General features: G+C 45.4%; 4 protein-coding genes across 4 annotated transcripts; 2 read left to right on the forward strand and 2 right to left on the reverse strand.

Annotated features, from left to right (window-relative positions):
• The first annotated feature begins 9,277 nt into the window (after nucleotides 1-9,277).
• LOC140668903 (uncharacterized) lies at nucleotides 9,278-9,628 on the forward strand. Its single transcript, XM_072898225.1, has one exon. It carries the CDS (start codon nucleotides 9,278-9,280, stop codon nucleotides 9,626-9,628), a length of 351 nt encoding a protein of 116 aa, XP_072754326.1.
• A 9,212-nt stretch (nucleotides 9,629-18,840) lies between these two features.
• LOC140669123 (uncharacterized) lies at nucleotides 18,841-19,263 on the reverse strand. Its single transcript, XM_072898671.1, has one exon. It carries the CDS (start codon nucleotides 19,261-19,263, stop codon nucleotides 18,841-18,843), a length of 423 nt encoding a protein of 140 aa, XP_072754772.1.
• Nucleotides 19,264-51,015: 31,752 nt separating this feature from the next.
• Nucleotides 51,016-51,366, forward strand: LOC140669124 (uncharacterized). The gene has a single exon (XM_072898672.1). The coding sequence runs from the start codon at nucleotides 51,016-51,018 to the stop codon at nucleotides 51,364-51,366; it is 351 nt and encodes a 116-aa protein (XP_072754773.1).
• An 8,857-nt stretch (nucleotides 51,367-60,223) lies between these two features.
• LOC140669126 (uncharacterized) lies at nucleotides 60,224-61,018 on the reverse strand. Its single transcript, XM_072898673.1, has 2 exons — nucleotides 60,708-61,018; nucleotides 60,224-60,554 (listed from the first exon to the last, which is right to left on the reverse strand). The coding sequence occupies exons 1-2, from the start codon at nucleotides 61,016-61,018 to the stop codon at nucleotides 60,224-60,226; spliced, it is 642 nt and encodes a 213-aa protein (XP_072754774.1).
• Between the last annotated feature and the right edge of the window lie 11,071 nt (nucleotides 61,019-72,089).

Raw genomic sequence — 72,089 nt, forward strand, 5'->3', positions numbered from 1 at the left:
TATAGTTACAAATCTCATTAAAGGAGTCAAATAAAATAATCGATAATTAGATTTATAAACATAAAATAATTCTTTATTTAATAATTTAATAGCATCGCTGAAAGGTTGCAAAATACCAACTAACCCGACCTTATTAGGACCTTTACGTATTTGTACATATCCTAAAAATTTCCGCTCTAATAAAGTTAAAAAAGCAATCCCTAACAATAAAATTAATAATAAAATTAATAAATTTAATAAATTTAAAACTAAATAATAATAAATATTTTTAATTATTACTTATATAAATTATTTTTATATATTTATAAATTCTAAATTTATTACACTATTCTGCCAAAGTAATCTACAATTTTTATAAAATTAATATTATTCTTTAATTTAAAAAAAATTTCAAATAAAAAGTCCTTTCGTACAAATTTATTTACACTTTAATTATAGATAAAATCCGATCTGGCTTACGCCGATCTAAACTTAAATCATGTAAAATTTTAATAGTCGAACAGACTAAATAATTAAATTTTTCCATCTAATTTTTATTTTAATTCAACATCGAGGTCGCAATCATTTTTTATAATATGATCTTAAAAAAAATATTACGCTGTTATCCCTAAGGTAATTAATTTTTCAATAATTTTTTGTAAAACTTATTCATATTTTCATAAATATATGATTATCTATTAAATAAAATTAAAAAAGTTTATAAAATTTTTTAATCCTCCCAACTAAATATAATTTTATACTAAATTTAAAAACTAATGTATTTTAATAAAAATTATATTAAATTCTATAGGGTCTTATCGTCCCATAATATTATTTGAACATTTTTATTCAAAATTTAAATTTTTATTATTTAATTTAAAAAGCTTAAATCTCATCCATTCCTTCATTCCAGCCTCCAATTAAAAGACAAATGATTATGCTACGTTAGCACAGTCAAATTACTGCGGCTATTTAATACACATCATTAAGCAGAACAAATCTTTAATTATTTTCTAAAAACCATGTTTTTATTAAACAGGCGTCAGTCATGATGCCCCGGAGTCGTTCCATCTCCAACTGGAGGTCCGACCCCTCGGCCGGTCTCTCGAGCTAAGTAGCCGAGAGAAATATGGCCATCAGGAGGTCCTCGTCCACAAGATTGTGGACGGACCACAGCGGAGAGAGTATCCATGCCGCCTGGCGGTGGCGAGTGAACACCTGTGGAGGGACTACCCCCGAGCGGAACTCTACGTGTCTGTCATCGGACAACGATTCCCGCTCGAGGATGACCCTCTATTTGCTTGCATTTCGCAGGGCGGAGGGAATGGCCTACGTTAGGTTGTGACCAAACCGTTCAAATTTATTGGTCCCCTATAGGGCCTATTAAGACGCTCTACCCGAGCACACCCCGAAGACCTACACTACACCTCTCTCATCTGAATTGCAGGCCACGGTCGTCATCCACTTTAACCGCCAAGTGGAAAGGTAAGTATTTTCCGGGTCAATACTCGACCCGAGCTTCTTCGAATGAACTGATTCTGACCGGATTTTTCCGAAATATCCAGGTTTTCTGCAGCTCCACAGCTTCACGATCCTCTAGCTTCAGCCTTCGCGTCTACGGCACCGCTATTCGATCCACGGTCCGCTCAATGTCGGATCAAGAAAGGCAATTGACGAAGTAAGTATTCAACAAGGTAAGTATTGAATTGAATTTAAATATTTTACTTCTTCTTCTTTTCCTTTCTTTATCGTGCAACAATTCTACAAAAAGTCTTTCCGTGTTACGCGTATTTCAATTTACAAAATTAACCGCTTTGTACGGAGACAGGATCGGGTTACAATTTACGAACCGACCAGCTTCTATTAAGAACGACTGATTCTAACGACCGACTGACCTCGAGGTCAGTCCGCTCTCGCCTTTTATAGGAGTGATTTCCCCTTTTTCGACTTCCGCGTGCGCGCCATCTAATGTTTTTGCGTAGGTCGACTTTAGCCAGGTCGAGTTTGACCAATTTAAGTCTGCTCAGGTTGATCAAAGTAGCGCTGGTCCTCGCTTGTCCAAACGTCCAACGATCGCATGCCGACTCCAGGCACCTTGTGCCAGAAAACAGCACCGCTCGCGCACAATACCCCGACGTCCACCCGGATCATTCGCACCATCAGCGCGATGCCAAACGTTGTTCTGCTGCCACTGCTTTATCCAATCGCAGCCGTACCGCATATTCTATGTTAACCCGATCAAACTTACAAATCCCATTGCTTGGTTTATCGTCTCGTTAACACATGGATATATGTACCATCCTCATTTAATTTAATATTAAGAATAAACACAAAAAAAAGAACCGGTACTGATAACTAAAATAACCCTTTTGATAATGTTTTAACGCACCTACAATTTACTTAATTAATAAACTCAAAATAGTGTCTTGTCAAAATCAGATATAAATGTATGAGTAACCAAACGCAACTTATTTTAGTAACGCAAAACAGAATTCAGCATAAGGCCATGTCCAGAGTACAAAAGAAAATAACTTTAACATATATGCGTCTTAGTTTCTAAACGCATCGCAGATAACAAAACTTGATACCAGATCGGGTCGAAATCCAACAGCAGCACAACAATAGTAAACAAAAACTAAAAATCGAACTCGGTCTTTCACACTTACAATTTTAGTTAAATAGTTAAGTCGGCTTAATGCCCTGTTATAACCACGTATAACAACGTTAATCATCAAACGCAAATTGTCTTTATTAAAAAAATAAAAAACAAAGTTTGGCATAGGGCCATGTCAAAAAAGAACAAAATATAGATATCATCGATGCCTTCATAAACCAGAAAATAAAATTTATTTGAACAAAATCAAATCGCACGTCGCCAACCAGCACTCGCCTCTCACTCCGTGGTTCGCGCGCCCACTACTCCACTCGTTGCAATACCAACTTGCGGTCGTCGGTCCAGGTCGACGTCCCCCGCTAGCTCTCGGTCAGGGTCAGCCAGGTCCACTATGGATTCTCCGCCCCGCGGAAAAAGGTGCTCATGCCACCGGTATTTAGCAACCGGAGGTCGTTGCTAAATACCGGTTTGCTGCCGCCCACTCTTCTACCAAATGCCCGCAGAGATTTGTGCTGGCGGACCCCCATGCTAAAGACCATGCGTTGAAGTTCCCAGCTTGAGGGTCGGCCAGGAGCGGCTGTACCGGACCAACCAGTCCGTTAATGTGTCCAGCCGCTCCCTGAATTCCCCCAGAGGGAGAGGCAAGTACACCCCCATCCCCTCCCTTGACCGCCACCTTGTCGTGGTGGGAGGGCTCACCCGAAGACATTTTGGGTGCCCAGAGCGGTCAGTACGAAGTCCTCGGACTTTGTACAATTGCTCCCCAAGTTCTGGGAAGTGCTCCCCAGTCTCGGGGGGGCTCCTCCTGGGGTGGAAGAGTTCTTTGCATCCTGGGGGGACGGGGCCCACTTCCCCGCAGGGGCAACCCTCTTCCGAGGGGACCCGTATGTGGTAAGGGACGGCAACCCGAAATTTAAACGCCCGGTGGCACGGCACCGTTAGGGAAAGACATTGCACGGGGCTGCTGCTCCAGTCTTTCCCGCCGAGCATGGGGTTCAGCCCTTTTCAGAGCTCCCTTTTCGGGGCCACGGGGGGGATGTGGGTGCCGTTCCTTTTTGTGCCTGGGGCCGGGACGGCAGCGCGGGATCTTCTGCGTCGTTCGCGGTCTGGCATGGGGGAAGACAGCGTCCCACAGTAGGGTGAGAGACCCTTTGTTTCTGTGCAAACGGCGGAAGGACGTGGCCCTCTCTGTACGCGCACAGAGGCGGGGTGACTGTTGCCGGGCCACTCAGACGTATTCTGAGCTCAGGCCGGTAACAGTGCCTCAGGGTGCTAGTGGAGAGCCTTGGCTCTCTCGTCTCAGCGTCCCTGAGGAGGGCCGCCTCCCGGGCCACTCGAACGTATTCTGAGCTCGGGCCGGGGAGCGGCGGGTGGGCCGTGTGCGCGCCGAGGGCTTACTCCGGAGGTGCAGCATCGGCCTGCCGCCGGGGCCGCTCGGACATATTCCGAGGCAGGGCCCGGCGGCGCGATGGGTGCCACCGGCGGTGCATCGCGACCGTTCCCCTTTCCGAAGCGGTGCACCGCCGGTGCCCTCCTCGAGGATTGTCGAGGAGAGGGTGTTAACACGGTATGCTGGTCGCCACGGCGGGTAAGGCGGGGTAGGGGAGCAGCTGCTCCGTCCCAACCGTCCGTGGGGCCCTCCGGGTGGCGCCGCCCCTTGCAGTGTCCGAGGTCAGACACAGAACCCCTGAAAGCCCATGAGGACGTCAAAACCCCATGGGTCAGTAAGGGGCTGAGATCCAGTGCCGGTGCTGTCTTTGGCCGCCGGCCCGTGGTGTATCTCGACCCCCCGGGGAAACTTGGGGCCCCTCGTCGGGAGCGTTACGAGTCATGTTTCGGGGCGCTTTCGACGGCGGTGAAGATATACCCTGGTCGAGGGAGCTGCAAGGGGAAAGTGGGATTATTTTCAAATGGACCCATCAATAAATAATATTATAAATAAAAAAAATAATAACAACGAGGAGGGAAAAAACGCTGGGGAAAGAATCTGGTCGCGGTCCACCTGTCCGTTGCGTTCGGGCGATATATCCGAAGATTCCTCTTCGGTTAGGATGACGCTTAGGCGTCCACGTCAGGTTCCCTACAGGAGCAGTGCGAGGTTAGCCTCTGCAACAAACAGAGAACACGTGGTTAGGATGGAGAAGTTGCGCATCACTAGGATTGAAGATGTTAACTTCCAACTCCCCCTCACCCGTCGGAAGGAAACCGAAGGGACGATGGAGAACCCACTTCCAAGCACGAGTGGGATGAGGCATGACCCCCCTCCATCCCCGTTGATGAGTGCGAAGGACAACGAGGTCAGGCCAGCTGCGGAAGATTTTTCTGCACGTGTGTTGGGATACAACCATTCCTGGCTCAAGAAGGAGAGGACTTCCGCTCATGATGAGAATATGGAGGCAGACTCCATAGATGGCGAGGAGATCCGCGATAAGATCGCAGAGGAGAATGACAATATTTCTGTCACCAGTTCGGTGGCAGAAAATATAGTCAAGGAGCAAAAGGAGAAACGGGGCAAAGGCCATCAACCGGTCATCGGCAAACATGTCGGAAGGCGCCAAAAAAAGAAGGAAGCTCAAAGACGCAGAAAAGAAGAGAAGAGAGATAGAAGGGCGGCAGAGTCGCTGCTTCCGGATCCTTCTAAATCAGCGAGGTGGAACGTCTCCTCAACGATGAAAAGGAGATGGAAGAGTTGCTCTTGCTGGAATCCACCGAGGTAATTGCGGCGCAACTCATGGAGCATTCCACCATCCTATATAAGGTGGCGGACTGCTCCAACGGAATGAAAGGGTCTCTGGTCAGGAAGGTCAAAGACACTGTAGTCCTGCTGAGAGCAGCTACAACAGTTATGGCCAGACAAATCAGGGAGGGAGAGAACCCTGAGCTTAAAGAATTCCGTAAGGAACTGACAAAGCTCCGGGAGGAAAATGCGGAGTTGAAAAGGGAGGTGCGAACTAGAAAGCTCCTCTTCCTCCCCTTGTATTTTTACCCGCCCCATACTCTTCCTCATCTAGGGACATTACCCAAGAACACAAGAAGGAAGAGGCTGGTGGTGAGGTCGGATGAGGAGGATTATCGGAATCCCACCTCTCCTTGTTTAGCGGGAGGGACTGCCCCCTCTCCCCTTCCTATACAGGGGGAAAAGGATATAAGGGAGGATATGAAGATGGACACAGCAGTCCCCCCGGCAAGGACAGGTCCCGTAAGACAGGCGGGATCGACGATCAAAGGGGTACCGCGGCCATCGAAGGCCTTCCCTCCGAATCTGCCCGAGGAGCTGAGGGCAAAATATAATGAGCTGATGGACCAAAAGGATGCAGTTCTAGCACTCCTGGATCCCATCGCGAAGCAGATGGAGACGCTAAGGCTCTCTGGAGCGGTGGTTGCTCCAAAAAAGCTTGTTCCGGCTCCGCTTCCTGTCCCGTCTACCGCTGGAGAGGAGGCTAAGGCCTCTAATCCCCGGGGAAGACAAGAGCAGAATCACGTGGGACCCGCTCCCACGGCCCCTGACGCAAAAACGGAGGGACCGCGAGAGGGTGGAAAGAGGAGGAGGAAAGGGGAAAAGGCCCGCGGAGGGCAAGATCCACTGAAAGCGGGACCCCAGCCGCCTCCCAAAAAAAAAGGAAAAGCTGCCTTCTCCAAACCCAAAAGGGGCCGACAAGGTCTGCCCTGTCGAAGGGCAGACACAAGCCCTCAAGGGTAAGGCGAAACCCACCGAAAAGACAACACTTTCGCCTCCCCCGCTCACAGGGAAAAAAAAGACATGGTCGGAGGTGGTAGAGCGTAAAGCTCGCAAAAAAACCACCAAAAAAGGTGACAATCGGGCTCCGGCAACCACGAATGTTAAGGCGAAGGCAAAGGAGCCAGGCAATAAACCACAGGGCCCTCAACCTAAGCCTGCGATGTCCAATCCTCCCTCCCAACCAAAAAAGAGGGGAGGGAAAAATGGACGTAGGAGAGTCCCCCGTACAACTGCGATGGTGCTTACATGCCCATCCGGCCAATACAAGGAGAATCTGAGACTGGCGATGGACAGTATAGATCTCGCCAGTCTCGAAATTAATGGCCTGAAGGCCAGAAAGGCAGTTACCGGTGTCCAACTATTTGAGGTTGGGGGTCCGGACAACAAAAAAAAGGCGGATGCGTTGGCGAGCCGAATGCGAGAGGTCCTCGCGGATAAAGAGGGGGTGATAAGAGGGGGAACCCCTCGAGCAGAGGGTACCAAGGAAAGGCTCTAAAAAAAAGCCCGAGGATACCCCTCTGCCGAAAGATGATGGGGAGGGTACGCAGATAGAGGCAAAGCCGGAGGAGCTTGATCACCCAAAATAAATGGCGGTCAGGTTCCTCCAAGCTAACCTAAACCACGCCAGTCAGGCACAGAATTTCTTTTCTCAGAGCCTGGCTGAGCGTGGCATCGGGCTGGCCATTGTTGCTGAGCCCTATAAGATCTCAGCAAAGCTTACGTGGCTGGGGAATGCAAGAAGCACGGCGGCAATCGAGGTCGGTGCTGCAACAAATAACACCCCCCCTCTCAAATGTATTGGAAAGGGGAACGGATATGTTGCAGCAAAGTGGGGGTCCACAACAATAATTAGTTGCTATGTCCCCCCTAGTTGAAGTCCTGCCCAGTTTGACTCACTCCTTGAACAGGTGGGGGATGTTGTCAGAAACATACTCCCTGCCGATCCACTCATAATAGCTGGAGACTTTAACGTCAAGTCTCCGGCACTGGGTGAGTCGAGGCAGGACACCAGGGGAACTACCCTGGTGAGGTGGGTGAATTCGCTCGGCCTTCACGTTATTAACGAAGGCCGAGTGAGCACATGTGTCCGGCCCCAAGAGGAGTCGATCGTGGATATAACGATCGGCTCCAAGGGGGCCAAGAGGATGGTGCGAGGATGGCGCGTGGTGGGTGACTCGAGAGGGGAAACCTTTTCGGACCACCAATACATTGAATTTGTCCTGGACGCCGTGCATTACTGGGTACATCACCCACCTCGAGGCGGGGACACAGGTAGGTGGACCCTCACAAAGCTGGACCCCAAGAAACTAGAAGAGGCCTTAATGACCATTTTGTGGGGTATCCCGGAGGGAGAGGAAAGGCGGGACATTAACCTGGATGTGGAATGGTTGCGGGGCGTTATGCGCGAAGTCTGCGACGCAGCCATGCCACGCGCCAGGGTCCTCCGCCCACGTCACGCCGTCTATTGGTGGACGGAGGAAATAGCGCAATTAAGGCGCTCCTCTGTCCAGGCGCGACGCACCCTCTTTCGTATTCCCAGAAGAAGAAACCCGGAGATCCGAGAGGAGGCCTTGGCTGCCTATAGGGCCGCAAGATGCGCCCTTAGCGCCACTATCAGGAAGTCCAGGGCCAGTTGTTGGGATGAGCTACTGTCATCCCTCAACACGGACCCATGGGAGCGTCCATACAGAATAGTTCTGAATAAGTATAGGAACTGGACACGCCCCCCGTCACGGAATCCCTGGATACTCCCGTCCTCAGGAATGTTGTGGACACCCTCTTCCCGCTAGTGGTTTAGGAGTCCACACTCAACTGGGGTCCCGGCCTGGGGGGACCTTATGAACTAGAGGAGGACGAGGAGATATCCAGCAACGAACTTCAGCGCGCCGTCAAAAGAATAGGATCAAGAAAAGCTCCTGGCCCTGACGGCGTGCTTGGAAAGATATGGGTCTGGGCACTGGACTTTCTGGGAGAACGTCTGAGGTACATATTTAATAAATGCCTCAGACATGGCGCTTTCCCCCAGCAATGGAAGCAGGCTAAATTGGTCCTGCTCCCCAAGGAAGGCAAGGAAGAAGGAACCCCGTCGGCATATAGACCAATATGCCTGCTGGACGAGGTCAGCAAGATCTTTGAGAGGATCATTGCAAAACGACTTGTTCGACATATATCCCGAGAGGGTGGTCTCCACGAGGAGCAATATGGCTTCCGCGAGGGACGTTCGACTGTGGATGCGATTAGTCGTGTTACGTCCCTCACGGAGGAAGCCGTGGAAGGGGGCGGGGTGGCACTTGCGGTATTACTAGATATCGCAAACGCCTTCAACACCCTGCCCTGGGATAGAGTAATGGATGCCTTGTTGCAATACAGGGTCCCTCCCTACCTTGTGGAGATCATCAATAGACAATATTTCCGGGATAGGAGCCTGGAGTTCGTCACACAAGACGGACTCCAATGCCGACGGGAAATTCGATGCGGGGTTCCGCAGGGGTCAGTCTTAGGACCCCTACTGTGGAATCTCACATACAACCGAGTCCTTTGCCTTCCTCTCCCTCGTGGCTGCCACGCCATCTGCTATGCAGACGACACATTAGTGGTGGCCGCGGGGAGCAGCTGGGGGATACAGCAGCCAAGGCCGAGACAGCGGTGGCAGTTGTGGTACAAAGCATCACTGGTATGGGTCTTAGAGTGGCGGCTCAAAAAACCGAGGCTCTTTACTTTCACAGTAAATCCTCTGGGAAACCGCCAAGGACTCATATCCGGGTGGGAGATACTTCTATCTCGGTGGGGAACCGGCTTAAATATCTCGGTCTCCTACTGGACGGCGAGTGGAAGTTTGGACACCACTTCAATGTCCTTGCCCCAAGGTGAAGCGCTTCTCCACGGCGTTGGGTAGGCTCCTGCCAAACCTTGGGGGACCGGATGGTTGAGTCCGCCGTATATACATGGGCACCGTAAATGCGGTGGCCCTGTATGAATGCCCAATATGGGCGACGGATCTCGTGGCCATGCGTTATGCAAAGGACAAGTTCCGACGCATACAGCGCAGCATGGCCGTGAGGGTGATAAGGGCCTACCGCACGGTGTCCCATGCGGCGGCCACGGTCCTGGCGGGTTCGCCCCCCTTGGAGTTCCTGACCGCAATGTACGCGGAGCGGTATAATTGGGAAAGGGGGCTCAGGAGGGGTCATGGCCCTCTACCAGCCAGGGTCAAGAAGACCATCCGGATCCACGCCCAGCGGTCTATGGTGGAGAGATGGAGTGCCCACCTATCTGACCCGAAGACTGCGGGTTAAAGAACCCGCGTTGAGGCCGTCCGGCCCTGTCTACAAGAATGGTTAGACAGGGCCCGAGGTGAGGTATCCTTTAGGATGACACAGGTGCTCACCGGGCATGGGTGCTTTGGTGAGTACCTGTATCGAATCGGCAAGGAAGGTACCACGGCCTGCCACCATTGTAAGGAGGTGAGAGACACGGCGCGGCACACGCTGGAGAAGTGTCCGGCGTGGGACACGCTGCGCCGTGATCTCTGTTCAGTGATTGGCAACGACCTCTCGTTGCCAACCATGGTTACAAAGATGTTGGGTGATGAGAGATCCTGGAAGGCGATTGCCTTCTTCTGCGAACAAGTTATGACGCAGAAGGAGGCGGCCGAGCGCATACGCCGACAAGAAGAGGCGGCGGCAGAAGCGGCGATTGCGGCCGCTGCAGCGGCTGTTGTAGATGACAGCAGCGAGGAGGAACAGGAGAAGGAGAGTGACTCCGATGGGAGCTTGGGTCCCTCCTTGCATCGGCTACCCCCACTGACAATGAAGCTAAGGCCTTGACGAGCAATTGAGGGGGGACAATCCAGTCGCCCTCTCCTCAAAGGAGAAGATGACATTAGAGGGGGGCATGGTTGGGGATTGGATGTCTCCACCAAGTGCTCCCCTCCCCCTTATTAGCCCCCCTAGTAACAAACAGGATGGCGAGGAGGTAATAAGATCCCTCCTCATGGTCGCTAAACGCGAATGAGAGAATTAAAAAAGAGAGGGGCCAATAGGCCCCTCTATAAAAACCACACCTCAACGAAAGGTGGCTGGAATGATGTTCCCCCAACCAGAGACGAACGTCTGCTTTAGAGACGGTTGCGTCTCTCCCTCGGGACCTGGGTAGTGCAGGCGGGGGCCTGCATTGCCCTGTGTCGGGTCCCAGAGGAAGGTGAACGGGCGGCGTGGCCCCACTCGTTCACAAAAATAGAAGAAATCAGGTAGGACATCAACAGTCCTATCTGGGAAGGAGACTCAGCGAAAGTCAAATGTCGCCGAGTCTTAAGCGCGAAGGGGACCCACAGTCAGGGATACCGAAGTAATGTAACTGCGAGTCCCGGGTCCCTGCCTGCCCCTCCATCGCGCGGAAGGCCACCGCAGGAGTTTTAGTTGGTAGTCCGGTGGTCCAATATGATCAGGACCACCGGGAGTCCAACATAACCACCATCCCTCTCCCGAGGGTGGTGGTATGCATCAAGCATTTCTCCTGCGTCAAAAAAAAAAGGTACACCCCATCACCACGGTGGTCCCCCACTGGACGGCCACCAAATCGTCTTCTTTCTCTAACATGGAGGCCAGAGCGGAATTCGCCGCCCTCGGTCTCCATGTTATGGACACGGAGCCCCGATCGTCCCGCACCCAAATCGGCCACCCCCAGGCCATAACCCTCTGCTGCGAGGCTGTGGACAAAAACGTCCTGCGCCTTGCGGCAGTGGTTCAGTTTGGCCTGAAAGATTTTAGCCTTCATTTTGGTTATTAAAGGCGATCAGGTCCTTCAAGGAATCTTCTGTCCCCACCTGGAGATTCCCCCAACCCTCCCCATCTAGGGGATAATCGGTAAGTAGACAATAGGTGGGGGTGGGTGAGGGCGACGTGGTTGCCGCTTCTGTTACAGATTCCAGGGTTGGAAGGTGGAGGGGGACAGAGGGGAGAAGAAGTGTTTTTCCTTTTCCTCCTTCCTCCCGTGGGCCCTCTACTACCTTAACCTTCACAGGTGGGGATTGGGCCTCTTAAGCGTTTCCCTGTGTCAAGGATACGGGGTCCTCCCTCGCATACCTTTTTCTTTTTTCCTTCCCAGTTCTGGCATCGACGTCCGTAACTTCCTCTCTATACTTGGGTAGCACAGCTACCTCAGGGGTTGCGGGGTAAGGATGGGCGGACGCCGATCCAAACGGGATATTCTCTTTCTTTTTGGGGGAGAGGGGGACGGCAGGGGGTTTGGTCCTCACGGCCCCTCCCCCTTCCTTTGCCGGTTTTTTCGGCTAAGGTTTTGTTACGGGGCAGACTTGCCGTCCAATCAAATGGTTGGACGGCCGCCCGCGCCCTGCACAAGTCAAACAGCTCGGGGTCTTGGCCGGACAGTCCTTGGGTGTGTGAAGTTAGCATCTCAAATGTTAGAATCTCAAAAATAAACTTTATATTTACTTGCATCCAGCATAGTTCTACAGTTCCTGATAAGTTTTAACAAAAGTTCCGTCCAATTAATTATTAAAATCGAATTTTTAAAAATGAGATGCTAACTTCCGACAACACTTTACAGCATCTCACCATATTTCGAATACCTGATTACGGGGAAGTAAGAATAAAAAGAGTTCTATCGCCTAAACACGTCCTGTCAATAGTTCTGACGATTAAACAATTATTTTACCCAAAAAATTCATATTTTCGAACATAAATGTGAGATGCCGGTCGATTTTCGACAGTTCTGTTTATTTTAAGACAGTTCTAGTATAGTTTTGGTCATGTACATTAATTTCATAAAGAGTTCTCATGTTAAAAACAATTAAAAATATTTTTAAACAATTATTTTTCCAAAAATCGCGTATTTTTTAATATAAAGCTGAGATGCTGGTCGATTTTCGACAGTTCTGTTTATTTTAAAACAGTCTAGTATAGTTCTGGTCATGTACATTAATTTCATAAAGAGTTCTGATGATAAAAATAATTAAACAAATTTTTAAACAATTGTTTTGCCCTAAAATCGGGTATTTTCTTATAAAGCTGAGATGCTGGTCATTTCTTGACACATATGTATATATATATATATATAATTACATTTATAATTAATTAAATATTATATACTTCCATTATTAAAAAAATGTGTTAATAAAATAATCTTTTATATAATTCACTAATAATACCATTACTGTTGCTATTAAGTAGTATAGTAATAATTAAGTCAATAATTATTTTTTATTTTTATATTATATATGTGTATATATACATACATACATACATATATTATACATACAAGGTTTCCCGAAATGACTGGTAAATATTTTAATGGCAGGTTCTTAAAACATTTTATATATATATATATATATATATAATATATATACAATATATATATAATTATATAAAATTATATATACTGTTACGTCCGTGTCAGCTATATAAGAAAATTGATATATCGATCGGTCAAAAGTTTGAAAGAAAAAGGAGCGTCGCAAGAAGACGAGTCTGCTTTCGGACGTAACATATATATATATATATATATATATGTGTTACGTCCTGTCGGCTCCACATTTTTCCTCCCACGAAATGAACAATAATCGTCCGATCGGTCACAAAAAACGGATCGCGCAATAGAAAAGAACCGTTATTATCAAATAACGTTTAGACCTACTAAAAACGATATCTAAACAAATACCGGAAGGGATCAATAACGAAATCCTCTAAACAACGAAACAGGCAAACACAGCTGCATAATCTTAAGAAAGAAACAAATAATGCCGCTACGCACTGTCGGCTCCACGTTTTTCCTCCCACGAAAATGAAGCAATAATCGCCCGACTAATCATAAAAAGGATCGCGCGACGAAAAATATTTTAAAATATTGAAAACGATGTTAAAAGAAACGACCGGAAAGGGTCGATAGTGAGATCCTCTAAATGAATAAATCGACAAACACAGCTGCATAATCTTAAGAAAGAAACAAATAACGCCGCTACGCACTGTCGGCTCCACGTCTTTACCTCCTATAAAGATAAAGCAATAATTGCCCGACCAGTCATAAGAGGGCCGCGGAACGAAAAAAATGTTTTAAACATTGAAATCGATGTTCAAAGAAATGACCGAAAAGGATCGATAGAGAGATCCCCTAAATAAATAAATGGAAAGAAACAGCTGGATAATCCCAGGAGATAACCAAATGAAGAATCTTCAAATTTTCTAAGAGGCCGTACAGAGCCCACCAATCAGCAACAATCAAAAATAAGGAGGAGAAGAATCTCACCGAACGAAAGCTTTTTACACGTCAAAATCTCAAAAATACTCCCGCCCAAATTGTTAACACGCCCTCAAGATTTAATATAAAAAGGGGAGACTTGCGCATTACGAAGACCAAAAAATTTAAAATCAGTCGACAGTACAGCATCAGATTCATTCGGCACAGATTTTTCGGTCGTTCGCTGATTCAAGCAATTCGTTTTACACTGCGGGAGTCCCGATTACATCTTAAAATCTATTAGAGTCAGTGCTTAACAAAGACCACCCGCCAAGTAAGACCACAACTGGAGCCACAACTACACCAGCAGCTAAAAAAAACGCAACAAATCTGCCTAAATAGTAAGTTTAATTTCCTTCTCTTTTGTTTTGTTTTTTTTTTCTCATCGTCTCTTTTCTCCTTTATTCAACCCTGTTCTTTTACTAAGTATGCCTAAAATCGCACCGACCCGCCGATTCTCGCGAGCCAACCGAGACCATAGATCGGACGACACGACCGTGTGCGAAATCGCGCCGTAACACATATTACATTTTCGTAAATCTTTATTATTATTTTTTTTCCTCTTATTATAAACCATTGTAACAAATATCAACCAGAATAAAATCTTTAGAATCGCACTCTTTCCTCCTCTTTTCTGGTTGATGACCTCCGTACTTATGTAACACCCGCGATCCACACACACACACACACACACACGCACACACTCATACAAATAATTTTAAAGCCGATATTAATAAGATCATATGTAAAATGGTAAGAATTAATTGAATAAATATTAATCTAAAAATTAAAATGATCGGTAAACTTATTTAACTCTCTCACTCCCTCCACGCAAAAGATCATATAAGGTCCCGTCCCGCGTAAAAGAGATTCAATTCTCTTACGAAAAAGGGACCACCGAGAGAACGTTCGCATAACAGAGTAATAACGACACCCGTCGTTTACTTGTTTGCTAACCTGCAGCTCGCTCGACCGAGTCACTCGTCGATAAGACTTTTGACATCGGAACAGTTCTTGTTACGCCCTTTCTCTGACTCATCCTCTCTACGGGCCTGGACGTAACATATATATATTTATATTTTATATATAATTATACATAAAAATATATATATGTATTTATGAAAATAAATAAAAAAAAAAGAAAATAAATAGAGTTTTTAATTTACTTTAAATTAATATTTAATATTAATATATGTATAATTTAATCATTAATATTTAAAAAAATTTTATGAAGATATCTAAATTTTTGTAATATTACGCAGCATAACGTTATCTTCCGTAAATTAGTTACATTTTTATATAAGTATTGTAAATTTACAGTTTGCTCGTTAGTTCATTTGTGACAAACCATGAATTCGATCAGATATTGATATTGTGTTATAAACCCGGTAAAAAATTTTTATATATAATCAGACAAAAATAGTCGTATCTAATTATACAAATTTATACGAAAATATACGAAATTTGTCCATTTTATATATAATTATTAATAATTATACATAAAATGTTGCAGGCATTGTGTATAAGTATGTATAAGCTTACATATACATAATTCTAATTGTAGCTATCAATCCATTTATATATAAATATACGTAACGTTTTATACGGTGTCATCTATAATAAGGACTCCTCCGGAAGGGAGGACGCTCTTCAGGCGGGCGCGCTAAGGCCCACGCGTAGTGTCTTCGTTACTCCTCAACCCCCGCCCAGCCACGCTCCGGCTTAAGGGCTTTCGCCCCCGGCGTACTATGTGGCGCTCACCATCATTTCCGCCGCGACCGTCGCGTCTGTAGCAGGAACCGATTCGTACGCGTCCGACACCCAGGTATGCATGCCGGTGCTATGCATCCTGCCCGAGCCGGGGTCCAAGAGGAAATCCGGCTAAAGATGCGCTCTTAACTATCCCTCCACTCCGGTTTCCCGGGGCTTCGGGACAGAGCCTCCCCACCACGTCAAGGTGGCGCATCATCGGGGAAGAATCTAACCTTTTTTTTTTTTTTTTTTTTTTTTTTTTTTTTGTTACGAGGGGGAAATGCCTTTACGCATCCCCGGCCTGGTATTGGTTGGCCGGGGTATGTGGGACTCGCCGGCGCTATAGAGGAAGCACCGGAATGCCCACTAAAACCCCCCCGGGTATCCTTCCCAGACGGTTTATGCAGAAAGGAGGGCCTCGCCATCGGCACTATCCCTCCTCCTGCCCGTCTCGTACACACACACGCTTGGACCTGGGTCCAACGAGCACTCGCAGGAGCGTCCCTTCCCTATTACGACCCCGGGATACCAGCCGGGGTCTTCTCCTTCCCAGATTGCAGTAGACGGAGGTGGAATGTCCGTTTCCTACCCACCTCCGGCTCTGCGTCTCTCCCACACCAGAGACGTAATGGGGGGGGGGATAATCGTGTCTCCCCCTTCATCGTCATCTTCGTCCTACTTCCTTGTCCACCCCACTGCCTGCCCCGGCCCCCTGGTCCGACCGCCCACTTACTAGTGGTGGTTGGCTTTCAAGGGTGGGGGTCTGATGTTGGGGGTTCTCGCCCAAATTCCCGGGAGAGGGGGAGGGGTCTCACCTTCTCTCCCCCCGCGTCTCTCTCGTCCTTCTCTCTCTCTTTCTCGCTCCGCCTCCTCTTTTGTGCTGATGACTACTCCACAGAAGGAGGCCACCGCTTTCCATTTGTCCTCCCCTTCTGCCATAGCCTTCACTATGCCTCTCCCACGGCCGTGGACAATTCCGCCCGGCTTTCCACCCACGCAGGGCACATCTCCAGGGTGTGCTGCGCCGAGTCCAGGGGATCAGTGCAGTGGTGGCACTTGCCCGTAGTCTCCTTCCCAATACGGTCCAGATATTCGCCGAAGCAGCCGTGCCCCGTAAACATTTGGGTCATACGGAAGGTCATTCCCCCCTTCCTTTTTTCCACCCAGGCCTCTAAGTGAGGCCCTATGGCCTCAGCCACCCTACGCCCCGCAGCTCTGCCAGACGGAGAGAGCAGCTGCTGCTTCCACCGTTCCAGCATCTTCCTATGGTGCTGCCGCCTCACCGCAATCCTCGCCCGGGGGACGATGTTCCGCCCCGCCTCCCGGAGCCCTCGCATGCGTCGGTACACATCGGTGTACATTTTCGCGAGGAGATCCACGGGAGGAATCCCCGCCAAAGCAGTCGCCGCTTCGAACGACACTGTACGGTAGGCACGTACCACCCGTAATGCCATTTTCCTTTGGACCCCGTGCAAAATGCCCAAGGTCCTCCGGTTGCCGCTGATATCTTTGGCCCATACGGGTGCCCCGTACAGCATCATGGCGTGAACCGTCCATCCATACAGCCGCCTGACTCGACCGTCAGGGCCTCCCAGGTTCGGGAGTAGACGGCCCAGCGCGGCAGCTGCTTTCTCCAGGCGGGGAACTAACTGGGCAAAGTGCGCGGCGAAGCGCCACCCACCGTCCAGCAGTAACCCCAGATATTTAGAGGTATTTTCCACCTTCGTCTCCACCCCCTCTACCATGACCCAAAGGCTCGGCGGCACACCTCTAGCACCTGGCCGGAAAATGATTGCCTCCGTCTTCTGGGGCGCCACCCTCAGGCCCAACTCCCTGATAGCCCGCGTAATACACGCCGTCGCTACCGTGGCCAGGGCCGAGGCTTCCCTTCCGTTTTCCCCCTCGGCTAACACGATCGTATCGTCCGCGTAGCAGACGACCGTGCAGCCGGGGCGGATGGCCGTTCTTACCACCCCGTCGAAGGCCAGGTTCCACAGGAGTGGCCCGAGGACCGACCCCTGTGGGACTCCACATCCCACTCGTCTCGTAACCTCTACCGCGTCCCTGTTGGTGTAATGCAGGGAGCGGTCGCTGAGGTACGATTGGATGATCCGGCGGAGGTATCCCGGCACGCCGAAGCGGGCCATGGCTCTTTGGATACATCTCCAGGGCAGGGTGTTAAAGGCGTTCGAGATGTCAAGAGACACGCCGATCGCCACCCTGCCCTCCCGCACCGCGGCCTCCGCAAAGGCGCGCACCCTCAGTACTGCGTCCACGGTTGATCTTCCACCGCGGAAGCCGTACTGCCGGTCATCCAAGTTCGGCCCGATGCTTTCCAGGTGCTCGACGAGGCGATTGGCGACTATCCTCTCCAGGATTTTGCCAGCCTCGTCGAGCAAACATATGGGCCTGAATGACAAGGGGGTCTCCATATCCTTGCCTTTCTTGTGCAAGAGGACCAAATTGGCCCTCTTCCACCTCTCGGGGAAGACTCCCAGTCTGAGGCACTTCGTGTATAGGTGTGCAAGATGCCCACCCATCACCTCAAAGGCTCCAGCCCATGCCTTCCTAGGGAGTCCATCGGGTCCGGGGGCCTTGGTGCCGCGGAGTCTCCGCCTGCAACTCTCCATTTCTTCCCCCGAGACCGCCAGTCCTCTGACCATTCGGGTCCTCCCCTCGCAAAGATGGGGAAGGGGGTATCCTCCTCCTCAGACTGAGGAAAGAGCCCTCCGACCACCCGGTCCAGGGCTTCCGGGGAAAGGGTCTCCGTAGCCGGTGGCCCTCTATTGCGAAGCTTCCCGAGCACCATTTGGTATGGCCGTCCCCAAGGGTTCTCTTCCAAGTGCGAGAGGAGCTCGTCCCACGCCCTAGCTTTCGCTTTTTTTATTTCCAGGCGTAGGGCGTCCCTGGCCACTCTGTACGCCTGGTAGAGGCCTCTAACTTCCTCTACCGGCCTATCCTTCTTCTTGGCCCGGGCGTATTTCCTCCTTTGATGGACCGATGACCGCCGCAATTCCGCGATCTCCCCGGTCCACCAGTACGCCGCTCTACGGCCTTGCGGACCAGCCTTGATCCGGGGCATTGACGCGTCACATGCATCAGACATGGCGCCCCGGATCCACTCGACTTCCTACTCTATGTCCCTATCGGCCTCTCCCGATTCTCCTCTCCCCAGCCACGTGGCCGAAAGGATCGAGGCCATAAAGGCGTTCTCGTTCATTTTCTTTGTGCTCCAGCGCCTAGGAGAGGTCGTCTCTCTCAGCCGTCGACGCTGGAGCACCTGCTCGGGTGTGACCACGAGGCCGTAGACTATGTACCTATGATCTGACAAGGTCTCGACCTCCGTGGCCACCTTCCACCCTAGCACCTTGTTGAGGGTCGCTGGGGAGGCCCAGATAAGGTCCACCACCGACTCTCCCCTTTCCCGTACGCAGGTGCTTATCCCTCCCTCGTTCAGCAGCCTTAAATCCAGTGTCGCGGCCCACTCTTCGACCGCGACACCTCAGCGGTCCGTCCTCGGGGAACCCCACGTCATCGATTTTGCGTTAAAGTCCCCAGAGACTACCACCCGCCCCACTCCAATCCCGCTGATGATAGCGGAAAGGGAGTCCAACCTCTCAGCAAATCCTGAGAGGTCCAGACTAGGCGGCAGATAGACCCCGATGACCAAAACGGGTCCCCACCTGACCGCCACCCACCCTTTGCCCTTGCCCACCAATGTGGCGGAAAGTGAGGCGCGAGCATCCGCCCTCCATGTAAGGGCTACGGAGCCCAACTCGTCCCCCACCCACGAAGGGTGCTCGGGGATCTGGTACGGCTCCGCAGCAATGCCCAAACCACAACCACGCTCCGCCAGAGTGTGCACAAACAAGTCTTGCGCCTGACGGGCGTGGTTGAGATTTGCCTGCAGGACCCGAGCCACCATTTATTTATTATTTAAATTTTGATTCGGGCCTGCCTCCGATCCCTTTAAAGAAGAGGGGCTTTCGGGACCCCTTTCCCATCCTGTACCCTCTCCTTCAGGGGGGTAATCTGGGGTGAGGAGATTTGTATCCTCGTCCTCCTCTGTGTTTCCCTTCTTCACCTCGGTCTCGCCCACCATCCCAGCTGTCGCTGTTCCGGCGGGTACTCCTTCCAGAGTATTCTCCCCTTCTATGATGGTGGGGACATCCTCCGTTTCCTCATTTCTCTCCATTTTTTCTCTCCCCTCCTTCAGCTGCTTGTTGGGGGGTGAGGAGCAGGAATTGTTGAGGTCTTTAGCTTTTTTCTCCACTTCCCCCTCTCTCTTTTTCTTCGGTTGCGACCTAGGTGTTGACGCGCCGCGGGGTGTGGGAGTTCCCCCATCCATTGCCCTCTTCGCCGCGTCGGGTCCTTTTTCCTTTGTAGAGGATCCTTTTCCCCCTATAGAGGAGGGTTTCCGGCCAGTGCTCTCCCCTACAGGCCTGCGTGTTTCCCCACTAAAGGCCCCGGTAGTTCGCCCAGTCATTCGACCACCCTGCGCAATGGGGCAAGCCGCACTCCCCGCCCTATGTTTTGCCGGCTTCCCTTTATCCGCGCATATGGGACATCTGGGCGCCGCTCTACAGTCCGCCGCTCGGTGTCCCTCCTCCCCGCACTGGAAGCAATCGAATCTTCGTTCCACGGTTGCCGTGCATTTCGACTGTACGTGTCCCCTACCCAGGCATTTAAAGCACTGGAGGGGCCTCTCCTCCAGCAATTCAACCCTGGCGTGGGCCCACCCAACCCTTATTCTGCCGGCTTTCGCCACCAGATTGGCGGCAGCTGCAGGGCATTTGGCCCACGCCGAGCCCATCCCGTTGGGGGCTCTTCGTATCGTCCCCACTTTGATGTCCCCGTGGGCACATCCACCGACTTCCGCGATTGCGTCCCTTACCTCCGAGGCCTGGACTGCATCGTCCAGGTCCCGAAACAGAAGCTCCGCAGTCTTGGTAGGGAGGGATACCCTAACTCCCTCCGCCCCCTTCAACGTCTTCCTAAGTTTGGAGGCAAAAGCCATAGCCTTTTGGCTGGCTCCCTCACCTCCCACTTCATATATAATCGCCCCTGTCAGGGCCCTCCTGTTCCTGAGCTCCGTGATGTTGAGCTCAGTCAGGTCGATCTGTCCTTTCGCACGGCGGACCATTTCGCTGTATTGCCCCTCCGGGCATGTAAGGACAACCGCCGCGGTGCGGGGGACCCTTATCGGCCTGGAGGCACCAGCTCTCTTCTTCTTCTGAACCCCATCAGGGGGTCCAGGTGGTGGTGGTCTCTTCTCCTTTCCCTTTACCTTGGTTGTCGGGGGTGCTGGTGATGCGGTCTCCTTCCCGCTCCTTAGCTTCCCTTTCTTTTCCAGTGCCGCCGCATATGTGAGCCGCTCCTTGTCGGCTGCCCGCGACGGTCCTGGGACTGGTCCTCCTCCGCCTTTAATTATGGCGGCTTTAGTTCCCGCTCCTCTTTCTTTTTGCCCTCTGAAAGGGCCCTGATCTTCTCCCACAAAGGTCGATCCCAAGGCGAGGTTTTCGGCGTACCTAACCTCTACCATCAGGTCTCCCTCCTTGAGATACTTCCGCCCTTTGATAACTTTAAGGGCCTCGGACACGACCTCCTCCACATTCCATCCCACCTCGGGGTTGGCCCTAATTCTTATCTCCTTCTCCTCCATGAGCGAGAGGGAGATTGGCGGTTTTTTACCTCGGGGTTGCGGTACCTCCAATTTCCTCGCCGCCCCCTTTTTCCTGTTCTTCCTTTGGTTTTTCCCTTCCCTTATGTCAGGTCCCACCTCCCCTTTTGTATTTGGGAACTTTCCTCCTTTGTATGATCCCGCGGGGGATGTGTTTGTCCCCATGGATTTGGGAGCCACCGAATCGGTTTCTGGGGCCCCTTTCTCCAGGAGCGGTTCGGTCTCCATCTCTTCGCTGGAGCCTTCTTCCGCGTAATTAACTACTCCCATACCCTCTCTGCTTCTCGTACGAGGGGCAGGGGTAGGGGTACCTGGAGCCACCTCCAGGGGAGGTTCTTTCCTCCTGATGGGCGTACCTTCTTCTACTCTTTTCCTTAGGAGTGCATTCTCCTCTTTAAGCGCGGTTTCTCTCCGCGTCAGCTCCTCCATCTGGCGCTGAAGGGAACCGCTCGTTCCCTTCAGTTCTTCGACGTCCCTTCTCAGCTTTGTGTTTTCCTCAATGAGGGCCTCAAACTAAGCCTTGGTCTCCTCCAATTGCCTCCTTACTTCGTCAGAGGACATGCTTCCCCTACTGGCTAGGGTAACTGCCCCGGCAGAAGTCACTAGCACGGCTTCCTTAAGAAGCCTGACGAAATCTCCTTTGAGGTTTTTGGAGACCTTCGCTACCTTCTCCACAGCCTGTGTTGCAGTGAGTATTTCTGCGCAGACATCAGCTGCCGGAGAATTTTTAAGTTCCTCCTCGATCTCCTTTTGAGATTTCAGTTTTCCCCAGGTTTTGTTTCTTTTCCCTGGCAGAGCAGACCTGTCATAGACCCATTGGAATAGAGCCAGTTTTTCCTGAGCTTGTTTGATCCGGTCCATAGTCTTCTTGACCTCGTACTCGCCCGTAGTTATCGGGCGACCTTGTTTCCTCTTTTTAAAGAGGAAGGACCCGGTATCACTCTGTGAGTTTGTTGAGCCGGCCGATCCCGAACCGTCAATGTCGGAATCATCCTCCACCTCGATAACCTCACCAGTTCCTTCTTACTTGCTCTCCTTTTTGAGCGGTCTCGCCCTCATCTTTTTCAAGACTGGGTCTAAGTTCGCTTTTTCCAAATCAGTCAGCGATCTAGTTTCCCTGACCACAGGGACACCAACGGCCGCCCCGACCGAGGCTCTCCTTCCTCTTCCTCCCGTGAGACTCGTAGTGTCTCTCGTTACGCCCACCTCCGTATTTGTTTTTATTGGCGCCATTTCTTGTTAGTTCCCGCTCCCCGCTGCGGCTCCGTCACCCAGGGTATACTTTCACCTGCCGCAGAGTATCCCGAAACGTGACCGGCAACACTCCACGACAGGGCCTCAAGTTCCCCCGGGGGGGTGACATACGACACGGGCCGGGGGATATACATCCCCGGCACTGGTCCCTGGCCCCTTACTCACCCATGGAGGTTTTGACGCCTCCATGGGCTTTCGGGGGTTCCCGGCCTCCGACCTCCGGGATACCGCAGCGGGTGGTGCCACCCGGGGGGCCCCATGGACGGTTGGGACTGGGTCGCCGCTCCCCGGCTCAGTCTTACCCGCCATGGCGATCAGCTTGCACGCGCCCTTGACGAAAGTTACCTCCCATCAGAGGGCCCCGACGGTGCACCGCTTCGGAAGGGAAACGGTCGCGATGCACCGTCGGGCTCCGTCCCGCCGTCGAACCCTGCCTCGGAATACGTCCGAGCGGCTCCGACGGCTGGGCCGACCCGGCGCCGTTGGGCTATGCCCGTGCGGTCCGCGCCGGCCCTCCTCCGCCTCCCCGACCCCGTCCTCGGAAAACGTCCGAGCGGCTCGGAAGAGGCCCGGCCCGATGGGTCCGGGAGTTCCGGAGATCCATTGGCCCGTCCGCTCCCCTCGCGGCGCGCACTCAGGGGCAGAACCCACTGAGCCGCCTGCACGCGAGATGGAGCCTCATGACTGTGGGACGCCAGCCCATGCCCACATCCCCCCAAGGGACGCCGCACGGCGGGAACACCCACACGCGCGGAAACCCTCATGTGCCAGGAGCACCCAGCGGTACCCAGCATGTGGATATCCGGGGGGTATGTGAGACTCTCCCTATTTAAGGGCATACCCACTAAAAACCTCACGAGTGGCATCTTCGGCGATTGTAGGGGAGACTCCTGGAACTAGCGATGCAATACTTCAGGAGCCTCTCCTCGCCACACTCCTTAACTGGAGTTCTTCCTGGGAGGGAGGGAAGAAAGGAACATATCCTATACTCCCCTCCTCTCCAAATCGAACTTTTACTCTGCGGCGGGAGGGCCACTACCTCCTCCCGTCGTGTCTACTCTTCCTCCTGATGGGGGGTGGAGGGGGAGAATCGAGATTTAGAATTTCGACCCTCCTCTCATCTGGAAGGGGTTAAATAGGGAGGGCAAAAAAGAGGGGGAAGTAAGGGCGGGAAGGTCGAGCAGAACCAGTCTGCTCCCTCCTTCCACTTACTGACATCTTGGCGGCGCTCCCATGGGTGTCGATGGGTGCGCCGTCGCTGGTGGCGACGATGACGGCAGCGGGTGCAGCGGAAGTCGCACCAGCCGGACCGTCACCGTACGCAAGAGGGGCCCGGGTGGTGGGGGAGGTTGGGGTCTCTTGCCAGGAGCCCTTCCCCTCGCCGTCCCGGTCTACGTTCCCTCTCGGCGCTTTCTTTTTGGGCCATGACCGCCTCGCAAAAGGCGGCCACGGCTCTCCAGTTGTCCTCGCTGCCGAGCATCTTGACGACGACGCTTGGCAGCGCCAAGTCGTCCCCGATAGTCCGGGTTAGGACATCGCGCTCGTCCCTCCAAGCTGGGCATGTTTAAAGGGTGTGTTGCGCGGTGTCCTTCTCGTGACCGCAGTGGTGGCAGGCCTCGCTTGCCTCCCGTCCGATGCGGTACAGGTACTCTCCGAAACACCCATGTCCGAAGAGCACCTGTGTCATCCTAAACGTACTGTTGCCCCACGCCCTGTCCAGCCACTCTTTCAGACAGGGCAGGACGGCCGATATAGTCCTCTCCTCAAATGTTGAGGGGCGCTCGTACAGCAACGCGATCCATCGCTGCTCGAGGGACTTTTTCTTCTGGAGCTTCCAAGTGCCCAGTATCCTGGCCGGGATCTTGGCGACTCCTTCCATGCGTGCCGCGGATTTCCGGTCATACAGACGTCTGTGTGAATCCGCGACCATATGCAGGGGGGGAAGTCCGGCCAGGATGGTGGCCGCCGCGTGCGACACCGTCCTGTAGCCTCGGACGAGACGAATGGCCAATCTACGCTGGACGCGACGCATCGCGTCCTGTATGCGTCTGGTGGCCATCGCCTCGCCCACACCGGTGCTGCATACATTCGTATGCTAAGGACGGTGTGCGCGTAGACGCGGCGCACCCGACCGTCCGGCCCTCCGAGATTCGGCAGCAAGCGGCTAATCGCTGCCGCCGCCTTCTGTGCTCTCGGGACCAGACGGTCAAAGTGACCCGCGAAGCTCCATCGGCCGTCGATGTGGAGCCCCAGGTATTTGATCTGGGACCCCACTGGGACAACAGTACTGTCAACATCTAGTCGGGAGGTGGGGGGAGGCTCCCCAGCGGCCCGGCGGTCGTAGAAGTAGACCGCCTCGGTCTTGCTGGGGGCCACCCTCAGGCCAGTCCGGCTTATGGCCCTCACGAGGCCTGCCACCTCTTCGTTGGCCCTGTTTAGGGCTTCCCCCCAATTGTCTCCCTCGGCTACCAGCAGGGTATCGTCGGCATATCTGATGACCCGGCAGTCGAGGGGGAGGGCGGTATGGAGGACCCCGTCGTACCCGAGGTTCCACAGCAGCGGGCCCAACACCGAGCCCTGTGGGACCCCGCAGTACACGCGACGGGTGTGACCCTGGCCCTCTTGGTCCCTGTATTCGAGCCTACGGTGACCGAAGTAGGCTCGAATTCCCTTCACGAGGTAGTTGGGGACGCGGTGGGTGTTAAGCGCGTCCCCGATTGCCTTCCACGGGAGGGTGTTGAAGGCGTTGGACACGTCCAAAGCGACGGCCAACGCCACCCTCCCGCGTTCCACAGCTGACTCCGTGAGGGCCCTGACGCGCAGTACGGCGTCCACCGTGGACCTGCCCTCACGGAAGCCGTATTGTTCCTCGTGAAGGGAAGGGACCTCATCGCGCGCCAGATGCTGGACGAGTCGGCGAACGAGAATCCTCTCGTATATTTTGCCGACCTCGTCCAGCAGGCAAATTGGCCGGTACGATGACGGGTCACCCTCCTTCTTACCGCCCTTGTGGAGAAGAACCAACTTGGCTCTTCCCCACATTGGGGGGAATTCCTCCTCCACGAGGCATCTATTAAAGATGCCTCGTAGCCACCCGGATAGGTTTGGCTCCTCCAAGGCGAGCTTCCAGACGCGCCCTGGGATGCCGTTTGGGTTAACGGCCTTGTTGTTCTTGACTCCCCGGACGGCATTCCTCAACTCCTCCTCGGTGATTTCGAGATCCCTGGACCAGGCCTCGGCAGCGCCGGTGTTCGCGCTGCCCCAATCGAGACCTCGAGGATTGGGTTTAGTCGGGAACAGAGTCCCGACTATTTGGTCCAGGGATCCCGAGGGGAGGGTTTCCGTCACGGGAGGCGCCCAGTGACGTAGTTTGTTCGTCACTATCTTGTATGGGCGCCCCCACGAGTCGGCGTCAAGAAACGCGATGAGCTCGTCCCACGATCTCGCCCTGGAGGAGCGAATGCGACACTCAGCGCCACTCGAGCGGACCGGTAGTCGCTGAGTGCCTCGGCTTTCCAGGCCTCGTCGCCACGGCGCTGGGCGCGTTTGAGGAGTCTCCGCGACGGAGGAGCGGCGAAGAGACGCGATTTTCTCCGTCCACCAGTACGCAGCCCGGCGCGAGTGGGGCCTGCTTTTGGGCATGGAGAAGTCGCACGCCTGTGTGATCGAGTCTACCAGGCGCGCGACATCCTCCACCAGGCTCCCCACTTCCTCCTCTGGCGGATGGTGTTGCCAAAGGGTGGCCTGGACGGCCGCCGTCAACCTATCCGGGTCTAACTTTTTTAAGTTCCATCGCGGCGGTGGCGCACCGCCGGTCGGGCTCCCGGGCTGGAGGGTGGTGCAACCGAACTCTATATATCGGTGGTCCGATAGAGTCTCTTGGTCGACCACCCCCCATGACCAATTTAGGCGTGCCGCGGAGGGGGTTATCATAGTGAGATCCACTATAGACGCCCCCTGCAGTAGCCGGTCGCACGTGGGCTCGTTGCCGGTGTTTAGTAGGCATAGCCCGAGAGCCCCTATCCAGTCCAGTAGGACCTCTCCCTTGGGGATGGTAAGCCGGTCTCCCCAGGCTTGCGCTCTGGCGTTAAAGTCACCGGCCACCACCACCTCCTGGGGGAGTATGCTGCGTATGCAGTGCTCCAACTCCCCCAGATACAGCTCAAATTGGGAGAGGCCCCAACTAGGCGGTGCGTAACACGCCACCACCGCGATGGATCCTTATTTCACCGCCACATACCCCCTTCCTGACTTGAGTAAGGAACAGGGAGGTTGTGGCTGTTTGATCCTCGTATGATTGCGACCGTGCCAGAGCCGTCCACCCTCCAATTAGGATGGTATGATGGGGGTCGGTACGGCTCCGACACGATCGCCAGTCCTATACCACGCTCGGCGATAGTCTGCAGGAGTAAGTCCTGCGCCCGCTGAGCGTGGTTAATGTTTGCCTGTATGAATTTACAGGCCCTCATTGATGTCGGTAGAGAGGGCCTCCGTCGACTCAGACCCCGCACCACGTGGCCGTGGAAGGGGGGCTCCATCCGCGTTCGATGGCGCATTACCCACGGGCTCAATTTCGCCCGGGGTAAGGGTGTCTCCTTTCACGTTACCACGCTTAGGGTCTAAGCGTGGCTTCCTTTGGGGCTTGGGGGAGTCGGAGCAGAGCTCTTTGCTCCCCGCACCCTCCTCGTTTCCTTCCCTGACCGAGTCCGCGCGCCGCTTGCGACACTCCGATGTGTCCATCGGCGCGGGCGCAGACTCGGCTGAAGCCGTTTGGTTCGCTTGTGGGATTTCTCCTACAACGACCTCCATCAGGGACGGAATTGGGCTCTTGTTTTCGATTCCCCCCTTCTCCCCTCCTACCGACGGGGTGGGTTTTTTGGAGGGAGGAATCGATTTGGCCTTCTTCCTGTTGAGTTTTTTCGGGGGGTGACAATTCATGCCCCCCATCCTGTGCCCCGCGGGTGCCCCGAAGTCAGCACATAGTGCGCAGTGCACTTTCTGCTCGGAGCAGGAATTGGCCTTGTGGCCCTCCTTGTTCGGCGAGTTGTCCCGCCTTGCGTGCCTTGTCCTCACCGGAAATCTCAAGGATTAAGGCACCGGTGAGACCTTTCCTTATTTTGAGGCTTCCTTCCTTGATTCCCAGTTGGTCAAGTTTTACCTCCTTTCTGATGGCGGCTATGTTTTCGCCATATTTCTTTTCTGGGCAAGTTATCATGACCGCCGAGGTTTTGGGAACTTTTCTTTTATCGGGTTTCTCTCCGTTACCTGCCCACGCTTCTGCTTACCCTGTTCACTGGGCGGTGACTGGCCGCAGCAACGGGTACAGTTCTGGAGGGGAGGGGAGTCTGTCCTACTTTCTTCTTTCCCTTACGTCCGACCACCACGCTCCACGGAGTTTCCGTGGTCGGAGAGGGGTCATATGTCCCGAGGTCTGTCGACTTCTTGTCGAAGGGCCCCGGGCCTAATGGTCCTCCGCCAGAGGGTGGAGCCTCAGAGGGTTCCGCATCCTGGCGAGATTTCTTTCCAGGTATTCTCTCATCGGCAGCGGGTACCGGCAGGGAAGGGGGGGGAGAGATCTTGGTGTGAGCACAAACCTGGCTTTCTCCCTTCTTCTTTCCCTTCTTGGCCGCTTTTTCCTTTTGGCTGCTTTTAGGAACCATTCCCTGCGTCTTGGGCTGAGTTGGCGAGGGGATCTCAGCCTCGGCCTCCTTCCCCATTGGCGGCTGAGTATGTGCGTTCAGGAGAGCAGATTGGACCGCCTCCCCTTGTCCGTTCGTTGCTTCGAAGAATCGCAGCATCCTTTCCCTCAAGTCAACGCCTATTTGTAGGTGCTGATTGAGGGCTTCGTACAGGATTGCAAAGTCGCCCTGGACTGTTGGGCGAGTTACCGGTGGGAGTGGTCGAGGGGATCCACTCAAGAGGGGCCCCTGTTCCTCCATTACGCTCGCGGCCTGCGGTTCTACCTCCATGCAGGGGTCACCAGCCAGGCCCGGGGACACGCATGCCGGAGATAGTCCGCCCCTCCTCAAGGCGGTCTTCTTTGGGGAGACATTTTGGGGCGTCCTCAGCCTGAGAGAATGCCACTCCCCGCTGTCGGAATCTGAATCCCGGTCAGATTCAATGCGGTTCCGTCCTCTCAGGTTCCTGCCCCTTTTCTCCTTTTCACTTTTTGTGATGCTTCCCTCTTCGATCAGGCGAGTACTGAGCTGGTTCGTCAGCACTTTTACCTGATCGGCGAGTTCCGCCACCTGTTTTTTGAGCTCGCTCGTCTCCTTTTCTTTCTCGGCTTTGAGGAGCTCCAATTGGTGCCAAAGTTCCTCCGCTTCAGCGTTGCTCGGCGAGGACGATACAGTTCTGTCGTGAAGGACTGCTGTGGCAGCCATGATGGACGCCACAGCCTTCTTCATCTCCCCTTCCAGTGGGCCCTTGATGTTCTTGGAGACCTGCAGACTCTTGAAAATGGTCACGCAGTTTGCTATGGTATCCGACACCACAGCCGGTGTCGGAGAGTGGAGGAACATCTCCCTCGCCACCCTCTGGTTGTCTCGGCATCTCTCCCAGGCCTGTCCATCGGGCATTGAGGCACCCAGGGCCCAATCCGTGTCCACTCTCTCTCTGGCCTCTTCCCTCGCTCTGGCCCTTGCCTCCCTTTTCTCCCTTGTCCCTTCACCCGTGGTGATGGGCCTTCCTCTGCCTCTCTTGACGGAGCTGACGTCCGACTGCTCGTCCTCCGAGCCAGCATAGTACGACCCAGCGTGCGATGCTGCTTCGTACTCGTCAGGATCACCCGCCACGCTACTGGCGCGTGATCCCGCTGGGAACGCCAAGTCCTCGTCACTAGGAGCAGGAGTTATACCTGTATCGGTATGTTTCCTCCTTTTCCCGCTCGCTCGGCAGCTGTGGCATATATGCCTCGCGTTGTGAGGGCATTTGCTCGTTTTTTTGGCCATTGGAAATTGGAGGTATCTCCTTTCCAACGCCTCCCTCGCTGCCGTACCATCCTGAATGGCCGTGATGGTAGGTTTGCCACCGAATGTCGATGGCCCTGGGTACGAAGGCATAACCTTCCCCTCTGAGCTCTCGGGTATTTCGGGGAATACCCGCCAATAGATATAAAAATAATTATTAATAAAATAGAATAATTTAAATAATAAAAATTAGTAGCAAACGGATATAATAATCATATAGATAATATAGTTACAAATCTCATTAAAGGAGTCAAATAAAATAATCGATAATTAGATTTATAAACATAAAATAATTCTTTATTTAATAATTTAATAGCATCGCTGAAAGGTTGCAAAATACCAACTAACCCGACCTTATTAGGACCTTTACGTATTTGTACATATCCTAAAAATTTCCGCTCTAATAAAGTTAAAAAAGCAATCCCTAACAATAAAATTAATAATAAAATTAATAAATTTAATAAATTTAAAACTAAATAATAATAAATATTTTTAATTATTACTTATATAAATTATTTTTATATATTTATAAATTCTAAATTTATTACACTATTCTGCCAAAGTAATCTACAATTTTTATAAAATTAATATTATTCTTTAATTTAAAAAAAATTTCAAATAAAAAGTCCTTTCGTACAAATTTATTTACACTTTAATTATAGATAAAATCCGATCTGGCTTACGCCGATCTAAACTCAAATCATGTAAAATTTTAATAGTCGAACAGACTAAATAATTAAATTTTTCCATCTAATTTTTATTTTAATTCAACATCGAGGTCTCAATCATTTTTTATAATATGATCTTAAAAAAAATATTACGCTGTTATCCCTAAGGTAATTAATTTTTCAATAATTTCTTTTAAAACTTATTCATATTTTCATAAATATATGATTATCTATTAAATAAAATTAAAAAAGTTTATAAAATTTTTTAATCCTCCCAACTAAATATAATTTTATACTAAATTTAAAAACTAATGTATTTTAATAAAAATTATATTAAATTCTATAGGGTCTTATCGTCCCATAATATTATTTGAACATTTTTATTCAAAATTTAAATTTTTATTATTTAATTTAAAAAGCTTAAATCTTATCCATTTTTTCATTCCAGCCTCCAATTAAAAGACAAATGATTATGCTACGTTAGCACAGTCAAATTACTGCGGCTATTTAATACACATCATTGAGCAGAACAAACCTTTAATTATTTTCTAAAAACCATGTTTTTATTAAACAGGTGGACTTAATTTTATTTAAATATATTAAATAAATTTATTTTGCCTAATTCTTTAATTAAATATAAATTATTAATTATTATCAAATTTTTAAAAATAAATTTTATAAATAATACTAATTTTATCATTATTAATTTTTAATTTAAATTAATAAAAATATTTTTTTAATTTATTAAATTTATTTTAATTTTAAAATTATAATTAAACTATGCTAAAATAAATAAATTATTAAATTTTTTCAAAAAATTTTAAATTTTAAAACCATTTTTATAAAATTTTTATAAATAATATTAATAAATTTTTTAAATTTTAAAATTAATTTATAGATTATCCCATAAATTTTTAATATAAATCAATATATTTATTGTAAATAAAAATTATTTTAAACTTTAATAAAAATTTACATATTTAAATTTATATCTAAATTAAATTTATATAAAAAAAAAAATTAGATATCAAAAAAATTAATTAAAGTATCTTCTCTAAATAAATATTAAAAATAATTTTTTTATATTAAATTTTATTTATTTATTTAACTCTTTTTCTTTCGAGAAATTTATTTATCAATAATTTTTTTTAATAAACCCTGATACAAAAGGTACATTTAACTAAAATTACTTTTAAAAATTTTTTTATTTTCATTTACATTACATTATCATTAAAATTAAAATAATTATTTTAAAATTTTTTACTAAAACTTTTTTTTTTTTTTAATATAATTTTATTTAATAATTTATAATATTTTTTCTTATATTTATTTATTATTAATAATTTATTTATTAATTATAATAAAATTTTAATAATTTTTAATTAATCTTTTCAATGTAAATGAAAAATTTTTATTTAAACTAAAATTTTTTTTTATTCTAAATACATTTTCCAATATATTTACTTTGTTACGACTTTTTCCATAAATTTTTATTAATGAAAATGACGGGCAATTTGTACATATTTTAATTAAAATTCAATTTAAATATTTTTTTAACTTTACAATTAAATTCAATATTTATAAAACTTTAAAAATTTATTTCAATTAATTAAATTAAATGTAACTCATTTAAATCTTAACTATTCTACATTTTGATTTGAATTATAATTATAATTAAATTTTTAAATTATTAATCTTTTAATATAATTTTTCAACAACAATATATAAAAATTAAATTAAGTAATTCTATTCGTGGATTATCAAATTAATCAACAAGTTCCTCTAAATCATAAAATACCGCCAAATTTTTTATTTTTAATGATTAACATTTAATATTTAATTATATTTTATTTTCATTTAAATAATAGGGTATCTAATCCTAATTTATTATATAAATTTTTTTAATTTTATTATTAATTTAAATAAAATTATTTAACTTTTAATATCTATTCATATTTCACCATAAAAAAATAAATTAGTTAAATATATTTATTTATTTATATATTTTATATTTATATATAATTATTTAAATTTATTTTTATTTAAAGTATAAACCGCAATTGCTGGCACTTTATTTATTAATAATAAATTATAATTTTCTATTATAAATTTTTATTTAATTAATTATTATAAATACTAATTTATATATTATTAAATTATTTAAATTTTATATAATTTTTTAAAATTTTATTTATACTTTAAATTATAAAATAAATTTAAAAAAAAAATTAATTTTGTAATTATATTTATTAATTATTAAAAACAAATTATAAAAATAATTTAAATTTAAATTTAATATGAATATAAAATTTAATTTATAATATACATAAAAAAAAATTAAATAATATTCCCCCCCCCCTTTTTTATATTATTATCATTATTATTAATTATTAATAATTATTTAAATATATTAAAATATTTTATTAATAAATAATTTTTTTTTTCTATATTTTAGGTTTTTAATATTTTAAATTAAAAATAATGATTAATAAGTTTTAATTAATTAATATTAAATAATTAATGTTAATTAAATATTTTAAATATATATAATTAATTATATATTTATAAAAATAATTAAAATATTTTATTAACATTAAATAATAATTATTAAATAATATTAATGTATATATAAATAAAAACTTAAATTTTTAATTTTTTTTACTTTCTATAAAATACTCTCCTTAAATTTATATAAATAAGATTTTTAATTATTATTAATTATTTTATTTATAGATAAGTTTTTTAATTTTAATTTTAATAATATATTTTTTTTTTATAAATACATATAATTAAAATAGTCAATTATTAAATTTAAATAAAATTACTCTCTCCCTCTGAATTTTATTTTAACTAATTATACTTTTTTAATTCTATAATAACTAATTATTTTTAAAAAATCAATTTTTATAATAATTTTATTTATAATATTTTATTATTTAATTTATTAATTAATCTTTATAACTACTTTAATTTTAATAAATTCTTTTATTATTTTTACTAATACAAATTTAATTTAAATTATTTATTTAAATTTACTTATAACCTTTTTTAAATAAAATTTACTTATCATATTTAATTTTAACTAATGATTAATAGTCAATTTTCAAAAATATTATACTAATTTATATTTATTTAATTAAAGTAAGTAAGCTAATTCTCTAAGCTTTTAGGTTCATACCCTAAATATAGAAATTTTATCTTTCTCTTATTTAATTAATTATTTTTGCTATTTAAATTTTATTAATAACTAAAAATTTATTTATTAATGATATGCCTGATAAAAGGATTATTTTGATAGAATAAATCATACATAATTTATATATGTTTTCATTTAAATTAATTTTTTTATATTTAATAGATTTAAACTATCTCAAAAAATTTCAAAAATTTTTATGCTTCATAATACATTAAAATATAATATTAATATTCAACATTTATTCAAAGTTTAATACAACTAAAAAATTAATTTTATTTATATGCATCATAATTTATTCATAAAATTTTTTTTAATGTCTTATTTAATTTATTTTTCTTTTATTTCTTTATTTTTATACGATTTATTAATAATTTGTATTATTATGGAAATTAATAATTTTTTATTCATTTGTTTTTTATCAATTAAATTAAAAAATAAAAAAATTATTTTTTTATATTATCTCATTCAAGCTTTAGCTTCCTTAATAATAATGTTAACTTTAATTATTAATAATTTTATATATATACAAATAAATTTTATTATAATCAATTTTTTTATCTCTATTATAATTAAATTAGGGATCCTTCCATTTCATTCATGAATCCCTTCTGTAGCTATTTTTTTAGATTGATATTCATTATTTATTTTTTTAACAATTCAAAAAATTATTCCTTTATACATAATTTCACTTATTAACCCTCCAATTTTTTTACTATATTTTATAATTTTAACATCTGCATTTATCTCCGCCTTTAAAATAATTAATTCAATAAATTTTAAAATTTTATTAAGATTTTCTTCAATTAACCAAATGTTTTCTTCGATTAACCGGATAAATATTAATTTTAATTTATTTTAAAACCCTAATCTGATTTTCATATTTAATATTCTATACACTTATCCCATTAATTATTATTATAATTTTTATATATTTTAAAATTTCATTTAGATTTTCTTTAAGTAATAACTTTCCTTCAATTAATTTTAATTTAATTTGTTTGTTATTATTTTTAATTTAAATTAATAAAAATATTTTTTTAATTTATTAAATTTATTTTAATTTTAAAATTATAATTAAACTATGCTAAAATAAATAAATTATTAAATTTTTTCAAAAAATTTTAAATTTTAAAACCATTTTTATAAAATTTTTATAAATAATATTAATAAATTTTTTAAATTTTAAAATTAATTTATAGATTATCCCATAAATTTTTAATATAAATCAATATATTTATTGTAAATAAAAATTATTTTAAACTTTAATAAAAATTTACATATTTAAATTTATATCTAAATTAAATTTATATAAAAAAAAAATTAGATATCAAAAAAATTGATTAAAGTATCTTCTCTAAATAAATATTAAAAATAATTTTTTTATATTAAATTTTATTTATTTATTTAACTCTTTTTCTTTCGAGAAATTTATTTATCAATAATTTTTTTTAATAAACCCTGATACAAAAGGTACATTTAAATAAAATTACTTTTAAAAATTTTTTTATTTTCATTTACATTACATTATCATTAAAATTAAAATAATTATTTTAAAATTTTTTACTAAAACTTTTTTTTTTTTTTAATATAATTTTATTTAATATTTTATAATATTTTTTCTTATATTTATTTATTATTAATAATTTATTTATTAATTATAATAAAATTTTAATAATTTTTAATTAATCTTTTCAATGTAAATGAAAAATTTTTATTTAAACTAAAATTTTTTTTTTATTCTAAATACATTTTCCAATATATTTACTTTGTTACGACTTTTTCCATAAATTTTTATTAATGAAAATGACGGGCAATTTGTACATATTTTAATTAAAATTCAATTTAAATATTTTTTTAACTTTACAATTAAATTCAATATTTATAAAACTTTAAAAATTTATTTCAATTAATTAAATTAAATGTAACTCATTTAAATCTTAACTATTCTACATTTTGATTTGAATTATAATTATAATTAAATTTTTAAATTATTAATCTTTTAATATAATTTTTCAACAACAATATATAAAAATTAAATTAAGTAATTCTATTCGTGGATTATCAAATTAATCAACAAGTTCCTCTAAATCATAAAATACCGCCAAATTTTTTATTTTTAATGATTAACATTTAATATTTAATTATATTTTATTTTCATTTAAATAATAGGGTATCTAATCCTAATTTATTATATACATTTTTTTAATTTTATTATTAATTTAAATAAAATTATTTAACTTTTAATATCTATTCATATTTCACCATAAAAAAATAAATTAGTTAAATATATTTATTTATTTATATATTTTATATTTATATATAATTATTTAAATTTATTTTTATTTAAAGTATAAACCGCAATTGCTGGCACTTTATTTATTAATAATAAATTATAATTTTCTATTATAAATTTTTATTTAATTAATTATTATAAATACTAATTTATATATTATTAAATTATTTAAATTTTATATAATTTTTTAAAATTTTATTTATACTTTAAATTATAAAATAAATTTAAAAAAAAAATTAATTTTGTAATTATATTTATTAATTATTAAAAACAAATTATAAAAATAATTTAAATTTAAATTTAATATGAATATAAAATTTAATTTATAATATACATAAAAAAAAAAATTAAATAATATTCCCCCTCCCCCCTTTTTTATATTATTATCATTATTATTAATTATTAATAATTATTTAAATATATTAAAATATTTTATTAATAAATAATTTTTTTTTTCTATATTTTAGGTTTTTAATATTTTAAATTAAAAATAATGATTAATAAGTTTTAATTAATTAATATTAAATAATTAATGTTAATTAAATATTTTAAATATATATAATTAATTATATATTTATAAAAATAATTAAAATATTTTATTAACATTAAATAATAATTATTAAATAATATTAATGTATATATAAATAAAAACTTAAATTTTTAATTTTTTTTACTTTCTATAAAATACTCTCCTTAAATTTATATAAATAAGATTTTTAATTATTATTAATTATTTTATTTATAGATAAGTTTTTTAATTTTAATTTTAATAATATATTTTTTTTTTATAAATACATATAATTAAAATAGTCAATTATTAAATTTAAATAAAATTACTCTCTCCCTCTGAATTTTATTTTAACTAATTATACTTTTTTAATTCTATAATAACTAATTATTTTTAAAAAATCAATTTTTATAATAATTTTATTTATAATATTTTATTATTTAATTTATTAATTAATCTTTATAACTACTATAATAAATTCTTTTATTATTTTTACTAATACAAATTTAATTTAAATTATTTATTTAAATTTACTTATAACCTTTTTTTAAATTAAATTTACTTATCATATTTAATTTTAACTAATGATTAATAGTCAATTTTCAAAAATATTATACTAATTTATATTTATTTAATTAAAGTAAGTAAGCTAATTCTCTAAGCTTTTAGGTTCATACCCTAAATATAGAAATTTTATCTTTCTCTTATTTAATTAATTATTTTTGCTATTTAAATTTTATTAATAACTAAAAATTTATTTAATGATATGCCTGATAAAAGGATTATTTTGATAGAATAAATCATACATAATTTATATATGTTTTCATTTAAATTAATTTTTTTATATTTAATAGATTTAAACTATCTCAAAAAATTTCAAAAATTTTTATGCTTCATAATACATTAAAATATAATATTAATATTCAACATTTATTCAAAGTTTAATACAACTAAAAAATTAATTTTATTTATATGCATCATAATTTATTCATAAAATTTTTTTTAATGTCTTATTTAATTTATTTTTCTTTTATTTCTTTATTTTTATACGATTTATTAATAATTTGTATTATTATGGAAATTAATAATTTTTTATTCATTTGTTTTTTATCAATTAAATTAAAAAATAAAAAAATTATTTTTTTATATTATCTCATTCAAGCTTTAGCTTCCTTAATAATAATGTTAACTTTAATTATTAATAATTTTATATATATACAAATAAATTTTATTATAATCAATTTTTTTATCTCTATTATAATTAAATTAGGGATCCTTCCATTTCATTCATGAATCCCTTCTGTAGCTATTTTTTTAGATTGATATTCATTATTTATTTTTTTAACAATTCAAAAAATTATTCCTTTATACATAATTTCACTTATTAACCCTCCAATTTTTTTACTATATTTTATAATTTTAACATCTGCATTTATCTCCGCCTTTAAAATAATTAATTCAATAAATTTTAAAATTTTATTAAGATTTTCTTCAATTAACCAAATGTTTTCTTCGATTAACCGGATAAATATTAATTTTAATTTATTTTAAAACCCTAATCTGATTTTCATATTTAATATTCTATACACTTATCCCATTAATTATTATTATAATTTTTATATATTTTAAAATTTCATTTAGATTTTCTTTAAGTAATAACTTTCCTTCAATTAATTTTAATTTAATTTGTTTGTTATTATTTTTAATTTAAATTAATAAAAATATTTTTTTAATTTATTAAATTTATTTTAATTTTAAAATTATAATTAAACTATGCTAAAATAAATAAATTATTAAATTTTTTCAAAAAATTTTAAATTTTAAAACCATTTTTATAAAATTTTTATAAATAATATTAATAAATTTTTTAAATTTTAAAATTAATTTATAGATTATCCCATAAATTTTTAATATAAATCAATATATTTATTGTAAATAAAAATTATTTTAAACTTTAATAAAAATTTACATATTTAAATTTATATCTAAATTAAATTTATATAAAAAAAAAAATTAGATATCAAAAAAATTGATTAAAGTATCTTCTCTAAATAAATATTAAAAATAATTTTTTTATATTAAATTTTATTTATTTATTTAACTCTTTTTCTTTCGAGAAATTTATTTATCAATAATTTTTTTTAATAAACCCTGATACAAAAGGTACATTTAACTAAAATTACTTTTAAAAATTTTTTTATTTTCATTTACATTACATTATCATTAAAATTAAAATAATTATTTTAAAATTTTTTACTAAAACTTTTTTTTTTTTTAATATAATTTTATTTAATAATTTATAATATTTTTTCTTATATTTATTTATTATTAATTATTTATTTATTAATTATAATAAAATTTTAATAATTTTTAATTAATCTTTTCAATGTAAATGAAAAATTTTTATTTAAACTAAAATTTTTTTTTATTCTAAATACATTTTCCAATATATTTACTTTGTTACGACTTTTTCCATAAATTTTTATTAATGAAAATGACGGGCAATTTGTACATATTTTAATTAAAATTCAATTTAAATATTTTTTTAACTTTACAATTAAATTCAATATTTATAAAACTTTAAAAATTTATTTCAATTAATTAAATTAAATGTAACTCATTTAAATCTTAACTATTCTACATTTTGATTTGAATTATAATTATAATTAAATTTTTAAATTATTAATCTTTTAATATAATTTTTCAACAACAATATATAAAAATTAAATTAAGTAATTCTATTCGTGGATTATCAAATTAATCAACAAGTTCCTCTAAATCATAAAATACCGCCAAATTTTTTATTTTTAATGATTAACATTTAATATTTAATTATATTTTATTTTCATTTAAATAATAGGGTATCTAATCCTAATTTATTATATACATTTTTTTAATTTTATTATTAATTTAAATAAAATTATTTAACTTTTAATATCTATTCATATTTCACCATAAAAAAATAAATTAGTTAAATATATTTATTTATTTATATATTTTATATTTATATATAATTATTTAAATTTATTTTTATTTAAAGTATAAACCGCAATTGCTGGCACTTTATTTATTAATAATAAATTATAATTTTCTATTATAAATTTTTATTTAATTAATTATTATAAATACTAATTTATATATTATTAAATTATTTAAATTTTATATAATTTTTTAAAATTTTATTTATACTTTAAATTATAAAATAAATTTAAAAAAAAATTAATTTTGTAATTATATTTATTAATTATTAAAAACAAATTATAAAAATAATTTAAATTTAAATTTAATATGAATATAAAATTTAATTTATAATATACATAAAAAAAAAATTAAATAATATTCCCCCCCCCCTTTTTTATATTATTATCATTATTATTAATTATTAATAATTATTTAAATATATTAAAATATTTTATTAATAAATAATTTTTTTTTTCTATATTTTAGGTTTTTAATATTTTAAATTAAAAATAATGATTAATAAGTTTTAATTAATTAATATTAAATAATTAATGTTAATTAAATATTTTAAATATATATAATTAATTATATATTTATAAAAATAATTAAAATATTTTATTAACATTAAATAATAATTATTAAATAATATTAATGTATATATAAATAAAAACTTAAATTTTTAATTTTTTTTTCTTTCTATAAAATACTCTCCTTAAATTTATATAAATAAGATTTTTAATTATTATTAATTATTTTATTTATAGATAAGTTTTTTAATTTTAATTTTAATAATATATTTTTTTTTTATAAATACATATAATTAAAATAGTCAATTATTAAATTTAAATAAAATTACTCTCTCCCTCTGAATTTTATTTTAACTAATTATACTTTTTTAATTCTATAATAACTAATTATTTTTAAAAAATCAATTTTTATAATAATTTTATTTATAATATTTTATTATTTAATTTATTAATTAATCTTTATAACTACTTTAATTTTAATAAATTCTTTTATTATTTTTACTAATACAAATTTAATTTAAATTATTTATTTAAATTTACTTATAACCTTTTTTTAAATTAAATTTACTTATCATATTTAATTTTAACTAATGATTAATAGTCAATTTTCAAAAATATTATACTAATTTATATTTATTTAATTAAAGTAAGTAAGCTAATTCTCTAAGCTTTTAGGTTCATACCCTAATATAGAAATTTTATCTTTCTCTTATTTAATTAATTATTTTTGCTATTTAAATTTTATTAATAACTAAAAATTTATTTAATGATATGCCTGATAAAAGGATTATTTTGATAGAATAAATCATACATAATTTATATATGTTTTCATTTAAATTAATTTTTTTATATTTAATAGATTTAAACTATCTCAAAAAATTTCAAAAATTTTTATGCTTCATAATACATTAAAATATAATATTAATATTCAACATTTATTCAAAGTTTAATACAACTAAAAAATTAATTTTATTTATATGCATCATAATTTATTCATAAAATTTTTTTTAATGTCTTATTTAATTTATTTTTCTTTTATTTCTTTATTTTTATACGATTTATTAATAATTTGTATTATTATGGAAATTATTAATAATTTTATATATATACAAATAAATTTTATTATAATCAATTTTTTTATCTCTATTATAATTAAATTAGGGATCCCCCCATTTCATTCATGAATCCCTTCTGTAGCTATTTTTTTAGATTGATATTCATTATTTATTTTTTTAACAATTCAAAAAATTATTCCTTTATACATAATTTCACTTATTAACCCTCCAATTTTTTTACTATATTTTATAATTTTAACATCTGCATTTATCTCCGCCTTTAAAATAATTAATTCAATAAATTTTAAAATTTTATTAAGATTTTCTTCAATTAACCAAATGTTTTCTTCGATTAACCGGATAAATATTAATTTTAATTTATTTTAAAACCCTAATCTGATTTTCATATTTAATATTCTATACACTTATCCCATTAATTATTATTATAATTTTTATATATTTTAAAATTTCATTTAGATTTTCTTTAAGTAATAACTTTCCTTCAATTAATTTTAATTTAATTTGTTTGTTATTAATTTTTAATTTAGCCAGAATTCCCCCACTAACGTTTTTTATTTTTAAATGAACTATAATCTATATTTTTTTATTAAATTCAAATTTTTACTTTATTTTTATTTTAATGATTTTAAATTCTTTCATTTTAATTTATGTTTATATTAATTTAATAAATCTAATAATATATTTTTATTTATACCGCATTCGAGGTAATAATCCTCGCATAAAAATAATCAAAGATCTTATTAAATTAATTATAACAAATATTAACATAGAATATAAAAGTAAATTAGTAAATAAAATAATTCTAATAAATCTAAAAAAAATAATCATACCATATTCAGATAAAAAAATTAATGTAAATCCCCCCCTAAAATATTCAATATTAAACCCCGAAACTAACTCTGATTCGCCCTCAATAAAATCTATAGGGCTACGATTTAACTCAGCCAAAATTCTAATAAAATATAACAAAAATAAAGGATATAAACTAACTAAATACCAAATATAAATTTGATATTTATAAAAATCCAAAAAAGAGTATCTTTCTCTTATAATTATTAAAATTAAAATAATTAAAATAAACCTTACTTCATAAGATAATATTTGAGCAACAGATCGCATAGACCCTATTATTGAATAAATTGAATTTGCTGACCATCCTATAAAAATAATGAAATACCCGCCAATAGATATAAAAATAATTATTAATAAAATAGAAAAATTTAAATAATAAAAATTAGTAGCAAACGGATATAATAATCATATAGATAATATAGTTACAAATCTCATTAAAGGAGTCAAATAAAATAATCGATAATTAGATTTATAAACATAAAATAATTCTTTATTTAATAATTTAATAGCATCGCTGAAAGGTTGCAAAATACCAACTAACCCGACCTTATTAGGACCTTTACGTATTTGTACATATCCTAAAAATTTCCGCTCTAATAAAGTTAAAAAAGCAATCCCTAACAATAAAATTAATAATAAAATTAATAAATTTAATAAATTTAAAACTAAATAATAATAAATATTTTTAATTATTACTTATATAAATTATTTTTATATATTTATAAATTCTAAATTTATTACACTATTCTGCCAAAGTAATCTACAATTTTTATAAAATTAATATTATTCTTTAATTTAAAAAAAATTTCAAATAAAAAGTCCTTTCGTACAAATTTATTTACACTTTAATTATAGATAAAATCCGATCTGGCTTACGCCGATCTAAACTTAAATCATGTAAAATTTTAATAGTCGAACAGACTAAATAATTAAATTTTTCCATCTAATTTTTATTTTAATTCAACATCGAGGTCGCAATCATTTTTTATAATATGATCTTAAAAAAAATATTACGCTGTTATCCCTAAGGTAATTAATTTTTCAATAATTTTTTGTAAAACTTATTCATATTTTCATAAATATATGATTATCTATTAAATAAAATTAAAAAAGTTTATAAAATTTTTTAATCCTCCCAACTAAATATAATTTTATACTAAATTTAAAAACTAATGTATTTTAATAAAAATTATATTAAATTCTATAGGGTCTTATCGTCCCATAATATTATTTGAACATTTTTATTCAAAATTTAAATTTTTATTATTTAATTTAAAAAGCTTAAATCTCATCCATTCCTTCATTCCAGCCTCCAATTAAAAGACAAATGATTATGCTACGTTAGCACAGTCAAATTACTGCGGCTATTTAATACACATCATTAAGCAGAACAAATCTTTAATTATTTTCTAAAAACCATGTTTTTATTAAACAGGCGTCAGTCATGATGCCCCGGAGTCGTTCCATCTCCAACTGGAGGTCCGACCCCTCGGCCGGTCTCTCGAGCTAAGTAGCCGAGAGAAATATGGCCATCAGGAGGTCCTCGTCCACAAGATTGTGGACGGACCACAGCGGAGAGAGTATCCATGCCGCCTGGCGGTGGCGAGTGAACACCTGTGGAGGGACTACCCCCGAGCGGAACTCTACGTGTCTGTCATCGGACAACGATTCCCGCTCGAGGATGACCCTCTATTTGCTTGCATTTCGCAGGGCGGAGGGAATGGCCTACGTTAGGTTGTGACCAAACCGTTCAAATTTATTGGTCCCCTATAGGGCCTATTAAGACGCTCTACCCGAGCACACCCCGAAGACCTACACTACACCTCTCTCATCTGAATTGCAGGCCACGGTCGTCATCCACTTTAACCGCCAAGTGGAAAGGTAAGTATTTTCCGGGTCAATACTCGACCCGAGCTTCTTCGAATGAACTGATTCTGACCGGATTTTTCCGAAATATCCAGGTTTTCTGCAGCTCCACAGCTTCACGATCCTCTAGCTTCAGCCTTCGCGTCTACGGCACCGCTATTCGATCCACGGTCCGCTCAATGTCGGATCAAGAAAGGCAATTGACGAAGTAAGTATTCAACAAGGTAAGTATTGAATTGAATTTAAATATTTTACTTCTTCTTCTTTTCCTTTCTTTATCGTGCAACAATTCTACAAAAAGTCTTTCCGTGTTACGCGTATTTCAATTTACAAAATTAACCGCTTTGTACGGAGACAGGATCGGGTTACAATTTACGAACCGACCAGCTTCTATTAAGAACGACTGATTCTAACGACCGACTGACCTCGAGGTCAGTCCGCTCTCGCCTTTTATAGGAGTGATTTCCCCTTTTTCGACTTCCGCGTGCGCGCCATCTAATGTTTTTGCGTAGGTCGACTTTAGCCAGGTCGAGTTTGACCAATTTAAGTCTGCTCAGGTTGATCAAAGTAGCGCTGGTCCTCGCTTGTCCAAACGTCCAACGATCGCATGCCGACTCCAGGCACCTTGTGCCAGAAAACAGCACCGCTCGCGCACAATACCCCGACGTCCACCCGGATCATTCGCACCATCAGCGCGATGCCAAACGTTGTTCTGCTGCCACTGCTTTATCCAATCGCAGCCGTACCGCATATTCTATGTTAACCCGATCAAACTTACAAATCCCATTGCTTGGTTTATCGTCTCGTTAACACATGGATATATGTACCATCCTCATTTAATTTAATATTAAGAATAAACACAAAAAAAAGAACCGGTACTGATAACTAAAATAACCCTTTTGATAATGTTTTAACGCACCTACAATTTACTTAATTAATAAACTCAAAATAGTGTCTTGTCAAAATCAGATATAAATGTATGAGTAACCAAACGCAACTTATTTTAGTAACGCAAAACAGAATTCAGCATAAGGCCATGTCCAGAGTACAAAAGAAAATAACTTTAACATATATGCGTCTTAGTTTCTAAACGCATCGCAGATAACAAAACTTGATACCAGATCGGGTCGAAATCCAACAGCAGCACAACAATAGTAAACAAAAACTAAAAATCGAACTCGGTCTTTCACACTTACAATTTTAGTTAAATAGTTAAGTCGGCTTAATGCCCTGTTATAACCACGTATAACAACGTTAATCATCAAACGCAAATTGTCTTTATTAAAAAAATAAAAAACAAAGTTTGGCATAGGGCCATGTCAAAAAAGAACAAAATATAGATATCATCGATGCCTTCATAAACCAGAAAATAAAATTTATTTGAACAAAATCAAATCGCACGTCGCCAACCAGCACTCGCCTCTCACTCCGTGGTTCGCGCGCCCACTACTCCACTCGTTGCAATACCAACTTGCGGTCGTCGGTCCAGGTCGACGTCCCCCGCTAGCTCTCGGTCAGGGTCAGCCAGGTCCACTATGGATTCTCCGCCCCGCGGAAAAAGGTGCTCATGCCACCGGTATTTAGCAACCGGAGGTCGTTGCTAAATACCGGTTTGCTGCCGCCCACTCTTCTACCAAATGCCCGCAGAGATTTGTGCTGGCGGACCCCCATGCTAAAGACCATGCGTTGAAGTTCCCAGCTTGAGGGTCGGCCAGGAGCGGCTGCACCGGACCAACCAGTCCGTTAATGTGTCCAGCCGCTCCCTGAATTCCCCCAGAGGGAGAGGCAAGTACACCCCCATCCCCTCCCTTGACCGCCACCTTGTCGTGGTGGGAGGGCTCACCCGAAGACATTTTGGGTGCCCAGAGCGGTCAGTACGAAGTCCTCGGACTTTGTACAATTGCTCCCCAAGTTCTGGGAAGTGCTCCCCAGTCTCGGGGGGGCTCCTCCTGGGGTGGAAGAGTTCTTTGCATCCTGGGGGGACGGGGCCCACTTCCCCGCAGGGGCAACCCTCTTCCGAGGGGACCCGTATGTGGTAAGGGACGGCAACCCGAAATTTAAACGCCCGGTGGCACGGCACCGTTAGGGAAAGACATTGCACGGGGCTGCTGCTCCAGTCTTTCCCGCCGAGCATGGGGTTCAGCCCTTTTCAGAGCTCCCTTTTCGGGGCCACGGGGGGGATGTGGGTGCCGTTCCTTTTTGTGCCTGGGGCCGGGACGGCAGCGCGGGATCTTCTGCGTCGTTCGCGGTCTGGCATGGGGGAAGACAGCGTCCCACAGTAGGGTGAGAGACCCTTTGTTTCTGTGCAAACGGCGGAAGGACGTGGCCCTCTCTGTACGCGCACAGAGGCGGGGTGACTGTTGCCGGGCCACTCAGACGTATTCTGAGCTCAGGCCGGTAACAGTGCCTCAGGGTGCTAGTGGAGAGCCTTGGCTCTCTCGTCTCAGCGTCCCTGAGGAGGGCCGCCTCCCGGGCCACTCGAACGTATTCTGAGCTCGGGCCGGGGAGCGGCGGGTGGGCCGTGTGCGCGCCGAGGGCTTACTCCGGAGGTGCAGCATCGGCCTGCCGCCGGGGCCGCTCGGACATATTCCGAGGCAGGGCCCGGCGGCGCGATGGGTGCCACCGGCGGTGCATCGCGACCGTTCCCCTTTCCGAAGCGGTGCACCGCCGGTGCCCTCCTCGAGGATTGTCGAGGAGAGGGTGTTAACACGGTATGCTGGTCGCCACGGCGGGTAAGGCGGGGTAGGGGAGCAGCTGCTCCGTCCCAACCGTCCGTGGGGCCCTCCGGGTGGCGCCGCCCCTTGCAGTGTCCGAGGTCAGACACAGAACCCCTGAAAGCCCATGAGGACGTCAAAACCCCATGGGTCAGTAAGGGGCTGAGATCCAGTGCCGGTGCTGTCTTTGGCCGCCGGCCCGTGGTGTATCTCGACCCCCCGGGGAAACTTGGGGCCCCTCGTCGGGAGCGTTACGAGTCATGTTTCGGGGCGCTTTCGACGGCGGTGAAGATATACCCTGGTCGAGGGAGCTGCAAGGGGAAAGTGGGATTATTTTCAAATGGACCCATCAATAAATAATATTATAAATAAAAAAAATAATAACAACGAGGAGGGAAAAAACGCTGGGGAAAGAATCTGGTCGCGGTCCACCTGTCCGTTGCGTTCGGGCGATATATCCGAAGATTCCTCTTCGGTTAGGATGACGCTTAGGCGTCCACGTCAGGTTCCCTACAGGAGCAGTGCGAGGTTAGCCTCTGCAACAAACAGAGAACACGTGGTTAGGATGGAGAAGTTGCGCATCACTAGGATTGAAGATGTTAACTTCCAACTCCCCCTCACCCGTCGGAAGGAAACCGAAGGGACGATGGAGAACCCACTTCCAAGCACGAGTGGGATGAGGCATGACCCCCCTCCATCCCCGTTGATGAGTGCGAAGGACAACGAGGTCAGGCCAGCTGCGGAAGATTTTTCTGCACGTGTGTTGGGATACAACCATTCCTGGCTCAAGAAGGAGAGGACTTCCGCTCATGATGAGAATATGGAGGCAGACTCCATAGATGGCGAGGAGATCCGCGATAAGATCGCAGAGGAGAATGACAATATTTCTGTCACCAGTTCGGTGGCAGAAAATATAGTCAAGGAGCAAAAGGAGAAACGGGGCAAAGGCCATCAACCGGTCATCGGCAAACATGTCGGAAGGCGCCAAAAAAAGAAGGAAGCTCAAAGACGCAGAAAAGAAGAGAAGAGAGATAGAAGGGCGGCAGAGTCGCTGCTTCCGGATCCTTCTAAATCAGCGAGGTGGAACGTCTCCTCAACGATGAAAAGGAGATGGAAGAGTTGCTCTTGCTGGAATCCACCGAGGTAATTGCGGCGCAACTCATGGAGCATTCCACCATCCTATATAAGGTGGCGGACTGCTCCAACGGAATGAAAGGGTCTCTGGTCAGGAAGGTCAAAGACACTGTAGTCCTGCTGAGAGCAGCTACAACAGTTATGGCCAGACAAATCAGGGAGGGAGAGAACCCTGAGCTTAAAGAATTCCGTAAGGAACTGACAAAGCTCCGGGAGGAAAATGCGGAGTTGAAAAGGGAGGTGCGAACTAGAAAGCTCCTCTTCCTCCCCTTGTATTTTTACCCGCCCCATACTCTTCCTCATCTAGGGACATTACCCAAGAACACAAGAAGGAAGAGGCTGGTGGTGAGGTCGGATGAGGAGGATTATCGGAATCCCACCTCTCCTTGTTTAGCGGGAGGGACTGCCCCCTCTCCCCTTCCTATACAGGGGGAAAAGGATATAAGGGAGGATATGAAGATGGACACAGCAGTCCCCCCGGCAAGGACAGGTCCCGTAAGACAGGCGGGATCGACGATCAAAGGGGTACCGCGGCCATCGAAGGCCTTCCCTCCGAATCTGCCCGAGGAGCTGAGGGCAAAATATAATGAGCTGATGGACCAAAAGGATGCAGTTCTAGCACTCCTGGATCCCATCGCGAAGCAGATGGAGACGCTAAGGCTCTCTGGAGCGGTGGTTGCTCCAAAAAAGCTTGTTCCGGCTCCGCTTCCTGTCCCGTCTACCGCTGGAGAGGAGGCTAAGGCCTCTAATCCCCGGGGAAGACAAGAGCAGAATCACGTGGGACCCGCTCCCACGGCCCCTGACGCAAAAACGGAGGGACCGCGAGAGGGTGGAAAGAGGAGGAGGAAAGGGGAAAAGGCCCGCGGAGGGCAAGATCCACTGAAAGCGGGACCCCAGCCGCCTCCCAAAAAAAAAGGAAAAGCTGCCTTCTCCAAACCCAAAAGGGGCCGACAAGGTCTGCCCTGTCGAAGGGCAGACACAAGCCCTCAAGGGTAAGGCAAAACCCACCGAAAAGACAACACTTTCGCCTCCCCCGCTCACAGGGAAAAAAAAGACATGGTCGGAGGTGGTAGAGCGTAAAGCTCGCAAAAAAACCACCAAAAAAGGTGACAATCGGGCTCCGGCAACCACGAATGTTAAGGCGAAGGCAAAGGAGCCAGGCAATAAACCACAGGGCCCTCAACCTAAGCCTGCGATGTCCAATCCTCCCTCCCAACCAAAAAAGAGGGGAGGGAAAAATGGACGTAGGAGAGTCCCCCGTACAACTGCGATGGTGCTTACATGCCCATCCGGCCAATACAAGGAGAATCTGAGACTGGCGATGGACAGTATAGATCTCGCCAGTCTCGAAATTAATGGCCTGAAGGCCAGAAAGGCAGTTACCGGTGTCCAACTATTTGAGGTTGGGGGTCCGGACAACAAAAAAAAGGCGGATGCGTTGGCGAGCCGAATGCGAGAGGTCCTCGCGGATAAAGAGGGGGTGATAAGAGGGGGAACCCCTCGAGCAGAGGGTACCAAGGAAAGGCTCTAAAAAAAAGCCCGAGGATACCCCTCTGCCGAAAGATGATGGGGAGGGTACGCAGATAGAGGCAAAGCCGGAGGAGCTTGATCACCCAAAATAAATGGCGGTCAGGTTCCTCCAAGCTAACCTAAACCACGCCAGTCAGGCACAGAATTTCTTTTCTCAGAGCCTGGCTGAGCGTGGCATCGGGCTGGCCATTGTTGCTGAGCCCTATAAGATCTCAGCAAAGCTTACGTGGCTGGGGAATGCAAGAAGCACGGCGGCAATCGAGGTCGGTGCTGCAACAAATAACACCCCCCCTCTCAAATGTATTGGAAAGGGGAACGGATATGTTGCAGCAAAGTGGGGGTCCACAACAATAATTAGTTGCTATGTCCCCCCTAGTTGAAGTCCTGCCCAGTTTGACTCACTCCTTGAACAGGTGGGGGATGTTGTCAGAAACATACTCCCTGCCGATCCACTCATAATAGCTGGAGACTTTAACGTCAAGTCTCCGGCACTGGGTGAGTCGAGGCAGGACACCAGGGGAACTACCCTGGTGAGGTGGGTGAATTCGCTCGGCCTTCACGTTATTAACGAAGGCCGAGTGAGCACATGTGTCCGGCCCCAAGAGGAGTCGATCGTGGATATAACGATCGGCTCCAAGGGGGCCAAGAGGATGGTGCGAGGATGGCGCGTGGTGGGTGACTCGAGAGGGGAAACCTTTTCGGACCACCAATACATTGAATTTGTCCTGGACGCCGTGCATTACTGGGTACATCACCCACCTCGAGGCGGGGACACAGGTAGGTGGACCCTCACAAAGCTGGACCCCAAGAAACTAGAAGAGGCCTTAATGACCATTTTGTGGGGTATCCCGGAGGGAGAGGAAAGGCGGGACATTAACCTGGATGTGGAATGGTTGCGGGGCGTTATGCGCGAAGTCTGCGACGCAGCCATGCCACGCGCCAGGGTCCTCCGCCCACGTCACGCCGTCTATTGGTGGACGGAGGAAATAGCGCAATTAAGGCGCTCCTCTGTCCAGGCGCGACGCACCCTCTTTCGTATTCCCAGAAGAAGAAACCCGGAGATCCGAGAGGAGGCCTTGGCTGCCTATAGGGCCGCAAGATGCGCCCTTAGCGCCACTATCAGGAAGTCCAGGGCCAGTTGTTGGGATGAGCTACTGTCATCCCTCAACACGGACCCATGGGAGCGTCCATACAGAATAGTTCTGAATAAGTATAGGAACTGGACACGCCCCCCGTCACGGAATCCCTGGATACTCCCGTCCTCAGGAATGTTGTGGACACCCTCTTCCCGCTAGTGGTTTAGGAGTCCACACTCAACTGGGGTCCCGGCCTGGGGGGACCTTATGAACTAGAGGAGGACGAGGAGATATCCAGCAACGAACTTCAGCGCGCCGTCAAAAGAATAGGATCAAGAAAAGCTCCTGGCCCTGACGGCGTGCTTGGAAAGATATGGGTCTGGGCACTGGACTTTCTGGGAGAACGTCTGAGGTACATATTTAATAAATGCCTCAGACATGGCGCTTTCCCCCAGCAATGGAAGCAGGCTAAATTGGTCCTGCTCCCCAAGGAAGGCAAGGAAGAAGGAACCCCGTCGGCATATAGACCAATATGCCTGCTGGACGAGGTCAGCAAGATCTTTGAGAGGATCATTGCAAAACGACTTGTTCGACATATATCCCGAGAGGGTGGTCTCCACGAGGAGCAATATGGCTTCCGCGAGGGACGTTCGACTGTGGATGCGATTAGTCGTGTTACGTCCCTCACGGAGGAAGCCGTGGAAGGGGGCGGGGTGGCACTTGCGGTATTACTAGATATCGCAAACGCCTTCAACACCCTGCCCTGGGATAGAGTAATGGATGCCTTGTTGCAATACAGGGTCCCTCCCTACCTTGTGGAGATCATCAATAGACAATATTTCCGGGATAGGAGCCTGGAGTTCGTCACACAAGACGGACTCCAATGCCGACGGGAAATTCGATGCGGGGTTCCGCAGGGGTCAGTCTTAGGACCCCTACTGTGGAATCTCACATACAACCGAGTCCTTTGCCTTCCTCTCCCTCGTGGCTGCCACGCCATCTGCTATGCAGACGACACATTAGTGGTGGCCGCGGGGAGCAGCTGGGGGATACAGCAGCCAAGGCCGAGACAGCGGTGGCAGTTGTGGTACAAAGCATCACTGGTATGGGTCTTAGAGTGGCGGCTCAAAAAACCGAGGCTCTTTACTTTCACAGTAAATCCTCTGGGAAACCGCCAAGGACTCATATCCGGGTGGGAGATACTTCTATCTCGGTGGGGAACCGGCTTAAATATCTCGGTCTCCTACTGGACGGCGAGTGGAAGTTTGGACACCACTTCAATGTCCTTGCCCCAAGGTGAAGCGCTTCTCCACGGCGTTGGGTAGGCTCCTGCCAAACCTTGGGGGACCGGATGGTTGAGTCCGCCGTATATACATGGGCACCGTAAATGCGGTGGCCCTGTATGAATGCCCAATATGGGCGACGGATCTCGTGGCCATGCGTTATGCAAAGGACAAGTTCCGACGCATACAGCGCAGCATGGCCGTGAGGGTGATAAGGGCCTACCGCACGGTGTCCCATGCGGCGGCCACGGTCCTGGCGGGTTCGCCCCCCTTGGAGTTCCTGACCGCAATGTACGCGGAGCGGTATAATTGGGAAAGGGGGCTCAGGAGGGGTCATGGCCCTCTACCAGCCAGGGTCAAGAAGACCATCCGGATCCACGCCCAGCGGTCTATGGTGGAGAGATGGAGTGCCCACCTATCTGACCCGAAGACTGCGGGTTAAAGAACCCGCGTTGAGGCCGTCCGGCCCTGTCTACAAGAATGGTTAGACAGGGCCCGAGGTGAGGTATCCTTTAGGATGACACAGGTGCTCACCGGGCATGGGTGCTTTGGTGAGTACCTGTATCGAATCGGCAAGGAAGGTACCACGGCCTGCCACCATTGTAAGGAGGTGAGAGACACGGCGCGGCACACGCTGGAGAAGTGTCCGGCGTGGGACACGCTGCGCCGTGATCTCTGTTCAGTGATTGGCAACGACCTCTCGTTGCCAACCATGGTTACAAAGATGTTGGGTGATGAGAGATCCTGGAAGGCGATTGCCTTCTTCTGCGAACAAGTTATGACGCAGAAGGAGGCGGCCGAGCGCATACGCCGACAAGAAGAGGCGGCGGCAGAAGCGGCGATTGCGGCCGCTGCAGCGGCTGTTGTAGATGACAGCAGCGAGGAGGAACAGGAGAAGGAGAGTGACTCCGATGGGAGCTTGGGTCCCTCCTTGCATCGGCTACCCCCACTGACAATGAAGCTAAGGCCTTGACGAGCAATTGAGGGGGGACAATCCAGTCGCCCTCTCCTCAAAGGAGAAGATGACATTAGAGGGGGGCATGGTTGGGGATTGGATGTCTCCACCAAGTGCTCCCCTCCCCCTTATTAGCCCCCCTAGTAACAAACAGGATGGCGAGGAGGTAATAAGATCCCTCCTCATGGTCGCTAAACGCGAATGAGAGAATTAAAAAAGAGAGGGGCCAATAGGCCCCTCTATAAAAACCACACCTCAACGAAAGGTGGCTGGAATGATGTTCCCCCAACCAGAGACGAACGTCTGCTTTAGAGACGGTTGCGTCTCTCCCTCGGGACCTGGGTAGTGCAGGCGGGGGCCTGCATTGCCCTGTGTCGGGTCCCAGAGGAAGGTGAACGGGCGGCGTGGCCCCACTCGTTCACAAAAATAGAAGAAATCAGGTAGGACATCAACAGTCCTATCTGGGAAGGAGACTCAGCGAAAGTCAAATGTCGCCGAGTCTTAAGCGCGAAGGGGACCCACAGTCAGGGATACCGAAGTAATGTAACTGCGAGTCCCGGGTCCCTGCCTGCCCCTCCATCGCGCGGAAGGCCACCGCAGGAGTTTTAGTTGGTAGTCCGGTGGTCCAATATGATCAGGACCACCGGGAGTCCAACATAACCACCATCCCTCTCCCGAGGGTGGTGGTATGCATCAAGCATTTCTCCTGCGTCAAAAAAAAAAGGTACACCCCATCACCACGGTGGTCCCCCACTGGACGGCCACCAAATCGTCTTCTTTCTCTAACATGGAGGCCAGAGCGGAATTCGCCGCCCTCGGTCTCCATGTTATGGACACGGAGCCCCGATCGTCCCGCACCCAAATCGGCCACCCCCAGGCCATAACCCTCTGCTGCGAGGCTGTGGACAAAAACGTCCTGCGCCTTGCGGCAGTGGTTCAGTTTGGCCTGAAAGATTTTAGCCTTCATTTTGGTTATTAAAGGCGATCAGGTCCTTCAAGGAATCTTCTGTCCCCACCTGGAGATTCCCCCAACCCTCCCCATCTAGGGGATAATCGGTAAGTAGACAATAGGTGGGGGTGGGTGAGGGCGACGTGGTTGCCGCTTCTGTTACAGATTCCAGGGTTGGAAGGTGGAGGGGGACAGAGGGGAGAAGAAGTGTTTTTCCTTTTCCTCCTTCCTCCCGTGGGCCCTCTACTACCTTAACCTTCACAGGTGGGGATTGGGCCTCTTAAGCGTTTCCCTGTGTCAAGGATACGGGGTCCTCCCTCGCATACCTTTTTCTTTTTTCCTTCCCAGTTCTGGCATCGACGTCCGTAACTTCCTCTCTATACTTGGGTAGCACAGCTACCTCAGGGGTTGCGGGGTAAGGATGGGCGGACGCCGATCCAAACGGGATATTCTCTTTCTTTTTGGGGGAGAGGGGGACGGCAGGGGGTTTGGTCCTCACGGCCCCTCCCCCTTCCTTTGCCGGTTTTTTCGGCTAAGGTTTTGTTACGGGGCAGACTTGCCGTCCAATCAAATGGTTGGACGGCCGCCCGCGCCCTGCACAAGTCAAACAGCTCGGGGTCTTGGCCGGACAGTCCTTGGGTGTGTGAAGTTAGCATCTCAAATGTTAGAATCTCAAAAATAAACTTTATATTTACTTGCATCCAGCATAGTTCTACAGTTCCTGATAAGTTTTAACAAAAGTTCCGTCCAATTAATTATTAAAATCGAATTTTTAAAAATGAGATGCTAACTTCCGACAACACTTTACAGCATCTCACCATATTTCGAATACCTGATTACGGGGAAGTAAGAATAAAAAGAGTTCTATCGCCTAAACACGTCCTGTCAATAGTTCTGACGATTAAACAATTATTTTACCCAAAAAATTCATATTTTCGAACATAAATGTGAGATGCCGGTCGATTTTCGACAGTTCTGTTTATTTTAAGACAGTTCTAGTATAGTTTTGGTCATGTACATTAATTTCATAAAGAGTTCTCATGTTAAAAACAATTAAAAATATTTTTAAACAATTATTTTTCCAAAAATCGCGTATTTTTTAATATAAAGCTGAGATGCTGGTCGATTTTCGACAGTTCTGTTTATTTTAAAACAGTCTAGTATAGTTCTGGTCATGTACATTAATTTCATAAAGAGTTCTGATGATAAAAATAATTAAACAAATTTTTAAACAATTGTTTTGCCCTAAAATCGGGTATTTTCTTATAAAGCTGAGATGCTGGTCATTTCTTGACACATATGTATATATATATATATATAATTACATTTATAATTAATTAAATATTATATACTTCCATTATTAAAAAAATGTGTTAATAAAATAATCTTTTATATAATTCACTAATAATACCATTACTGTTGCTATTAAGTAGTATAGTAATAATTAAGTCAATAATTATTTTTTATTTTTATATTATATATGTGTATATATACATACATACATACATATATTATACATACAAGGTTTCCCGAAATGACTGGTAAATATTTTAATGGCAGGTTCTTAAAACATTTTATATATATATATATATATATATATAATATATATACAATATATATATAATTATATAAAATTATATATACTGTTACGTCCGTGTCAGCTATATAAGAAAATTGATATATCGATCGGTCAAAAGTTTGAAAGAAAAAGGAGCGTCGCAAGAAGACGAGTCTGCTTTCGGACGTAACATATATATATATATATATATATATATATGTGTTACGTCCTGTCGGCTCCACATTTTTCCTCCCACGAAATGAACAATAATCGTCCGATCGGTCACAAAAAACGGATCGCGCAATAGAAAAGAACCGTTATTATCAAATAACGTTTAGACCTACTAAAAACGATATCTAAACAAATACCGGAAGGGATCAATAACGAAATCCTCTAAACAACGAAACAGGCAAACACAGCTGCATAATCTTAAGAAAGAAACAAATAATGCCGCTACGCACTGTCGGCTCCACGTTTTTCCTCCCACGAAAATGAAGCAATAATCGCCCGACTAATCATAAAAAGGATCGCGCGACGAAAAATATTTTAAAATATTGAAAACGATGTTAAAAGAAACGACCGGAAAGGGTCGATAGTGAGATCCTCTAAATGAATAAATCGACAAACACAGCTGCATAATCTTAAGAAAGAAACAAATAACGCCGCTACGCACTGTCGGCTCCACGTCTTTACCTCCTATAAAGATAAAGCAATAATTGCCCGACCAGTCATAAGAGGGCCGCGGAACGAAAAAAATGTTTTAAACATTGAAATCGATGTTCAAAGAAATGACCGAAAAGGATCGATAGAGAGATCCCCTAAATAAATAAATGGAAAGAAACAGCTGGATAATCCCAGGAGATAACCAAATGAAGAATCTTCAAATTTCCTAAGAGGCCGTACAGAGCCCACCAATCAGCAACAATCAAAAATAAGGAGGAGAAGAATCTCACCGAACGAAAGCTTTTTACACGTCAAAATCTCAAAAATACTCCCGCCCAAATTGTTAACACGCCCTCAAGATTTAATATAAAAAGGGGAGACTTGCGCATTACGAAGACCAAAAAATTTAAAATCAGTCGACAGTACAGCATCAGATTCATTCGGCACAGATTTTTCGGTCGTTCGCTGATTCAAGCAATTCGTTTTACACTGCGGGAGTCCCGATTACATCTTAAAATCTATTAGAGTCAGTGCTTAACAAAGACCACCCGCCAAGTAAGACCACAACTGGAGCCACAACTACACCAGCAGCTAAAAAAAACGCAACAAATCTGCCTAAATAGTAAGTTTAATTTCCTTCTCTTTTGTTTTGTTTTTTTTTTCTCATCGTCTCTTTTCTCCTTTATTCAACCCTGTTCTTTTACTAAGTATGCCTAAAATCGCACCGACCCGCCGATTCTCGCGAGCCAACCGAGACCATAGATCGGACGACACGACCGTGTGCGAAATCGCGCCGTAACACATATTACATTTTCGTAAATCTTTATTATTATTTTTTTTCCTCTTATTATAAACCATTGTAACAAATATCAACCAGAATAAAATCTTTAGAATCGCACTCTTTCCTCCTCTTTTCTGGTTGATGACCTCCGTACTTATGTAACACCCGCGATCCACACACACACACACACACACACGCACACACTCATACAAATAATTTTAAAGCCGATATTAATAAGATCATATGTAAAATGGTAAGAATTAATTGAATAAATATTAATCTAAAAATTAAAATGATCGGTAAACTTATTTAACTCTCTCACTCCCTCCACGCAAAAGATCATATAAGGTCCCGTCCCGCGTAAAAGAGATTCAATTCTCTTACGAAAAAGGGACCACCGAGAGAACGTTCGCATAACAGAGTAATAACGACACCCGTCGTTTACCTGTTTGCTAACCTGCAGCTCGCTCGACCGAGTCACTCGTCGATAAGACTTTTGACATCGGAACAGTTCTTGTTACGCCCTTTCTCTGACTCATCCTCTCTACGGGCCTGGACGTAACATATATATATTTATATTTTATATATAATTATACATAAAAATATATATATGTATTTATGAAAATAAATAAAAAAAAAAGAAAATAAATAGAGTTTTTAATTTACTTTAAATTAATATTTAATATTAATATATGTATAATTTAATCATTAATATTTAAAAAAATTTTATGAAGATATCTAAATTTTTGTAATATTACGCAGCATAACGTTATCTTCCGTAAATTAGTTACATTTTTATATAAGTATTGTAAATTTACAGTTAAATGCTCGTTAGTTCATTTGTGACAAACCATGAATTCGATCAGATATTGATATTGTGTTATAAACCCGGTAAAAAATTTTTATATATAATCAGACAAAAATAGTCGTATCTAATTATACAAATTTATACGAAAATATACGAAATTTGTCCATTTTATATATAATTATTAATAATTATACATAAAATGTTGCAGGCATTGTGTATAAGTATGTATAAGCTTACATATACATAATTCTAATTGTAGCTATCAATCCATTTATATATAAATATACGTAACGTTTTATACGGTGTCATCTATAATAAGGACTCCTCCGGAAGGGAGGACGCTCTTCAGGCGGGCGCGCTAAGGCCCACGCGTAGTGTCTTCGTTACTCCTCAACCCCCGCCCAGCCACGCTCCGGCTTAAGGGCTTTCGCCCCCGGCGTACTATGTGGCGCTCACCATCATTTCCGCCGCGACCGTCGCGTCTGTAGCAGGAACCGATTCGTACGCGTCCGACACCCAGGTATGCATGCCGGTGCTATGCATCCTGCCCGAGCCGGGGTCCAAGAGGAAATCCGGCTAAAGATGCGCTCTTAACTATCCCTCCACTCCGGTTTCCCGGGGCTTCGGGACAGAGCCTCCCCACCACGTCAAGGTGGCGCATCATCGGGGAAGAATCTAACCTTTTTTTTTTTTTTTTTTTTTTTTTTTTTTTTTTTTTTTTGTTACGAGGGGGAAATGCCTTTACGCATCCCCGGCCTGGTATTGGTTGGCCGGGGTATGTGGGACTCGCCGGCGCTATAGAGGAAGCACCGGAATGCCCACTAAAACCCCCCCGGGTATCCTTCCCAGACGGTTTATGCAGAAAGGAGGGCCTCGCCATCGGCACTATCCCTCCTCCTGCCCGTCTCGTACACACACACGCTTGGACCTGGGTCCAACGAGCACTCGCAGGAGCGTCCCTTCCCTATTACGACCCCGGGATACCAGCCGGGGTCTTCTCCTTCCCAGATTGCAGTAGACGGAGGTGGAATGTCCGTTTCCTACCCACCTCCGGCTCTGCGTCTCTCCCACACCAGAGACGTAATGGGGGGGGGATAATCGTGTCTCCCCCTTCATCGTCATCTTCGTCCTACTTCCTTGTCCACCCCACTGCCTGCCCCGGCCCCCTGGTCCGACCGCCCACTTACTAGTGGTGGTTGGCTTTCAAGGGTGGGGGTCTGATGTTGGGGGTTCTCGCCCAAATTCCCGGGAGAGGGAGGAGGGGTCTCACCTTCTCTCCCCCCGCGTCTCTCTCGTCCTTCTCTCTCTCTTTCTCGCTCCGCCTCCTCTTTTGTGCTGATGACTACTCCACAGAAGGAGGCCACCGCTTTCCATTTGTCCTCCCCTTCTGCCATAGCCTTCACTATGCCTCTCCCACGGCCGTGGACAATTCCGCCCGGCTTTCCACCCACGCAGGGCACATCTCCAGGGTGTGCTGCGCCGAGTCCAGGGGATCAGTGCAGTGGTGGCACTTGCCCGTAGTCTCCTTCCCAATACGGTCCAGATATTCGCCGAAGCAGCCGTGCCCCGTAAACATTTGGGTCATACGGAAGGTCATTCCCCCCTTCCTTTTTTCCACCCAGGCCTCTAAGTGAGGCCCTATGGCCTCAGCCACCCTACGCCCCGCAGCTCTGCCAGACGGAGAGAGCAGCTGCTGCTTCCACCGTTCCAGCATCTTCCTATGGTGCTGCCGCCTCACCGCAATCCTCGCCCGGGGGACGATGTTCCGCCCCGCCTCCCGGAGCCCTCGCATGCGTCGGTACACATCGGTGTACATTTTCGCGAGGAGATCCACGGGAGGAATCCCCGCCAAAGCAGTCGCCGCTTCGAACGACACTGTACGGTAGGCACGTACCACCCGTAATGCCATTTTCCTTTGGACCCCGTGCAAAATGCCCAAGGTCCTCCGGTTGCCGCTGATATCTTTGGCCCATACGGGTGCCCCGTACAGCATCATGGCGTGAACCGTCCATCCATACAGCCGCCTGACTCGACCGTCAGGGCCTCCCAGGTTCGGGAGTAGACGGCCCAGCGCGGCAGCTGCTTTCTCCAGGCGGGGAACTAACTGGGCAAAGTGCGCGGCGAAGCGCCACCCACCGTCCAGCAGTAACCCCAGATATTTAGAGGTATTTTCCACCTTCGTCTCCACCCCCTCTACCATGACCCAAAGGCTCGGCGGCACACCTCTAGCACCTGGCCGGAAAATGATTGCCTCCGTCTTCTGGGGCGCCACCCTCAGGCCCAACTCCCTGATAGCCCGCGTAATACACGCCGTCGCTACCGTGGCCAGGGCCGAGGCTTCCCTTCCGTTTTCCCCCTCGGCTAACACGATCGTATCGTCCGCGTAGCAGACGACCGTGCAGCCGGGGCGGATGGCCGTTCTTACCACCCCGTCGAAGGCCAGGTTCCACAGGAGTGGCCCGAGGACCGACCCCTGTGGGACTCCACATCCCACTCGTCTCGTAACCTCTACCGCGTCCCTGTTGGTGTAATGCAGGGAGCGGTCGCTGAGGTACGATTGGATGATCCGGCGGAGGTATCCCGGCACGCCGAAGCGGGCCATGGCTCTTTGGATACATCTCCAGGGCAGGGTGTTAAAGGCGTTCGAGATGTCAAGAGACACGCCGATCGCCACCCTGCCCTCCCGCACCGCGGCCTCCGCAAAGGCGCGCACCCTCAGTACTGCGTCCACGGTTGATCTTCCACCGCGGAAGCCGTACTGCCGGTCATCCAAGTTCGGCCCGATGCTTTCCAGGTGCTCGACGAGGCGATTGGCGACTATCCTCTCCAGGATTTTGCCAGCCTCGTCGAGCAAACATATGGGCCTGAATGACAAGGGGGTCTCCATATCCTTGCCTTTCTTGTGCAAGAGGACCAAATTGGCCCTCTTCCACCTCTCGGGGAAGACTCCCAGTCTGAGGCACTTCGTGTATAGGTGTGCAAGATGCCCACCCATCACCTCAAAGGCTCCAGCCCATGCCTTCCTAGGGAGTCCATCGGGTCCGGGGGCCTTGGTGCCGCGGAGTCTCCGCCTGCAACTCTCCATTTCTTCCCCCGAGACCGCCAGTCCTCTGACCATTCGGGTCCTCCCCTCGCAAAGATGGGGAAGGGGGTATCCTCCTCCTCAGACTGAGGAAAGAGCCCTCCGACCACCCGGTCCAGGGCTTCCGGGGAAAGGGTCTCCGTAGCCGGTGGCCCTCTATTGCGAAGCTTCCCGAGCACCATTTGGTATGGCCGTCCCCAAGGGTTCTCTTCCAAGTGCGAGAGGAGCTCGTCCCACGCCCTAGCTTTCGCTTTTTTTATTTCCAGGCGTAGGGCGTCCCTGGCCACTCTGTACGCCTGGTAGAGGCCTCTAACTTCCTCTACCGGCCTATCCTTCTTCTTGGCCCGGGCGTATTTCCTCCTTTGATGGACCGATGACCGCCGCAATTCCGCGATCTCCCCGGTCCACCAGTACGCCGCTCTACGGCCTTGCGGACCAGCCTTGATCCGGGGCATTGACGCGTCACATGCATCAGACATGGCGCCCCGGATCCACTCGACTTCCTACTCTATGTCCCTATCGGCCTCTCCCGATTCTCCTCTCTCCAGCCACGTGGCCGAAAGGATCGAGGCCATAAAGGCGTTCTCGTTCATTTTCTTTGTGCTCCAGCGCCTAGGAGAGGTCGTCTCTCTCAGCCGTCGACGCTGGAGCACCTGCTCGGGTGTGACCACGAGGCCGTAGACTATGTACCTATGATCTGACAAGGTCTCGACCTCCGTGGCCACCTTCCACCCTAGCACCTTGTTGAGGGTCGCTGGGGAGGCCCAGATAAGGTCCACCACCGACTCTCCCCTTTCCCGTACGCAGGTGCTTATCCCTCCCTCGTTCAGCAGCCTTAAATCCAGTGTCGCGGCCCACTCTTCGACCGCGACACCTCAGCGGTCCGTCCTCGGGGAACCCCACGTCATCGATTTTGCGTTAAAGTCCCCAGAGACTACCACCCGCCCCACTCCAATCCCGCTGATGATAGCGGAAAGGGAGTCCAACCTCTCAGCAAATCCTGAGAGGTCCAGACTAGGCGGCAGGTAGACCCCGATGACCAAAACGGGTCCCCACCTGACCGCCACCCACCCTTTGCCCTTGCCCACCAATGTGGCGGAAAGTGAGGCGCGAGCATCCGCCCTCCATGTAAGGGCTACGGAGCCCAACTCGTCCCCCACCCACGAAGGGTGCTCGGGGATCTGGTACGGCTCCGCAGCAATGCCCAAACCACAACCACGCTCCGCCAGAGTGTGCACAAACAAGTCTTGCGCCTGACGGGCGTGGTTGAGATTTGCCTGCAGGACCCGAGCCACCATTTATTTATTATTTAAATTTTGATTCGGGCCTGCCTCCGATCCCTTTAAAGAAGAGGGGCTTTCGGGACCCCTTTCCCATCCTGTACCCTCTCCTTCAGGGGGGTAATCTGGGGTGAGGAGATTTGTATCCTCGTCCTCCTCTGTGTTTCCCTTCTTCACCTCGGTCTCGCCCACCATCCCAGCTGTCGCTGTTCCGGCGGGTACTCCTTCCAGAGTATTCTCCCCTTCTATGATGGTGGGGACATCCTCCGTTTCCTCATTTCTCTCCATTTTTTCTCTCCCCTCCTTCAGCTGCTTGTTGGGGGGTGAGGAGCAGGAATTGTTGAGGTCTTTAGCTTTTTTCTCCACTTCCCCCTCTCTCTTTTTCTTCGGTTGCGACCTAGGTGTTGACGCGCCGCGGGGTGTGGGAGTTCCCCCATCCATTGCCCTCTTCGCCGCGTCGGGTTCTTTTTCCTTTGTAGAGGATCCTTTTCCCCCTATAGAGGAGGGTTTCCGGCCAGTGCTCTCCCCTACAGGCCTGCGTGTTTCCCCACTAAAGGCCCCGGTAGTTCGCCCAGTCATTCGACCACCCTGCGCAATGGGGCAAGCCGCACTCCCCGCCCTATGTTTTGCCGGCTTCCCTTTATCCGCGCATATGGGACATCTGGGCGCCGCTCTACAGTCCGCCGCTCGGTGTCCCTCCTCCCCGCACTGGAAGCAATCGAATCTTCGTTCCACGGTTGCCGTGCATTTCGACTGTACGTGTCCCCTACCCAGGCATTTAAAGCACTGGAGGGGCCTCTCCTCCAGCAATTCAACCCTGGCGTGGGCCCACCCAACCCTTATTCTGCCGGCTTTCGCCACCAGATTGGCGGCAGCTGCAGGGCATTTGGCCCACGCCGAGCCCATCCCGTTGGGGGCTCTTCGTATCGTCCCCACTTTGATGTCCCCGTGGGCACATCCACCGACTTCCGCGATTGCGTCCCTTACCTCCGAGGCCTGGACTGCATCGTCCAGGTCCCGAAACAGAAGCTCCGCAGTCTTGGTAGGGAGGGATACCCTAACTCCCTCCGCCCCCTTCAACGTCTTCCTAAGTTTGGAGGCAAAAGCCATAGCCTTTTGGCTGGCTCCCTCACCTCCCACTTCATATATAATCGCCCCTGTCAGGGCCCTCCTGTTCCTGAGCTCCGTGATGTTGAGCTCAGTCAGGTCGATCTGTCCTTTCGCACGGCGGACCATTTCGCTGTATTGCCCCTCCGGGCATGTAAGGACAACCGCCGCGGTGCGGGGGACCCTTATCGGCCTGGAGGCACCAGCTCTCTTCTTCTTCTGAACCCCATCAGGGGGTCCAGGTGGTGGTGGTCTCTTCTCCTTTCCCTTTACCTTGGTTGTCGGGGGTGCTGGTGATGCGGTCTCCTTCCCGCTCCTTAGCTTCCCTTTCTTTTCCAGTGCCGCCGCATATGTGAGCCGCTCCTTGTCGGCTGCCCGCGACGGTCCTGGGACTGGTCCTCCTCCGCCTTTAATTATGGCGGCTTTAGTTCCCGCTCCTCTTTCTTTTTGCCCTCTGAAAGGGCCCTGATCTTCTCCCACAAAGGTCGATCCCAAGGCGAGGTTTTCGGCGTACCTAACCTCTACCATCAGGTCTCCCTCCTTGAGATACTTCCGCCCTTTGATAACTTTAAGGGCCTCGGACACGACCTCCTCCACATTCCATCCCACCTCGGGGTTGGCCCTAATTCTTATCTCCTTCTCCTCCATGAGCGAGAGGGAGATTGGCGGTTTTTTACCTCGGGGTTGCGGTACCTCCAATTTCCTCGCCGCCCCCTTTTTCCTGTTCTTCCTTTGGTTTTTCCCTTCCCTTATGTCAGGTCCCACCTCCCCTTTTGTATTTGGGAACTTTCCTCCTTTGTATGATCCCGCGGGGGATGTGTTTGTCCCCATGGATTTGGGAGCCACCGAATCGGTTTCTGGGGCCCCTTTCTCCAGGAGCGGTTCGGTCTCCATCTCTTCGCTGGAGCCTTCTTCCGCGTAATTAACTACTCCCATACCCTCTCTGCTTCTCGTACGAGGGGCAGGGGTAGGGGTACCTGGAGCCACCTCCAGGGGAGGTTCTTTCCTCCTGATGGGCGTACCTTCTTCTACTCTTTTCCTTAGGAGTGCATTCTCCTCTTTAAGCGCGGTTTCTCTCCGCGTCAGCTCCTCCATCTGGCGCTGAAGGGAACCGCTCGTTCCCTTCAGTTCTTCGACGTCCCTTCTCAGCTTTGTGTTTTCCTCAATGAGGGCCTCAAACTAAGCCTTGGTCTCCTCCAATTGCCTCCTTACTTCGTCAGAGGACATGCTTCCCCTACTGGCTAGGGTAACTGCCCCGGCAGAAGTCACTAGCACGGCTTCCTTAAGAAGCCTGACGAAATCTCCTTTGAGGTTTTTGGAGACCTTCGCTACCTTCTCCACAGCCTGTGTTGCAGTGAGTATTTCTGCGCAGACATCAGCTGCCGGAGAATTTTTAAGTTCCTCCTCGATCTCCTTTTGAGATTTCAGTTTTCCCCAGGTTTTGTTTCTTTTCCCTGGCAGAGCAGACCTGTCATAGACCCATTGGAATAGAGCCAGTTTTTCCTGAGCTTGTTTGATCCGGTCCATAGTCTTCTTGACCTCGTACTCGCCCGTAGTTATCGGGCGACCTTGTTTCCTCTTTTTAAAGAGGAAGGACCCGGTATCACTCTGTGAGTTTGTTGAGCCGGCCGATCCCGAACCGTCAATGTCGGAATCATCCTCCACCTCGATAACCTCACCAGTTCCTTCTTACTTGCTCTCCTTTTTGAGCGGTCTCGCCCTCATCTTTTTCAAGACTGGGTCTAAGTTCGCTTTTTCCAAATCAGTCAGCGATCTAGTTTCCCTGACCACAGGGACACCAACGGCCGCCCCGACCGAGGCTCTCCTTCCTCTTCCTCCCGTGAGACTCGTAGTGTCTCTCGTTACGCCCACCTCCGTATTTGTTTTTATTGGCGCCATTTCTTGTTAGTTCCCGCTCCCCGCTGCGGCTCCGTCACCCAGGGTATACTTTCACCTGCCGCAGAGTATCCCGAAACGTGACCGGCAACACTCCACGACAGGGCCTCAAGTTCCCCCGGGGGGGTGACATACGACACGGGCCGGGGGATATACATCCCCGGCACTGGTCCCTGGCCCCTTACTCACCCATGGAGGTTTTGACGCCTCCATGGGCTTTCGGGGGTTCCCGGCCTCCGACCTCCGGGATACCGCAGCGGGTGGTGCCACCCGGGGGGCCCCATGGACGGTTGGGACTGGGTCGCCGCTCCCCGGCTCAGTCTTACCCGCCATGGCGATCAGCTTGCACGCGCCCTTGACGAAAGTTACCTCCCATCAGAGGGCCCCGACGGTGCACCGCTTCGGAAGGGAAACGGTCGCGATGCACCGTCGGGCTCCGTCCCGCCGTCGAACCCTGCCTCGGAATACGTCCGAGCGGCTCCGACGGCTGGGCCGACCCGGCGCCGTTGGGCTATGCCCGTGCGGTCCGCGCCGGCCCTCCTCCGCCTCCCCGACCCCGTCCTCGGAAAACGTCCGAGCGGCTCGGAAGAGGCCCGGCCCGATGGGTCCGGGAGTTCCGGAGATCCATTGGCCCGTCCGCTCCCCTCGCGGCGCGCACTCAGGGGCAGAACCCACTGAGCCGCCTGCACGCGAGATGGAGCCTCATGACTGTGGGACGCCAGCCCATGCCCACATCCCCCCAAGGGACGCCGCACGGCGGGAACACCCACACGCGCGGAAACCCTCATGTGCCAGGAGCACCCAGCGGTACCCAGCATGTGGATATCCGGGGGGTATGTGAGACTCTCCCTATTTAAGGGCATACCCACTAAAAACCTCACGAGTGGCATCTTCGGCGATTGTAGGGGAGACTCCTGGAACTAGCGATGCAATACTTCAGGAGCCTCTCCTCGCCACACTCCTTAACTGGAGTTCTTCCTGGGAGGGAGGGAAGAAAGGAACATATCCTATACTCCCCTCCTCTCCAAATCGAACTTTTACTCTGCGGCGGGAGGGCCACTACCTCCTCCCGTCGTGTCTACTCTTCCTCCTGATGGGGGGTGGAGGGGGAGAATCGAGATTTAGAATTTCGACCCTCCTCTCATCTGGAAGGGGTTAAATAGGGAGGGCAAAAAAGAGGGGGAAGTAAGGGCGGGAAGGTCGAGCAGAACCAGTCTGCTCCCTCCTTCCACTTACTGACATCTTGGCGGCGCTCCCATGGGTGTCGATGGGTGCGCCGTCGCTGGTGGCGACGATGACGGCAGCGGGTGCAGCGGAAGTCGCACCAGCCGGACCGTCACCGTACGCAAGAGGGGCCCGGGTGGTGGGGGAGGTTGGGGTCTCTTGCCAGGAGCCCTTCCCCTCGCCGTCCCGGTCTACGTTCCCTCTCGGCGCTTTCTTTTTGGGCCATGACCGCCTCGCAAAAGGCGGCCACGGCTCTCCAGTTGTCCTCGCTGCCGAGCATCTTGACGACGACGCTTGGCAGCGCCAAGTCGTCCCCGATAGTCCGGGTTAGGACATCGCGCTCGTCCCTCCAAGCTGGGCATGTTTAAAGGGTGTGTTGCGCGGTGTCCTTCTCGTGACCGCAGTGGTGGCAGGCCTCGCTTGCCTCCCGTCCGATGCGGTACAGGTACTCTCCGAAACACCCATGTCCGAAGAGCACCTGTGTCATCCTAAACGTACTGTTGCCCCACGCCCTGTCCAGCCACTCTTTCAGACAGGGCAGGACGGCCGATATAGTCCTCTCCTCAAATGTTGAGGGGCGCTCGTGCAGCAACGCGATCCATCGCTGCTCGAGGGACTTTTTCTTCTGGAGCTTCCAAGTGCCCAGTATCCTGGCCGGGATCTTGGCGACTCCTTCCATGCGTGCCGCGGATTTCCGGTCATACAGACGTCTGTGTGAATCCGCGACCATATGCAGGGGGGGAAGTCCGGCCAGGATGGTGGCCGCCGCGTGCGACACCGTCCTGTAGCCTCGGACGAGACGAATGGCCAATCTACGCTGGACGCGACGCATCGCGTCCTGTATGCGTCTGGTGGCCATCGCCTCGCCCACACCGGTGCTGCATACATTAGTATGCTAAGGACGGTGTGCGCGTAGACGCGGCGCACCCGACCGTCCGGCCCTCCGAGATTCGGCAGCAAGCGGCTAATCGCTGCCGCCGCCTTCTGTGCTCTCGGGACCAGACGGTCAAAGTGACCCGCGAAGCTCCATCGGCCGTCGATGTGGAGCCCCAGGTATTTGATCTGGGACCCCACTGGGACAACAGTACTGTCAACATCTAGTCGGGAGGTGGGGGGAGGCTCCCCAGCGGCCCGGCGGTCGTAGAAGTAGACCGCCTCGGTCTTGCTGGGGGCCACCCTCAGGCCAGTCCGGCTTATGGCCCTCACGAGGCCTGCCACCTCTTCGTTGGCCCTGTTTAGGGCTTCCCCCCAATTGTCTCCCTCGGCTACCAGCAGGGTATCGTCGGCATATCTGATGACCCGGCAGTCGAGGGGGAGGGCGGTATGGAGGACCCCGTCGTACCCGAGGTTCCACAGCAGCGGGCCCAACACCGAGCCCTGTGGGACCCCGCAGTACACGCGACGGGTGTGACCCTGGCCCTCTTGGTCCCTGTATTCGAGCCTACGGTGACCGAAGTAGGCTCGAATTCCCTTCACGAGGTAGTTGGGGACGCGGTGGGTGTTAAGCGCGTCCCCGATTGCCTTCCACGGGAGGGTGTTGAAGGCGTTGGACACGTCCAAAGCGACGGCCAACGCCACCCTCCCGCGTTCCACAGCTGACTCCGTGAGGGCCCTGACGCGCAGTACGGCGTCCACCGTGGACCTGCCCTCACGGAAGCCGTATTGTTCCTCGTGAAGGGAAGGGACCTCATCGCGCGCCAGATGCTGGACGAGTCGGCGAACGAGAATCCTCTCGTATATTTTGCCGACCTCGTCCAGCAGGCAAATTGGCCGGTACGATGACGGGTCACCCTCCTTCTTACCGCCCTTGTGGAGAAGAACCAACTTGGCTCTTCCCCACATTGGGGGGAATTCCTCCTCCACGAGGCATCTATTAAAGATGCCTCGTAGCCACCCGGATAGGTTTGGCTCCTCCAAGGCGAGCTTCCAGACGCGCCCTGGGATGCCGTTTGGGTTAACGGCCTTGTTGTTCTTGACTCCCCGGACGGCATTCCTCAACTCCTCCTCGGTGATTTCGAGATCCCTGGACCAGGCCTCGGCAGCGCCGGTGTTCGCGCTGCCCCAATCGAGACCTCGAGGATTGGGTTTAGTCGGGAACAGAGTCCCGACTATTTGGTCCAGGGATCCCGAGGGGAGGGTTTCCGTCACGGGAGGCGCCCAGTGACGTAGTTTGTTCGTCACTATCTTGTATGGGCGCCCCCACGAGTCGGCGTCAAGAAACGCGATGAGCTCGTCCCACGATCTCGCCCTGGAGGAGCGAATGCGACACTCAGCGCCACTCGAGCGGACCGGTAGTCGCTGAGTGCCTCGGCTTTCCAGGCCTCGTCGCCACGGCGCTGGGCGCGTTTGAGGAGTCTCCGCGACGGAGGAGCGGCGAAGAGACGCGATTTTCTCCGTCCACCAGTACGCAGCCCGGCGCGAGTGGGGCCTGCTTTTGGGCATGGAGAAGTCGCACGCCTGTGTGATCGAGTCTACCAGGCGCGCGACATCCTCCACCAGGCTCCCCACTTCCTCCTCTGGCGGATGGTGTTGCCAAAGGGTGGCCTGGACGGCCGCCGTCAACCTATCCGGGTCTAACTTTTTTAAGTTCCATCGCGGCGGTGGCGCACCGCCGGTCGGGCTCCCGGGCTGGAGGGTGGTGCAACCGAACTCTATATATCGGTGGTCCGATAGAGTCTCTTGGTCGACCACCCCCCATGACCAATTTAGGCGTGCCGCGGAGGGGGTTATCATAGTGAGATCCACTATAGACGCCCCCTGCAGTAGCCGGTCGCACGTGGGCTCGTTGCCGGTGTTTAGTAGGCATAGCCCGAGAGCCCCTATCCAGTCCAGTAGGACCTCTCCCTTGGGGATGGTAAGCCGGTCTCCCCAGGCTTGCGCTCTGGCGTTAAAGTCACCGGCCACCACCACCTCCTGGGGGAGTATGCTGCGTATGCAGTGCTCCAACTCCCCCAGATACAGCTCAAATTGGGAGAGGCCCCAACTAGGCGGTGCGTAACACGCCACCACCGCGATGGATCCTTATTTCACCGCCACATACCCCCTTCCTGACTTGAGTAAGGAACAGGGAGGTTGTGGCTGTTTGATCCTCGTATGATTGCGACCGTGCCAGAGCCGTCCACCCTCCAATTAGGATGGTATGATGGGGGTCGGTACGGCTCCGACACGATCGCCAGTCCTATACCACGCTCGGCGATAGTCTGCAGGAGTAAGTCCTGCGCCCGCTGAGCGTGGTTAATGTTTGCCTGTATGAATTTACAGGCCCTCATTGATGTCGGTAGAGAGGGCCTCCGTCGACTCAGACCCCGCACCACGTGGCCGTGGAAGGGGGGCTCCATCCGCGTTCGATGGCGCATTACCTACGGGCTCAATTTCGCCCGGGGTAAGGGTGTCTCCTTTCACGTTACCACGCTTAGGGTCTAAGCGTGGCTTCCTTTGGGGCTTGGGGGAGTCGGAGCAGAGCTCTTTGCTCCCCGCACCCTCCTCGTTTCCTTCCCTGACCGAGTCCGCGCGCCGCTTGCGACACTCCGATGTGTCCATCGGCGCGGGCGCAGACTCGGCTGAAGCCGTTTGGTTCGCTTGTGGGATTTCTCCTACAACGACCTCCATCAGGGACGGAATTGGGCTCTTGTTTTCGATTCCCCCCTTCTCCCCTCCTACCGACGGGGTGGGTTTTTTGGAGGGAGGAATCGATTTGGCCTTCTTCCTGTTGAGTTTTTTCGGGGGGTGACAATTCATGCCCCCCATCCTGTGCCCCGCGGGTGCCCCGAAGTCAGCACAGAGTGCGCAGTGCACTTTCTGCTCGGAGCAGGAATTGGCCTTGTGGCCCTCCTTGTTCGGCGAGTTGTCCCGCCTTGCGTGCCTTGTCCTCACCGGAAATCTCAAGGATTAAGGCACCGGTGAGACCTTTCCTTATTTTGAGGCTTCCTTCCTTGATTCCCAGTTGGTCAAGTTTTACCTCCTTTCTGATGGCGGCTATGTTTTCGCCATATTTCTTTTCTGGGCAAGTTATCATGACCGCCGAGGTTTTGGGAACTTTTCTTTTATCGGGTTTCTCTCCCCCCGTTACCTGCCCACGCTTCTGCTTACCCTGTTCACTGGGCGGTGACTGGCCGCAGCAACGGGTACAGTTCTGGAGGGGAGGGGAGTCTGTCCTACTTTCTTCTTTCCCTTACGTCCGACCACCACGCTCCACGGAGTTTCCGTGGTCGGAGAGGGGTCATATGTCCCGAGGTCTGTCGACTTCTTGTCGAAGGGCCCCGGGCCTAATGGTCCTCCGCCAGAGGGTGGAGCCTCAGAGGGTTCCGCATCCTGGCGAGATTTCTTTCCAGGTATTCTCTCATCGGCAGCGGGTACCGGCAGGGAAGGGGGGGAGAGATCTTGGTGTGAGCACAAACCTGGCTTTCTCCCTTCTTCTTTCCCTTCTTGGCCGCTTTTTCCTTTTGGCTGCTTTTAGGAACCATTCCCTGCGTCTTGGGCTGAGTTGGCGAGGGGATCTCAGCCTCGGCCTCCTTCCCCATTGGCGGCTGAGTATGTGCGTTCAGGAGAGCAGATTGGACCGCCTCCCCTTGTCCGTTCGTTGCTTCGAAGAATCGCAGCATCCTTTCCCTCAAGTCAACGCCTATTTGTAGGTGCTGATTGAGGGCTTCGTACAGGATTGCAAAGTCGCCCTGGACTGTTGGGCGAGTTACCGGTGGGAGTGGTCGAGGGGATCCACTCAAGAGGGGCCCCTGTTCCTCCATTACGCTCGCGGCCTGCGGTTCTACCTCCATGCAGGGGTCACCAGCCAGGCCCGGGGACACGCATGCCGGAGATAGTCCGCCCCTCCTCAAGGCGGTCTTCTTTGGGGAGACATTTTGGGGCGTCCTCAGCCTGAGAGAATGCCACTCCCCGCTGTCGGAATCTGAATCCCGGTCAGATTCAATGCGGTTCCGTCCTCTCAGGTTCCTGCCCCTTTTCTCCTTTTCACTTTTTGTGATGCTTCCCTCTTCGATCAGGCGAGTACTGAGCTGGTTCGTCAGCACTTTTACCTGATCGGCGAGTTCCGCCACCTGTTTTTTGAGCTCGCTCGTCTCCTTTTCTTTCTCGGCTTTGAGGAGCTCCAATTGGTGCCAAAGTTCCTCCGCTTCAGCGTTGCTCGGCGAGGACGATACAGTTCTGTCGTGAAGGACTGCTGTGGCAGCCATGATGGACGCCACAGCCTTCTTCATCTCCCCTTCCAGTGGGCCCTTGATGTTCTTGGAGACCTGCAGACTCTTGAAAATGGTCACGCAGTTTGCTATGGTATCCGACACCACAGCCGGTGTCGGAGAGTGGAGGAACATCTCCCTCGCCACCCTCTGGTTGTCTCGGCATCTCTCCCAGGCCTGTCCATCGGGCATTGAGGCACCCAGGGCCCAATCCGTGTCCACTCTCTCTCTGGCCTCTTCCCTCGCTCTGGCCCTTGCCTCCCTTTTCTCCCTTGTCCCTTCACCCGTGGTGATGGGCCTTCCTCTGCCTCTCTTGACGGAGCTGACGTCCGACTGCTCGTCCTCCGAGCCAGCATAGTACGACCCAGCGTGCGATGCTGCTTCGTACTCGTCAGGATCACCCGCCACGCTACTGGCGCGTGATCCCGCTGGGAACGCCAAGTCCTCGTCACTAGGAGCAGGAGTTATACCTGTATCGGTATGTTTCCTCCTTTTCCCGCTCGCTCGGCAGCTGTGGCATATATGCCTCGCGTTGTGAGGGCATTTGCTCGTTTTTTTGGCCATTGGAAATTGGAGGTATCTCCTTTCCAACGCCTCCCTCGCTGCCGTACCATCCTGAATGGCCGTGATGGTAGGTTTGCCACCGAATGTCGATGGCCCTGGGTACGAAGGCATAACCTTCCCCTCTGAGCTCTCGGGTATTTCGGGGAATACCCGCCAATAGATATAAAAATAATTATTAATAAAATAGAATAATTTAAATAATAAAAATTAGTAGCAAACGGATATAATAATCATATAGATAATATAGTTACAAATCTCATTAAAGGAGTCAAATAAAATAATCGATAATTAGATTTATAAACATAAAATAATTCTTTATTTAATAATTTAATAGCATCGCTGAAAGGTTGCAAAATACCAACTAACCCGACCTTATTAGGACCTTTACGTATTTGTACATATCCTAAAAATTTCCGCTCTAATAAAGTTAAAAAAGCAATCCCTAACAATAAAATTAATAATAAAATTAATAAATTTAATAAATTTAAAACTAAATAATAATAAATATTTTTAATTATTACTTATATAAATTATTTTTATATATTTATAAATTCTAAATTTATTACACTATTCTGCCAAAGTAATCTACAATTTTTATAAAATTAATATTATTCTTTAATTTAAAAAAAATTTCAAATAAAAAGTCCTTTCGTACAAATTTATTTACACTTTAATTATAGATAAAATCCGATCTGGCTTACGCCGATCTAAACTCAAATCATGTAAAATTTTAATAGTCGAACAGACTAAATAATTAAATTTTTCCATCTAATTTTTATTTTAATTCAACATCGAGGTCTCAATCATTTTTTATAATATGATCTTAAAAAAAATATTACGCTGTTATCCCTAAGGTAATTAATTTTTCAATAATTTCTTTTAAAACTTATTCATATTTTCATAAATATATGATTATCTATTAAATAAAATTAAAAAAGTTTATAAAATTTTTTAATCCTCCCAACTAAATATAATTTTATACTAAATTTAAAAACTAATGTATTTTAATAAAAATTATATTAAATTCTATAGGGTCTTATCGTCCCATAATATTATTTGAACATTTTTATTCAAAATTTAAATTTTTATTATTTAATTTAAAAAGCTTA

Source organism: Anoplolepis gracilipes, chromosome 8 (assembly GCF_047496725.1).
Source record: "Anoplolepis gracilipes chromosome 8, ASM4749672v1, whole genome shotgun sequence".
NCBI classification, from domain to species: domain Eukaryota; kingdom Metazoa; phylum Arthropoda; class Insecta; order Hymenoptera; family Formicidae; genus Anoplolepis; species Anoplolepis gracilipes.

Coding starts and splice junctions, on each gene's coding strand:
- LOC140668903 (XM_072898225.1), top strand. CDS start 9,278: ATGGGCACCGTAAATGCGGTGGCCCTGTATGAATGCCCAATATGGGCG.
- LOC140669123 (XM_072898671.1), bottom strand. CDS start 19,263: ATGGTGGCTCGGGTCCTGCAGGCAAATCTCAACCACGCCCGTCAGGCG.
- LOC140669124 (XM_072898672.1), top strand. CDS start 51,016: ATGGGCACCGTAAATGCGGTGGCCCTGTATGAATGCCCAATATGGGCG.
- LOC140669126 (XM_072898673.1), bottom strand. CDS start 61,018: ATGGTGGCTCGGGTCCTGCAGGCAAATCTCAACCACGCCCGTCAGGCG. Junction 60,555..60,707: donor CTCTCAGGATTTGCTGAGAG/GTTGGACTCCCT, acceptor ACTGGATTTAAG/GCTGCTGAACGAGGGAGGGA.